This window comes from Alosa alosa, chromosome 8 (assembly GCF_017589495.1).
Source record: "Alosa alosa isolate M-15738 ecotype Scorff River chromosome 8, AALO_Geno_1.1, whole genome shotgun sequence".
In the NCBI taxonomy this organism is placed as follows: Eukaryota; Metazoa; Chordata; class Actinopteri; order Clupeiformes; family Clupeidae; genus Alosa; species Alosa alosa.
This window is the reverse complement of record NC_063196.1, coordinates 27,349,364-27,421,452: the sequence shown is the minus strand read 5'-3', so window position 1 is coordinate 27,421,452 and position 72,089 is coordinate 27,349,364. Positions and strand designations below refer to the sequence as shown.

At 44.0% G+C, this 72,089-nt stretch overlaps 1 protein-coding gene across 1 annotated transcript; it reads right to left on the bottom strand.

The window, feature by feature from the left end:
• Window positions 1-35,926: 35,926 nt before the first annotated feature.
• kcnk3a (potassium channel, subfamily K, member 3a) lies at window positions 35,927-70,668 on the bottom strand. Its single transcript, XM_048250621.1, has 2 exons — window positions 70,177-70,668; window positions 35,927-37,457 (listed from the first exon to the last, which is right to left on the bottom strand). Exons 1-2 carry the CDS (start codon window positions 70,457-70,459, stop codon window positions 36,436-36,438), a joined length of 1,305 nt encoding a protein of 434 aa, XP_048106578.1. The 5' UTR covers window positions 70,460-70,668; the 3' UTR covers window positions 35,927-36,435.
• Window positions 70,669-72,089: the final 1,421 nt, after the last annotated feature.

Here is a 72,089-nt window from a genome sequence, read left to right as displayed (position 1 = left end):
AGCCAGTAGCAATGTAGACTCCACTGGTGTAGCCCCTGTCTGTGCTACCGTCAGGTATGCTGTCTCCCCGTAGACATTTGTGGTTTTATGTTATGTATATTGTGGTGTGTTCTTTGTTCAATCTTCTGTGTTCTGTTCTTTTAGGCAGCACAGTCATGCTGATGGGGAACATGGGTTGTGTTGCCTGTCTTGTCTTGGTTTTGCTTTGGTTATTTTATGTTTGGTTTTTGTGTTGCCTGTCTTGTCCTTCTGTTTGTAACTTTCATCTTTATTTAGTAGGGAGGTGGCTCTGAGGGGGGTCTAGTTTAAGCACGTGTGATGTTTTTGGTGTATTCCTTGTAGCTTTACTGTGTACCTTTGCTGTGTAATAGGTGAACCTTTCTTTATGCTTGCATGGTATTGGTCTGAATTTCCATAGTTGCCACCCTCAGATCTCCACTTCCCTACCTTTGTCTTAATAAATATTGTTTTCCTGTAATTCATGTCCACTGTGTAGTTACGAACCTCAAAGCAGTACAATCTCTTAAAGATTCCCTGATGCACTAGGCCTCAGGGTGGCGTAGTCAGGCTACTGTGATTGGCCCCTTTGGCCCTTCCTAGGTACCACCCTGTTACATTCGATTGTGACCACGGGAGTCAGATGACAAGAGTCTTGACTATAGAGTGCTCGACTACGCCACTTGGGGCCTTTCACACCAAGATGTATTTTAGCTAGACCTCCAACACCTTGATTTAGACAAGAGGGCTCTCGCACACAGATAAGCCAGTAATGACAGAGACGTGGTATTTCAATGAAAAAATAAACAATTTATTCACAAGCAATTCAGTTTAAAAGTCAGTCTTGGGTTTGATTCTCAGGATGGAGTGCAGTACATATTAGGCCCAATAGGCCAGCAAGAGGAAGGTAGTGGCTGCCACCAGGAATATTACATGTAATCAAGTAGGGTTAATTTGATCAGCTGTTCGGGAGCGGTTACCTGTCCTGGAAGAGGAGTGAGACCGACACACCACCCGTGCTGCGGATTCTGTTGCCTATTCACAGACACACACACACACACACGCTCGCATAGGCACAGGTACTACAAAGAGTGATCACTGCAAATAGTGAGGTGCACGCACCACTACAAATACTGTGTGAAGTACACAAAGAGGAGGACTCAGATCCGGGCGACCTGCCCCATGAACAGCTGCAACACTCTGTTTCTCTGGAGGGGAGAAGGGAAGATATGGTTGCTATTGGCAATAACTGGCTGGGTCAAGAAAGCTAGATGTTAGCATTACTACCAACACACATTACCGCAGCAAAATACTGGGGCAGCCAATACCACACCTGTTGCCGACACACCACGGCCGGAGGGCAAATAAATGAAACCAGCCACGCCTATGTTTAGGCCAAATCAATCGGACAAACAAAACAAAATAAAGAAAACAAAATGAGGCAAGAGCTACAATTACTTAAATCTACAGGAGGCAAAGCAGCAGTGGCAATCTTTCTAAAGGAGTAAACAAACACAGTTAAAATCCATTGTTTATGGTAAATACAGCCTAAACCAATACAGATACAATACAACACGGTTTCCTTTTACCTCTAGGAATACAGCACTCAACATGAATGGAAATGGGACTCCCTGGTATCTCTCCAGTACGCAAACCTACATAAAATCACACACAAGCATAGCTCACATACAACATAATAAAAGGTTATTGGCTAGTTAAATCACAAGGACTTACAGCGAAACATGACACATTATAGTAGATCCAGTTACTGTAAACTGGCATATAAACATACATATGTACACATGCACACACACATATTACATGGCAAACCTTACTGAGATATACAGCCAATGTTACCTTAACGCATCTCCCAATAGAAAGTGCAACCTGCTTGTGACACCCGTCTTTTCAGTCAAGACCTGTTAAAGACAATGCTGTGAATGTGCGTGAAGGCATTTACAAAAGGACCATACAGTTCAATCATCTACGGTTGTAGTGCTTGTAAATACCTTCGGTAGATCAACAAAACACTACCGGAAGCGTCTGGTACACAGCCAAATACCTGTTGTCAAACAGTTGCACTTTAAAACAGCTGGCTAAAATAACATGTTTGCAGTGAAAAGGAGCATTGGCACATACCTTTCATAGGTGACAGCACAGCGAACACAGTGTAGGGAGGGCGTCACGAGAGCCTAGGGATCACTTACTAGCCCACCTCGGTGCGGTCTTATAGAAAGTGCCATTGACGCTAATGAGTACATAGCCACCTGCAAGCTAACTGGAGGGCGTGACCGATAGGAGAGGAGCTACGGTGAGAACAGGAGGACAAACTTGGTACAGCAGTTAGTCTGCCGGTTACATTCTACCCCCCCATTCTTTATCGGCGTCCCGCAGATAAATAAAAATAAAATAAAGCACTGGATCTAGGACAACAAATAAAAACAGGGTCCTATTAACACCAGGGTCTGAAAACTGCTGTCATATTACTGCTAGAGCCAGGTACCTGGGGGTTCGTAGCCCCGTCTGTCCTACTCACCACTGATACCGGGAGCCGATGGAGATTTCCATGTCTTCCAGCAGTGGTCCGGGAGGTCCGCCGTGGAGCTAGGGCGCCGTGATCAGGGCTAGCTGCTGTAGGAGTTAATGGGGCCGGAGCAGACGGGTCGACTTGCACCAGGGGGCTAGATGGATCCGACAGTTCAGGGGGAGGGGCCACTGGGTCAAGATGGGCAGGCTGTGTCTGGACTCCGGGTGCCCTCACCACGACCCACTGACCGGTGTGATCTTCAGTCTCATGATCAGCTGCTATCATAGGCTCCAAGGGTACATCGGGAGGCTCTGGGCGGTGGTTTTGGCGGGCAAGCTTTAGCATCACCCGGTGTACTTGCCGACTCCCATTGAGGTCATGCACGGGGGCTACGGAGTATACCACACCACCAGGGGGTGGGGCTCGAACCACTTGATGTAGGATTGGGCTCCAGGCGTCCTGGATCTTGGTGCGCCCTCTCACTCCGTGGTCTCGAAGATAGACGAACTGTCCTACCTCCAATGGAACATTCTGGGCTCCTTGGTCATGCCGTTCCTTCCTCCGTGCGGCAGCCGCCTGCAACCTTTCCTTAGCACCATGGAAGACCACGGTTAGACGTCTCTGGTGTTCCTGCACCCACTCACTCACTCTGCCACCTTCTGGTTCTGGTACCCTGCCCAAAAGGAAATCAATAGGTAGTTGAGGCTCCTGACCAAACATTATGAAATGCGGAGACTCACCCGTTGACTGATGGATTGTGGTGTTGTAGCTGAACACCAACTGAGGGAGATACTCAGGCCAATGGCTCTTCTGCTCAGTCGAGAGCGTGCGCAACAGATCATGCATAGTGCGGTTAAACCGCTCGCACTGACCGTTGCCCTGCGGGTGGTAAGGTGTCGTCCGAGTCTTTTGGATCCCGTACAGGCTGCATAGCTGATAAATAACAGCACTCTCAAAACAGCGGCCTTGGTCAGAGTGCAGCCGAGCGGGGACCCCGTATCGGAAAAACCACTCCCGGACCAGCACATTGGCCACTGTCGCCGCCTTCTGGTCCCGGGTGGGCACCGCCTGTGTGAACTTAGAAAACACATCAGTTATAATTAAAACCTGTTCCTTACCATCTCTGGAGGGCTCCAGAAAGGTGAAGTCCACTGCTAGGATTTGGTTTGGGCGGGACGCTAGCAAGTGTCCCATGGGCGCATGGGGCTTGGGGTGAGCGGATTTGGCGAGGGTACATCGCACACAGTCTAGACACCACTGTCTGATGTCTTCCCCCATTCCCGGCCAATAGCACCTCTGCCGCACTAACTCGGTAGTGCGTTCGATGCCCTGATGGCCGTGATCATTGTGCAGCTGCTTCAGCACGTCACCCTTTAGGCATGCTGGCAGCAGCAGTTGATAAAGTTCCTCACCCCCGTCAGGCCGGTGAATCCGGCGGTAAAGCAGACCAGCAGTTTCCACCATGCGATCCCAGTGGCGGAACAATACCTTGGTTGGTCCAGGTAGACGTTCACGGGCTGTAGAGTTAGGTGGTTTCTGCTCTCGCCAGAATGGGAGGAAGGCCCTGATAGTCGGGTCTGCCCCTTGTAGTGCCTGCAGATCCTCAGTGGTATGAGAAGGAAAGACAGACATGGCCGCCTGGGTCACCTGAAGACATTCCTCTCGTCGAGCAGCTTGTTGTACGGCCACAGGTAGAGCAGTTCCGACCGCTAATAGCCCTGAAACAGGGTTGGGGCCTTCTGCAGGGGGCTGTCTGGACAGAGAGTCTGCATTCTTATTTGATCGACCAGAACGGTATCGAATGGTGTAGTTGTAGGCAGACAACTCAGCTACCCATCGCTGCTCGGTCGCTCCCAATTTGGCTGTATCCAGATGGCTTAGAGGGTTGTTATCAGTCCAGACTGTACACTGTTGGCCCCACAAGTACTCCCGGAACTTCTCAGTCATTGCCCATTTCATGCCCAGGAATTCCAGCTTCATGGAACTGTAGTTCTTCTCGGCAGGGCTAAGACTCCGGCTGGCGTGGGCAATTGGGCTTAACTTTGCCTTCCTGCTCTTGTGAGAGCACTGCTCCAAGCCCGATATGGCTGGCATCCACCTCAAGGATGAAGGGAAGAGTGAAGTTAGCAAAAGCCAGGGTAGGTGCATTCACTAACCTCCTCTTTAACTCCTGGAAACTCTGCTCAGAGGCGTCTGTCCAGGCTCCATCTAGCCGTGGTCCGTGGCCCTTCCTCGTCTTAGTCCCTGCTAGCTCAGCTACCAGACGATGTAATGGGGCCGCTAGTTTTGAGAACCCCTCAACAAACCGCCTGTAGTAACTCGCAAATCCAAGGAAAGACCTCAGCTCTGAGACAGTGGCAGGATGAGGCCAGTTGGCAACGGCAGACACCTTGGCTGGATCCGTAGACACGCCGTCACGGGAGATTAAGTGGCCCAAATACTGGACCTCCTTCCTGAAGAAGCAGCATTTCTCCAGTTTTACCTTCAAGCCTTCTTTCTGGAGTCGGCTCAACACCAGATCTAGGCGGGACAGGTGGTCATTTATGCTAGACGAAAAAACAATGATGTCGTCCAGGTACAGCAGGAGTGACTGACAGTTTTGAGCCCCAAACATCCTCTCCATTAAGCGCTGGAAGGTGCCTGGAGCATTGCACAGCCCAAAGGGCATTCGATTGAACTCAAATAGCCCAAAGGGCGTGCAAAAGGCAGTCTTTGGGCGGTCTTTCTCCGTTACTGGTACCTGGTTATAGCCACTAGTCAGATCTAGCGTGGAAAACCACTGTGCCCCAGACAACGCATCTAAGGACTCCTCAATGCGGGGAAGTGGAAAGGCATCCCTCCGTGTCTTGTGATTGAGTTGTCGGTAATCCACACACATCACGAGGCTGCCATCCTTCTTCCTCACCAGAACAATAGGAGAGGCATAGGGGCTACTACTTTCCCGGATGACCTGACTATCTAAAAGCTGCTGTAAGTGGGCCTTCACAGCATCATAGTCAGAAGGGGGGAGACGCCTATACCTCTGCCTAATAGGCCTGTCATCTAACAGGGGAATGTCGTGTGACAGCAGGTTGGTACAGCCAAGATCACCCTCAAAAGCTGAGAAAACTGACTCATGCTTCAGCAGGAAGGCCCTCACGTGTTCTTGTTCAGACTCTGAGAGCACGGATAAGTCAATGGCCTGGATCTGCTCAGTCACACAGTTAACCTGTCCAGTGTGGGCCTTAAGGGTAGCCGTAACAGTATTAGTGCCCTGAACAACCTCAGTAATCCCTGTAGGGAGGCTTTCCACTGTGACATGGACCACCACACCTATTGAACTACGGGGGTAAAGTGTAGCACGAGAAAACCCAACATTAACAATAGGAATAAAAGCTGTACCTCGCTCTACATGAACTAGGGCAGGTGACACAAGAAGGCCCTCAGGTAACAAATTTGTAGCTGGTTCAATAAGAACGGCAGAGGCGTTACCGAACTGGGGAGAGCAGGTGGCGGGCACCAACTTGACAGTACCGCCAGGTATATGGATGGGCCTCCGACCCCTAACTTTAACAATCCCCGTTTTAGTTCCAGGGAAGTTGAACTGGGCTTGGTGGCAATGCTGCAGGGCTCTCTGCCATGGAGGTGAAGCATGAACCACTGGTGGGAGATCGAACAGGGCGGGGCCATGCTGGCCAAATAGTTCATCATAACATTCTCGAATGATATTCATTCCCAGCACACCGGGCACTGCAGATGAAAGAGACTGACCTGGTGGATCTTTGACTACCAACCAGCCACGATGAGGGATTACCCTCCCCAGCAACTCAACCGTGAACTCTGCATAGCCTGTGTAGGGTATTTCTAAACCATTTGCAGCGCGAAGCTGCAACCAATGACAATGCTGGAGCTGGTCTTGAAAATTATCCACAAAGAAACTTTCCACCATAGTGGACACCATGGACCCTGTATCCAATAAACAGTTAACAATTACTCCCCCTACCCTAACAGCTACCTTGGGACACTGTCCAACAAGAGACAACACCGTATGGCGTGCCGGGTTGTGACCCTGAGAGCCCATACTGCCCCCACCCAACGTGTGGCTCTGCACATTGGAGGGAGCTAGTTTTCCGTCAGCTGAGAGGTGGAAACGGAGTCTCCAGACTGACGATGGGTTTGAGGAGCTAAGGGCTGTGCTGAAACCACTCGCTCATTGTCACACTCCCTTGCATAGTGACCAGGTTTTTGACACCGCCTACAGATGACTGGGGAAGGGCGGCTGGACCTGACATGGCGTGCAGGTCCCTGCAAAGCAGTCAAACTGCTAGTTAACAGATTAATCTGTTCCTGTTGTTTCAGCAACATCGCTCTCAATTCTGTCATTTCTGAACTAGCCGGGTTCACCGGGGGAGGGGGAATATACTGACCTCTAGAGGTCTGCATAGCACAGAGGGAAGGGACTGAATAACTTCTACCTCGGGGGAAGTCGCTGGGCCTACCTTCACGCTCCCACCGAATGGCTGCAGCCCGCACCTCTAACATGGACAGCCCTGGAGTCTGACGTACCAACCGCTTTAATTCTCTACGAAGATCAGAGTCGATGACATGCTCTACAAACTGATCACGCAGCAGCAAGTCAGATTGGGGCACTGATCCAGGGGAAGTTTGTTTAACCTTATCCATTAAAGAGAGAAGAGCATGAGAATACTCCTGTAGGGACTCGCCATCAAGTTGTTTCCGGGAGAAAAACTGCTCTTGTAAGGCAACATAAGATGTTGAACATCCATAAAGGTCTTTAAGGATAGATACAATTTGGTCTGGGTCTTCCCTCTCTGCCCTAGGCCTATAGCGTATCTCATCCTTTGCTTCACCATCCAAATGATCAAACATAAAATAGGCCTGGTCACGTGAACCCAAATGTCTTGCACGCACACACGCATTCACTTCTTCCACCCATTCATCAATACCAACACCTGATCTGCCCCTGAACACAGGACATTTCCTTTCCCTAGGGAGATACAGCAATCGCTCCTTGTCCGCTTGAAGCTGCCGCACTTGCTCCCTCAGTTCCTGTAACTCTTCAGCCATAGCTGAAACAGAAGGGCTAGATTACTTCTGGGGTGGCCACAAGAGGGTGCGGTGAGGTGGTGCCTCAAGGTAGAATCGTCAGGTCCCCCGATGTGCCAGCTGCTGCTTTGCCTCTATTACCTGCTTTACGGTATATTGCCTCTCAAACAATAGCAAAAAGAACACAACACATAAACATATAAGGGGAGACAAAAAAAAAAAAAAACAAATGAAATACACGTCTCTGTATACTAATCCTGCCGACTACGCCAGATTGTGACCACGGGAGTCAGATGACAAGAGTCTTGACTATAGAGTGCTCGACTACGCCACTTGGGGCCTTTCACACCAAGATGTATTTTAGCTAGACCTCCAACACCTTGATTTAGACAAGAGGGCTCTCGCACACAGATAAGCCAGTAATGACAGAGACGTGGTATTTCAATGAAAAAATAAACAATTTATTCACAAGCAATTCAGTTTAAAAGTCAGTCTTGGGTTTGATTCTCAGGATGGAGTGCAGTACATATTAGGCCCAATAGGCCAGCAAGAGGAAGGTAGTGGCTGCCACCAGGAATATTACATGTAATCAAGTAGGGTTAATTTGATCAGCTGTTCGGGAGCGGTTACCTGTCCTGGAAGAGGAGTGAGACCGACACACCACCCGTGCTGCGGATTCTGTTGCCTATTCACAGACACACACACACACACGCTCGCATAGGCACAGGTACTACAAAGAGTGATCACTGCAAATAGTGAGGTGCACGTTACCACTACAAATACTGTGTGAAGTACACAAGAGGGAGGACTCAGATCCGGGCGACCTGCCCCGCGGAACAGCTGCAACACTCTGTTTCTCTGGAGGGGAGAAGGGAAGATATGGTTGCTATTGGCAATAACTGGCTGGGTCAAGAAAGCTAGATGTTAGCATTACTACCAACACACATTACCGCAGCAAAATACTGGGGCAGCCAATACCACACCTGTTGCCGACACACCACGACGGAGGGCAAATAAATGAAACCAGCCACGCCTATGTTTAGGCCAAATCAATCGGACAAACAAAACAAAATAAAGAAAACAAAATGAGGCAAGAGCTACAATTACTTAAATCTACAGGAGGCAAAGCAGCAGTGGCAATCTTTCTAAAGGAGTAAACAAACACAGTTAAAATCCATTGTTTATGGTAAATACAGCCTAAACCAATACAGATACAATACAACACGGTTTCCTTTTACCTCTAGGAATACAGCACTCAACATGAATGGAAATGGGACTCCTGGTATCTCTCCAGTACGCAAAACCTACATAAAATCACACACAAGCATAGCTCACATACAACATAATAAAAGGTTATTGGCTAGTTAAATCACAAGGACTTACAGCGAAACATGACACATTATAGTAGATCCAGTTACTGTAAACTGGCATATAAACATACATATGTACACATGCACACACACATATTACATGGCAAACCTTACTGAGATATACAGCCAATGTTACCTTAACACATCTCCCAATAGAAAGTGCAACCTGCGCCAGCGTTACCGGCGTCTTTTCAGTCAAGACCTACGTTAAAGACAATGCTGTGAATGTCGTGAAGGCATTTACAAAAAGGACCATACAGTTCAATCATCTACGTTGTAGTGCTTGTAAATACCTTCGGTAGATCAACAAAACACTACCGGGCGTCTGGTACACAGCCAAATACCTGTTGTCAAACAGTTGCACTTTAAAACAGCTGGCTAAAATAACATGTTTGCAGTGAAAAAGGAGCATTGGCACATACCTTTCATAGGTGACAGCACAGCGAACACAGTGTAGGGAGGACGTCACGGAGCCTAGGGATCACTTACTAGCCCACCTCGGTGCGGTCTTATAGAAAGTGCCATTGGCGCTAATGAGTACATAGCCACCTGCAAGCTAACTGGAGGGCGTGACCGATAGGAGAGGAGCTACGGTGAGAACAGGAGGACAAACTTGGTACAGCAGTTAGTCTGCGGTTACATCGCGGTCAGGCACGCCCACTCAGTTGCCACTCAGCGAGTTAAACACGCCCTTGTCAAGTGAAACCAGCCCCTTCTTCTCCGTTCCACAACGCGTCGACTTCGGCGCCGAAGGCTAGCTGGCTGGATGAATTTTGCGGCTGTGAGTTAAACAGTACAAACAACAATCGGTTTGTTCTTGTCTGGTAAGTGTTAGCGTTATCAACTGAAAAGTTTTTTTTGTCTACTGTTGTTCTTAAATACGTCTAAGAGAGCTTATTATGTTGATTATAGACTGTGACAATTTAGTATGGTGAATACTAATGAGCTAACAACAGAAATACGGACAGCGAATTACATGCTAACGTTAGCAGCTACATTAACTTTACCGTGAACGGGAGGCTAAGTTAGTCGTTGAAGTGAAGATTAGCACACAGCTCCCGTAACAGTCGATGCATGATATACTTGGTTTTATTAGTTGTTGCTGTTTTCAAATATCTCAATCTTAATGTATGCCATCTCAACATGGAGTAACCATTGACTGTACATGGGGATTAATAACACTAGACAGTCAGTACAGTATATGATGTGATAAAGCAACGGTATGATGTGATAAAGCAACGCAAGTTAACGCTAACGTAATGTGAAGCATGGACCTCATCAACCCGTCATGTTAATGTAACTACTAGCCAGTTTGCCAGCGTTGCATTTTTTCTAACGTTAACGACAGACACCTCTGTTAGAGCAACGTCTGTGATGGTAGGTCGGTAGCATAGACTGTAAAAATAGGTCGGTAGTTGTAGACCGCGCCAAGTGAATGATCGATAAATGAAACGCCTGCATTAAACACTACGCCAAGAACCAGTCACTTCCCAGGGATATCGGTGAACATTTGAGAAAGACATAGTAAGCATTTGTAACTTTGAATCCCTCCTCACGTTAAGCTATGGTCCAATAATGTGTTCACTAAAACACAAGTAACGTTATTTGTCGGGCCGATTCATAAATGGGCATACCGAGGTTGTCGACCTAGCAGGCTAGGTGGCGTTTATTGCCATTCGCAAAACTAAGAGATTGACGAGATTGCAAGAGTTGACGTTAATGAAACTTAACATCGCCTTCTCCAGTGACTTAAGTGTATTCAAATGAAGTTGCAACGATGATGGCGGCAATCACTGGTTACGTTAAACCATTTGAAACAAGTAGGACTGTAAATGATGGAGACTATGGCTAACGTCACTTCAATATAGCAGAGCCCTTTTACTTTACCTATTGTTAAGACCACCAGGCTCGTTTGTGGTGATTTTAACATATGAGACCACACGTAGATAACCGTTAACAAATGTTTATTAAAGTAATAATGTAGGGCAAACGTAAACTACAGTCAGTGTCCATAAGATGGTGGAAAAATAAAGGTGTAATGTAAGTCAGGGTACAATGTAAAATGCATTCTCAAAATAAAAGCAACGCAGATTCTCCTGGACAGAAGGGATTCCCGAACCCAGCCAGGTAGCCTCTTTATAGCTGGATCCCTGATCAGCTGACTAGCAGCTGACTAGCAACACCTGTGCACTGACTCCGCCCTGCAACACATAGAAAGAGAGACAGGCAAACAAACAGAGACCAACAGTATCATAACACCTCCCCCCATAAAGACAGAGGACCCTCAAAGAGATCCTCTGTATAACCACATAACCCCTCACCAGTACTCTGCCACTAGGAAATGCACTACCATGTGTAGGAAAGAACATAACAGAGGACAGACAAGTTACAGCTGTATCACTCACACGGGGCACGAGACAATGTGTCCGCCAACACATTGTCAACCCCCCGAATATGCCTAATCTCCAGGTTGTAGGGCTGTAGGAACAATACCCACCGCATCAAGCGTTGACTAGGACTCTGCAAGGAATGTAAAAAAGTCAGGGGATTATGATCAGAATAGACCACAACTGGAACAACACCCCCTCCCACATAAACATCAAAAAATTTGAAGAGCCCAAATCAAAGCTAAAGCCTCTTTTTCTATGGTTGAATAATTGACCTGGTGTTTGTTAAATTTGCGAGAGAAATATGACACAGGTCGCTCCACCCCTTGGTCATCTGTCTGTAATAGAACTGGCCCAGCACCGACCTGGCTGGCATCCACTTGAATCTGAAAAGGAGTATTCAGTGTGAGCCGCCAGGACCCGGTGCCGTGCTCAACAAAAGTTTGACATTATCAAATGCCTTCTGGCAGACCGAAGACCACTCGAACGTAGTCTTACCCTTCAACAAGTTAGTTATCGGAGCCACAACTGTAGAAAAGTTCGGACAGAAGTTTCTATAGTACCCCACCATTCCTAGAAACCTCATCAGCTCCTTCTTGGAAGTAGGGGGTGGAAAATAGTCAATGGCTTGCACTTTAGCCCGGACTAGTTGTACTTGTCCCTGTCCCACCACCTTCCCCAGATAACTAACAGTGGCCCTTGCAACCTCACACTTGGCCAAGTTTATGGTTAAATGGGCGTCAGCCAACCTTTGGAATAAGGCACGGATGTGTACTACGTGGTCTTCCCACATATCGCTATAACAAACCACATCGTCCAAATAAACCGCACACCCTTCCAAACCGGCAACAACTTTATTCATCAACCGCTGGAAGGTTGCGGGCGCATTTCGAAGACCAAAACTCATAACATTATATGAGTATAGCCCAAATGGAGTAATAAATGAAGAGACTTCCTGAGCACGCGCAGACATGGGAACCTGATAATACCCCTTCAGTAGATCGAATTTACTCACAAACCTCGCCGCCCCAACCCGGTCGATGCAGTCTTCCATCCGGGGCAGTGGAAAAGAGTCAGGCTTGGTAATGCTGTTTAATTTCCTATAGTCTGTACAAAATCTATAAGTATTATCTGGTTTGGAAACCAAGAGACATGGTGAGGCCCAGCTTGAACTAGATGGCCTCGCTAACCCATTATCCAGTAAATACTTAACCTCAGACTCCATAAAACTAGCTTTGTCCAGAAAGACCCGATAATAACGCTGTCGTATAGGGCAAGCATCACCTACCTCAATATCGTGCTCAATCCAGTGTGTGCGTGTGGGCGTATCTGAGAATAACAAAGGGAAATCAGTAATCAACTGCTTCACCTGTGCAAATCTCTCCTCTGACAAGTGGCCAAGAGAAGACTCCAACTCTGCCAACTTCTCAGAGTTCCTAAGCCGGGGTTGAAACACACCGTCATCAGGCGCATTCACGTCCTCCTGTGTATATGCTGCCACCATACCAGAAGTGATTGAATGAACTTTCCCACTGACTGCCGATACTCCTACTGGCCTCACCCCAGTATCTACTCCCTCCCCCACCACAGAAGACCGACAAAAATAAGGCTTCAACAAATTGATGTGACAGAGATGAGTAGATCGTTTCCGATCTGGGGTGGAAACCAGATAATTCAACTCAGACACCTGCTTCACCACAGAGTAAGGGCCAGAGAACTTTGCGAGGAACGGAGAACCTGGGATAGGCAACAAAGCGAGCACCTTATCCCCTGGACTAAAGTGTCTTTGCACCGTTTTCTGATCAAACCAGGTCTTCATTTTCCTCTGGGCTTTAGCAAGGTTCTCACCGGCCATTCTTCCCGCTAAAAACAACTTCCGGCGGAACCCACTAATGTAGTCGATAAGATTTGACGGTGGCTCCGTATTTTCCAAGTTGCTTTGCAGCACTGCTAAGGGTCCACGCACCTGGTGGCCAAATACCAGGTCATTGGGACTAAACCCTGTGCTGGCTTGCGTGACCTCACGAGCTGCTAAAAGGAGCCATGGAAGACCCTCCTCCCAATCCCTGTTTAACTCTGTACAATAGGCCCGCAACAGTGCTTTCAAGGTCTGGTGCCAGCGCTCTAAGGCCCCCTGACTTTGAGCGTGATAAGCACTGCTCCGTTGATGTGCAACACCTAACTGCTTTAAAACCTCTCCAAAAAGGCGTGAGGTAAAATTAGAACCCCTGTCTGTCTGTATAGTTTTTGGTATGCCAAAGATGGAAATAAATTGGGACAACGCCTTAACCACCGACTTAGTTGTAATAGACCTCAATGGATATGCCGCCGGATACCGGGTACACTGACACATTACTGTCAAAAGATAGACAGAACCAGACTTTGAAGGACTCAATGGACCAACGCAGTCCACAATTAAATGCTCAAAAGGTCTCTCAACTGGTGGTATTGGATACAAGGGGGCAGGTTTTATAACCTGATTTGGTTTCCCTGTTAGCTGACATGTATGGCAGGTTTTCACAAAATGAGCAACATCTTTTTTTAAACGGGGTCAGTAGAAATAACGCATGACCCGGTCATATGTCTTCCTGACTCCCAGATGGCCAGACAGTCCACCATGGGCAGTCTTCAAAACAAGGTCACGAAATTTGCTAGGCATCACAATCTGATAAACAGGGCTAGCTATGTCTTGGTCACTGAAGGGTAACCATTTACGCACCAACAGGTCATCTTGCAGAAAATACCCCGATAGACCGTGACTAACCTGTTCCCTAGACTGAACAGATGTAAACAAGTCAACTAGGCCTGAATCCTCTCGCTGTACCACCACCAGTTCACTGCGCGACAAAGGAGCGGGCAAAGGTGGCAAACAAATCAACTTTTCTGACTTACTGCCCATCCTACTAGAAACCACCTCCGAAGAACGGCTCATAGCACGAGTCACTGCACAAGATGGGAAAAAGTCCAGGAAACTCAATGGCACAACTATCAGAACCAGATACAGATGGAACATTTCTGACAATAGGAGGTGGCGTCACATCACGCCAAACACGTCCACCCGCCAAATTATTCCCCAAGATTACATCTACGCCTTCCACAGGCAGCGATGGTCGAACAGCTATGGTCACTGGACCCTGCACCAACTCTGACTGCAAAACCACCCTATGCAAAGGAGCAGAAAAAACCTGAAGTCCAATGCCTTTAATCAAGACACTGTAACCCGGTGCTAGACTGCGGAGAAAAGGCAAAACAGACTCTAAAATAAATGATTCTGAAGCGCCTGTATCGCGAAGTATCCGAATGCCCACCTTTTTGTAGCTGTCAACCATAGAAACAAAGCCTTCAGTAATGAATGGAGCATAGTCACGCTCAACATCCAGGACTTTTTCAGGGACCCAGGACTCAATGTGTCCCCTAAGGTTACTCATTTGAGACGCCAACACAACTGGCCTAGCCTCCTCTGATTGAAGTGGGACAGACCCCTCTGCCTCACCTGACTGACACACACTGGCCAAAACTACTGGCCTCCCAGAGTCATACTTCTCGTCTGACCTTTTCCGGGAACGCAACACCGGACACTCATTTTTCCAATGCCCACGCTCTAGACAATAATGACAATTGGAATCAAATTCAGTTTTAGACTTTAAATTGAACTCAGACTTGGACATGGCAGAGCCAGACCCAGCACCAGCAAATAACTTTCCCTGACGTGGTTCCCTATAGCCAAACTCACCGCGGTAACTAGAGTCTCTGCTGAATGTCTTGTGGGTTAACACAAACTCATCCGCTAAAACAGCGGCCTCAGCCGGAGTCTTTATCTTATGTTCATTAATGTAAATAGCGATCCGATCTGGAACAATGCTTTTAAATTGTTCCACCATCAAGTTGCATAAAGCATCAAAATCACTCACACCCTCTGCTGCCAGCCAACGATAAAAATGAGTGCCTAATTCTCTGGCTACCTCCACGTGAGCCTGCTTCTCCCCTTTCCGCCAACTCCTAAAACGCTGGCGGTAGGCCTCGGCCACCAACTCATACACTTTTAAGACGGCTTCCTTAACAGACTTATAAACTTTCCTCTGAGACCCCTATAGAGAAATATAAGCCTCCTGAGCTTTACCCACTAGTACACTTTGCAAGAGCAAGATTTTATCAGTGTCATCCCAACCTCTATCTTCTGCTATGCTCTCAAACAAAGAAAAAAAAACGTCTGGATCCTTCTCATTAAATCTAGGCAACAATTTAATCATATGAGCTAAATTCAAGCCTGCCGAACGTCCGTCATTACCAGACAGGGTACCATCAGTAATCTTACCTTCAGCCACCAGCCGCAAACGCTCGACTTCATGAGCTAGTTTCTTCTCTTCTAACTGATGCATAAACCGAATTTTCTCCAGTTCTAACTGACATGCCTGTTCCCTGTCCTTCAACCCATATTCCTCTTTTTGTAATTCCAATTCGCGCTGTACCTTAAATTTATCCAGTTCCAATTGACGATCTAAATCACGGTCTTTAGACTGTTGTTCCAACTCTAATAGCCGCAGGCCTTCATTGGAACGTGAAGTGTCAAAAGACAACTTCACCGGAGCTACCAAATGAGGGCTCGAATGTGCAGCTGGCTCCTCCGTATCCGAAGAGAGAGTCAATACCTGTCGCTCGACCAGCCTATCTTTCAGAAATGTCCTAAGTGCATGCACTTTACTGGTTTTACTTAAGGTTATCTCGATTTGAAAATGCTCTGCCACCTTAAAAACATTATCTTTTGAGAGGGAATTTAAAAGTTCCGCTGTAGGAGCGGCCAAAAAACTCTCAACCGCGTCCATTTAATCCCGCAACTAAACAACGAAGCCTACAATAAATCTGACAAAGTTTACCAAGGTGCTATTATGTCTTACACACTCCACAGAATTCCCACATTTAGTGACTAATAACTTCAACAACCATAGCCTACCGTTCACTTGGCGTTGTGCATAACCAGCATTGTCTGCAGAAACAAAAACAAACCAGCGATCAGGAGCTCCCCGCACCTAACTCATCCAATCCCTAAATAAACTATACCTCGTCTTCTTCGCTCCCCGAGGACTGAGATTTTTTAATCCTACCAGCTGGAAGCGACTATCCGGGCTCTAGGCCCCTCAAGACGACAGACCACGGCTGTGTCCTCAGCCCAGGGTTTAGCACGCCAACCCCCCCAACATGGTCAGAAATCGCAGAACGGTCTAAAATCTATCGCAGGGTAGGCTACCTGCTCCATCAACACAAACAAAAAACCAACGTCTCCGCAAACAATGCGGAGATAGCACTTACCAATTTTCAGTTGTTTACAAGATAGCCTGGCGAATCCAAACTAGTTTCCCTCTCTCCATGTATTTAATCGCAACAAAACTAATTACAAAAACACTCTTATCAAACAAGTAATATCCACGCTGAGTCTCCGGCCAATTTGATCTTCTAGGGTGCACTCAAGCCCAAACGGAGTAGCCAATCCAATATGCAAATACACAATTCAACCTGGTTACGTCTTTTGACACCACTTTAGTGGGACGTTCACCTGCCCAATACCTGCGCATTTACCTACTCCGCAAAAAGAAAAAGGGTCCCAAAGCTAAACCGGATACGAGCCCCCAATATGTTAAGACCACCAGGCTCGTTTGTGGTGATTTTAACATATGAGACCACACGTAGATAACCGTTAACAAATGTTTATTAAAGTAATAATGTAGGGCAAACGTAAACTACAGTCAGTGTCCATAAGATGGTGGAAAAATAAAGGTGTAATGTAAGTCAGGGTACAATGTAAAATGCATTCTCAAAATAAAAGCAACGCAGATTCTCCTGGAGAGAAGGGATTCCCGAACCCAGCCAGGTAGCCTCTTTATAGCTGGATCCCTGATCAGCTGACTAGCAGCTGACTAGCAACACCTGTGCACTGACTCCGCCCTGCAACACATAGAAAGAGAGACAGGCAAACAAACAGAGACCAACAGTATCATAATACTATCAACTGGCTAATGCTAGCATGATGTAGCATGCTATGAGCTAATATACTTAGCATCTACGAAAGAACAGCACATATCTTTTTTCACAAAGAATCTGTCACAACTAACAACGATGTCTCTTACAAACAACTACACAATGTATGACTATCAATTTTGTATTTAGTCAGACTGTGATAAGATATAGCCTAATGATAATAACAGCAACACTTATTTAGGTTAGATTATGCGTCGAAATCAGGTGTCGTTAAAAAAGTGAGCGATGACGTGGTAGTGTCTGCAGCCTAGACGTTAAAACATAATGGACAAAGCGTCGTGTCTGCAGCCAGCCAGCTGTCAATCATAGGTGTAAACACGCCCTTTTAGATTTGTTAATATAACATTAAAAAAAAATAATTTCAGCGAAAAAGAAAAATTGTGTGTATTGAAGCATCTTGAAAACTATTTTTTGAATAAAAAAGTTGTAGATACAAAAATAGTTTTAGGTGAGAAAAGTGACACGGAAAGTTGGCTACTTGGCCATTGAAATACATGGGGATGGGCGGAGTTACACATTGTACTGCAACCAGCCACCAGGGGGCTCTGGACTAGCGCTCGCATCACTCTTAACAGACGGCACACTGTCCAGTTCTATATATACAGTCTATGGTTGAAAGGGTCTATAGGGCATACATTTTTTTTGTCAACATGTTTGTGCCATCATCTCTACTCCTCTCTACATCTCTACACTGCAAAAGATAAAATCTAACCAAGTGTTATTAATCTTATATTAAGATCAAAAAATATTTTTGGTATTGTTTTTAGTATGAAGAGACTTACTTAGCGCTCTCGAAAGGTCATTTTGACTTAATTGTTTTGACAAATTTGCTTAACGCACTGGCAGACAAATTTTCTTGTTCTCAGGATGAGACGTCTTAAAAGAAATTAAACTCTTCTTAAATTAAGTCAAATGATTTTACCAGAAAGTGCTAGGTAAGCCTCTTTATACTGAAAACAATACCAACTAGAATGTTTTATCTTGATACGAGATTACGTAATAAGACTTGGTTAGATGTTATTAGATAAGCAGTTTTTGCAGTGTACATTCTAAGCCAGCACGCCATCCTTCCTCTCTGTCAGAGCTCCTCACAGCCAGGTGGTGTTGCTGGGCTGACATCAGCTCAGAGGGCAACATGCACTGGCTCTTCAAGGGATGTCTGATACACACATTTTCCTATACGAATAGTGATCAAAATGCATAAAGTTCAGAAGTGTGCATTTCTGTTTATTATTGACTGACTGTGTGTGTGTGTGTGTGTGTGAGAGAGAGAGAGAGGGGGGGGTGATATGGATGGAGGGGGGGGTGTGGGGAAGAAAATCATTAAATATGTAGTTGGCCTGAAAACACCCTGAGAAACCCTGAGTAACTTCAGTTTGTAAGCATGTAAATCCCTCCTAGTCACATTCATTTTTCAGAAAGCACTGTCATCAAACAGACTGTTAAAAGGAGACCACAGCAATCCTGAATGATAAAGTCAACTTCAGAGTACTCTACGATTTCCACAAGTGCCAGCCTGCAAAATTTTCACTGTTTACTTTATCTATTTGTCTGTCTCTCTGTATGTAATTATGCTGTTTAACGGTGGGTGCATTGTCTCAAAAAAGTCTGTGTGAGTGCATTGAACTGCTCTTGCAATCAGATTGCTGCAGCCACAGACAAAGCATGCCCAATATAAAAAAGGCCATGAACCCACACATCCTGACTGGCCCAGCCATAACGTCTGACCAGCTCTGGGCCAGCTCTCCCATTTCTGTCCTCCTCTCCTGCCTCCTCTGCATCGCTCTATTCCTTATTTATTCCCAGGTGGAACCCCTGGCAGACAGGTGCCATGGAACAGCTGATGACAGAGAGGACACAAGTGAGAAGACATTTGCCCGGGGCTTTTGGGTAAGCGGGCACAAGCAGGAAGGGGTTGGGGCAGGGTTGCAGAGGGGAGGTCAGCTCCAATGAAGGGCAAACACAAGGTGCACAGGTGCCGACGTGTTTCAGATGCCACCTGTCACTTCGGCTGACTGAGTCCCCTCAGCCTGGGAAGCAGGTGGGGCTGTTAACATCCGATACCACTGTGGCCCACCAGCCACACGGAACCCAAAAACCTGTGCCGCTGACACAACAGGGAGCTAACGCTGGAGTCTGACATCGAAAAGTCTAAACGTACATCATGTACAGGTGCCCATTTTGAACTATGATTACAGACCTGTAATGCCAACTGTCAATGCATTATTATATCATGTATGTAAACAGTAAACTTTCTTGTCAACCAGGACAAAAATCAGGTCATATTTAAAATGATCACTGATTTGGTGCCAACCGCAACATTGTTTGTATAAACCGGACAAAAATGGGCTTGTGAGCAACTTCTGTGGGTCCTCATCTGTGGGTCTTTGAATGCATGGGACCCATCATCAGAGATGTTGCTTGTTGACCTTGGCTAGATGTACAGCATGCATTAATAACAGATGGCTCTACAGGTCTAAACCTCATGCCTGAGGCTGCAGATGACACACAACTGTCCATGTTAATGGGTTTACCCTCCAACTAGCAGATACATGAAATATGACTAAAGAGTAGGATTGCTATGATTTATGTAATTCCTACAGTACATGATATCAGGACATACTGAGGTGTTGCATCAATGGCGCACACAAACAATTTAGTTAGAATCATGGGCCATAATGCTGTACCACTGTCTTTCCTAATCCATTATCAAACGAACCCCAGGTACTGAAAATTATGAAAACATATTATGAACACATTTGAAAGAATTAAAGGGATTTTTGATTGAAAACGCATGTCCGACACACTTTAGCTGTGCCCATGAGCATTTGGAGTGGTCTACGCACTCTCAAACCAGGGCACATAACTCAATCGAGCCTGTTGCCTAGCTACGTCTTCCCAAACTCATTCATGTTTGTCCTTGCCCCCTGTAATCAATTTAATTGCTTTCGCCTATTTACACATTTTTTGGCCTACAGGGTACTGGGAACCAACAGCTTTCCTTCCAATAAAGGACCCCATTCAACAGTGTCGAGAGGAAGAGTGTGTAGAAGGAGGGAAGGAAAAAAGGAACAAAAGTAAGAAATATGATATATTGTATAGACCCTTTCAACAATAAAAACAAAAACAATGCTTGAACGTTCTATTTGGGCCCCAATCTACTTTCTCTGCATTAAGATAACATATGGAATGTTAAAAAGGAAGTCTTGTGGGGCCAACTATGATGCTGATAATGGAACTCTCCTGAAAGGGTCCACTATGATGCTGATAATGGAACTCTCCTGAAAGGGTCCACTATGATGCTGATAATGGAACTCTCTTGAAAGGGTCCATGGACAGAAAGAAATACACAGAATAAGATAAAGCCTCATGGCTGTTGCAAAGCTGTTCACCTTTTCTCCTGAGCTGTCCACCCTTTCTCAAATCTGAATCAGTTAAAGATTCATGCCTGTCTAGATTTTGGTTTTCTTTTCATACTTTGCCCATGGGTGTGTTAGGGACCATATGAGGGCAGCATGTGCATTGTGTGTGTGTGTGTGTGTGTGTGTGTGTGTGAGAAGGAATCAGTCTGTCCCTAAAGCACGTAGTCAGCACCAGCTGCACAGCCATGGGGAGAGGGAGCTGCAGTAGATTCTTAGGCACAACTGCCTGTCCACAACAAGCCAACACACACACACACACACACACACACGCACACACACACAGGCACATACACACGTGCACACACACACACACACACACACACAGAGGCACACACACTCCCTTTCAGTCAAAACTATTTGCTCTCAGATACACACAGGCACACACAGATACTCACTCAAATTCAGTCTCTCTCTCTCTCTCTCTCTCTCTCTCTCCCCTCTCTTTCCCTCTCTTTCTCTATCTCTGTCACACACACACACTCCCACAATGTCACAGTATCCCCAGCGGAGCTCAGGGCTGGTAATGTGTACCATGTAATGACACTGGCAGCTCTCCATCTCCTGAAGAGAAAGTGTCAACAATCGGTTTGGTTTGGCATGTAATAGCTATTATTTCCTGACCAGGGAGAGAGAACAAGAGAGAGAGAGAGAGAGAGAGAGAGAGAGAGAGAGAGAGAGAGAATGAGAGAGGTGCCCAAGAGAGAGAGCCTGGTGAGGATGCGAGGAAGGCCGCCTGGGCATGGGATAACATCACTGGCTGGCTGGATGGAACATGATAGCACAGCTGAAGTCCAACTGAGTGAGAATCCTTTATAGTGTATGACGTCATTAATGATCTCTCTCTCCTTCTCTCTCTCATTCTGTGAAGAAGGGACGCCATGATTATCTCTATTCACCCAGAACACAGTGTACATGGGCCACAGGTGGTTCAGAGAACAAGCAGAGCACAGGGTACGCACGTCCAACAAGTTTTACTGGTGCTCGATCAAAACTAAAGACTAAAATCAAAACAAGGATCTGCACACTGTTACATGCTGCCAGTAGCTTTAATTCGACACCGTTTGATCTTATATATCGATAAGATCTTATAGATCGATAAGATCGAAATGTTGCCGAATTAAAGTTCCTGGGAGAACAGGTGGTTAATGCCAAATAAGTTAAAGAAACTTGGATAAAACTTGCGGTGCAAAGAAAGTTGTAATTGGATAGGAGCTTCCCGAGAGGTAGAACAGGCAGAAATAGTTCTGAAAACTGGTTGAAAAGTGAAAAGTGAATGTTGAAAAGTATAAAAAAAAATACTAAGTGTCAGAAATGCTGCAGTAAAACATGAAATTCCTCATGAATCAGTGCTTACTCTCCTTTCAACACCACCATATTCTAAATACAGTACAGGCCAAAAGTTTGGACACACCTTCTCATTTCAATGCATTTTCTTTATCTTAACCCTTAAAGGAGTACAGTCACACCGGTGTGACGGGAATGTTGGGAAATTAACATTCTAAAGAATATCTGGGTTCATTGAATTCAACATAGAATTTTAGAACCTTCAATTGTTGCGGAACTTAGAATGTTCAAAAACCTACACCTTTAAGGGTTAATGACTATTTACATTGTAGATTCTCACTGAAGGCATTGAAACTATGAATGAATGTAACGTTATTTGGCCCACAGATAAATCTTTGTCAAGTTATGGCTTGCTGAATATGGTATTAAATTAAAAAAAAATAGCAACTTGCTATTTTTTGCTTGTTTTCAGTTATTTCACATTTTTTTGTTAAGTACATAATTACACTGTACACATGTGTTCATTAATAGTTTTTATGAATCTACAATGTAAATAGTCATGAAAATAAAGGAAACGTATTGAATGAGAAGGTGTGTTCAAACTTTTGGCCTGTACTGTATACATATTTAAAATATTTATATGTAGAATGCACCGATAGGCTTTTTATGCCTTTAATCCAGTGAAGAGAGTGGCAGCAAGGGCTGGGCAAATGACCTGGTATGGGATGGGCACTGCAGCCAGTTGCTCTACAGCAGTGTTTCTCAAACTTTTTCAGACGAAGGACCACTTAACCAATAAAAAAGAAATGCACGGACCACCTAGCTTAAAAAAAAAAAAAAAAAAGATTAGACCTACTTCAACAGTATATTAGCCTACACAATAGGCCTACTCACTGAACCACCTTGCTTATTGTCTCTGCACTTTGCTTATTGTGTCAGAGGATTCATATGATTTAAACTGGCATATCTTGCATAGACAGTGTTGCAGTTTGGATTTACATACAAGTTGGTTCAATATGGCAAACAACTCATCTATATTATATTTGATCACGTCTGCTCACGGACCACTTGGGATAGCTTGCGGACCACCAGTGGTCCCCGGACCACACTTTGAGAAACACTGCTCTACAGCATCTCATTCTGACTTCTGTCCTGCAAACTTTCCTTTTCCCTTTTCTGGGTCCAACTTCCATTTTGCCAGATCCATTTACTCCTCTGCCTAGGTTAGCTTCGTCTTTCCCTCGTGCTCCTTCTCTCTCTCATGCAAGTATTGCTCTTGTCCCTTGTGAACAAAATCAACCCAATCCAATCTATTTACAGCATTCCAAAACTTTTTTCACAAGTGATCGTTGGATCTTTCACTTTTGGATTATACTAACCTGCCTCACCTGCGCCAGTATCACTAAAGGCATGTGCACAAGAATGCCTATGGACTTGGCATATATTTACAGCATTGTTGATGTCCTTGTAATTACAGTACATATACAATATACACAATATAATTTATGAAAGGTTTTCAATGTTACGTTTTCTATAAGTTCAAATAAGTTGAGGGAGAATCATTTTGGTATTGGGTAACCTTGTCTGCAAAAAATATAAGCATTATAGAAACGTGTTAATTGACAATATTGTGTGAAAGCAACATTATTTGTGTTACAGTAAAGGTACGGTCCACAACAGCCAGATGTTGTACTAATTGTGTTTAGAGTTTTGAAAACATGACAGATTGGACAAAAGTATGTTAGTGATCGCAAAATAAAAACTGTAAAGTGTTTAAACATTTTGTCATGGAAGAATTCCCCTTCCAGCTGCTGAATATGAACCACCACTGGTTCAGATAAGGGCCAGAATAAAGGCCAGAGGGAGCATGTCACAGAGTGCTCCTTTGGTTACCCAGAACTGGACCTCAGATGCATCAGCCAGGAGTCGTAAAGCCAGATCCAGACGACTTGTGCACTGCTGTCTGCTGCTCTTCACCGTCATCTGAGGTCGACCAGACGGCCATATAAGGCTGTAAAACACCGGCTAGATGTCTGGCTCCTACCGAAAGTGAGATCATCCGATTTTCTTTTGGTTTTGTTTTGTTTTGGCTCGTAAATCTGTCAGAAGGGGCCTCTTTCCCCCAAACCCCTGGGACATTAACAATGCTTTATTGGCCATGAAATAAGAAGGTGTTTAATTTGTAGGGCCATGTAAAAGAGGGGGGAGTGGGGATCAGTGCTAAAATTTAGACAAACAAATTAATAACAATCTTGTTTTTTTTTTTCTCCGAGGCAGCTGTGATGGTTGCCAGATGAATTTTTTCGCTGAAAAACTGTTGCGGTCTGCTGCAGGGTCAACTAAGGGCAAATAAGTGAAATATGTGAGTCTTTGTTTAATGAGCCCAGAATTGGTTTGAATGACCCCAATCAGCTTATCTCTATTAGCTCTTGCTACATCGCTTCAAAGCAGCATTGTATTGTAATAGTGACCCCTCTGTTTGTTAACTGGTTTTATGGCATGAAGTGTGATTTCTACTGTAAGACCGTTCTGTTATTCTAATGATTGTTCTGTAACTCCAGGCTTACACGTACACCCAAGTAAGCACTCAGATAGACAGAGACAGACAAACTGACAAACAGACAGACAGATAGACAACCCCCCCCACACCCAATAATACGCACAGATTTTGGATCTTCTCCTGTAAAATGTACAGACACTAAAGTCACAAGCTGTTATGACGTTTGTCCGTGGACTTATTGCATAACAAGTTGCCGTGGCGATCTCCCTCCGCCATCCCAGAATGCTCTGGGCTAGACCTGCCAGAGGAGAGTGATGAGTTCATTCGTCCACGAGAAGTCTGCTGTCGCCTTAAGATGTAACCGCAAGTAAATAAATTAATTTAAAAATAAACTGATAAATAAATAAATGACAGTGGCTTGAACATATTGTTTTATTTAATCCAACAAATAGGTTGAAAAACACTAGAGGGCTTTCTTCTTGAAAATCTGGACAAAAAGAGAGAGAATTTAAAGTCCCAAGGCAATACTATATGAGCAATGAAGACCTCTGTTGTTTTTTTTCTAATGCAAATTGACATTCCAAATTGTTCATATGAATGAAAAACAGATGATACGTTACCACATAACTCCAATTTTGCAATACATTTGCACTAAACATAAACCTATTGTAGGAGGTATTTAGACCTTTAGAGACATTTGTGTTTGATGGTTTTACATTTAATAACATTATATTATATTAGCATATTTAATAGTTAATATTTAATAACATTATGATAGCATTGTAGCATTGTATTGATTGTTATGCTAAATGTTGTGTGATATACAGAAACCGTATGTGTGCCTATATATGTAGAAATATCTGTAATGACTGTAAGTATATTTGTAGACAAGGGAATTCTCCATTAGTACTGTTTACAAGAACTGCTGCATGTAAATTCTGATGTGACATAGCAATTCAGAGTAATTGATTTCTATAATGAAAAGAAAAGATGACACAACATTTGACAACAAAGTATTTCAAAGGCTGAAATCTAACAAATAAAAATACAACAATGTTGCTTTAGCTTTAAACCAACCTCCTACCATTTTGATTTCACAATAAACTTTGAATTATTCAGCATTTGCAAATGAAACACCTGAAATCTCAGGATCTCAGGATTTTAAACCTACAAATAAAATCACACATTTTCACTGCACATTCATACTAAATTGCCTGGTGACTTCGTCATCTCCACCTTATTTTCTTCCTGCATCAGAACATTTGATGAAGTGAGTGGCTCCTCTCCTCTCCTCTCCTCTCCTCGCCTCTCCTCTCTTCTCTTCTCTTCTCCTCTCCTCGCCTCTCCTCTCTTCTCCTCTCCTCTCCTCTCCTCTCCTCTCTTCTCTTCTCTTCTCTTCTCTTCTCTTCTCTTCTCTTCTCTTCTCTTCCTCTCCTCTCCTCTCCTCTCCTCTCCTCTCCTCTCCTCTTGCAGGCTGTCCTGTCAGAGGACACATAATCTCTTGTGACGTGGGAACAGCACAGCGGCGGCTTTGATGCTGATGGGGTCTGAAGTCAGAAACATTTCAGAGCCACTCAGTGTGTCTCAGCAGAGATGGGGAGAGGCAGAGCGAGAGAGAGAGAGAGAGAGAGAGAGAGACAGAGAGACAGAGAGAGAGAGTGAGGGAGAAGGGGGGAAAAGAATGAGTGAGAGAGACAGTGACTGAGTGGGGGGAAAGTGAGACAGAATGAAAGAAAGAGAAAGAAAGAGTGAGTAAGAGAGAGAAAGAGAATCATCTCCAGTGCGGTAGCACCAAAAAGCATTTTTATGACCTCACCATTCATCTGCCAAACCCTAACCGCTGGAGAGCACGTCTCTGTGCCTCTGGGCAGAGAGGGAGGAAATTCCTTCAGCCACACTATCCTCAGAGCAGAATCTAATTTCCCCCACTCACCTCCCTTGCATGCAAATAGTGACATGATCCACCGGCAACAGCTCTCCAAACTGTTGCATTGCTTTATGACTGTAGTGAAACACAAGCTAATAGTGTCCTAAATCTCAACCCTGAAATACAGGGGCATGTTCTGTTTTCAGCATTATGTATTGAGATGAGAGACGATGAAGGAGAAGTAATTGTGCTGGACTGAGATGGAGGAGGAGATCTCTTCATTCAGTACTGATGCGATGATGTCAGACGTCAGAGTTTAGGAATGAAATGCACAAAGACAATTCAAAACTCTTCAAAATAAAACAGTGATGTAATAGACTTCAGAAGCAAAAACGAATCATTTTAAATTAGTGTTAGTGATTTGTGAAAACGAAAGAAAACATATAAATATCAAAGGTTTAGGTGTAAGTTATGAGGGTCAACAGTAAGGAAAGAGTGAAATAGTGAAATGCTGTGCAGAGTAAATTGTAACATAAAAAATTGCAAGGTTGTGTGCTTTTCAGGATGTGCTTAAAATGGAACCACATCCAAGACCCTTTAAGGAGATGGCACCAGCTACAGCTGGCATATTCACTTATAAATGCTGCGTTTCTATCTTTGGCTCTAACTCCAGGCAAAAAACGGGTGGGGTAGGTACCCACGTCAAAACCCAAACGTGCGTGCATGTGTGCTCCCACCCACAACCACCCGTTCACTCCCCTGGTACAATCTGACCTGCTGTGTCACCCAAAGCCTCGGCGCGAGGGTGCAGGCGTACGGAAAAAGGCCGCCGGCTCCGTGAGTGACACGTTGGCCTGGGTCTTCCTCTGGCAGCGGGCTCCAGAATTAGAAACGCTCCCAGTGTGCTGGTGGTGAGCCTGGGACCGCACTGTGACAGGCCACAAACAGATCATGGGCATTTTCCTCAACACCCAGCACCCATGCCGTCATAACACCACCAGCACGAGTAGACCAGCAGCAGTGTGCCATGCATACACCAGAGCATTATGTATTACATCAGGCCATAATTACACACATTATTATGCAATATCAAGTTTAATATAATACAACCAGATAATATGGATAATATGTTTAGATAATTGTTGGCAAACATATTAAAGTCTACATAAGCATATTCAAACATAATAAGAAGGCAATACACCACATATGTTTGCAATCGCAATTTGCAATTATACCACATGTTTGCAGATAGATAGATAGATAGATAGATAGATAGATAGATACTTTATTAATCCCCAAGGGGAAATTCAAGGTCAGTAGGTAACCATTTCAATTATTTTACGAAACACGGGACACTGTTGCATAGTGTGGATTTACAAAAGGTTTCTATAATTATGGATAATACTGTATGTTCTGTTATGTACTGTTCAGATCTTTCGGTTGAGAGGTCATTACATGTGCTAGGATAGGAGGTTTTATTATCTGGACCTTTTCTGGACCTTTTCTTTCATCTCTCTTCTGTACATGTTCTTTGCATGTTATTCTCTTATTCTCTCTCTCTCTCTCTCACTCTCTCTATCTCTCACACACACACACACACAGACACAAACACACACACACACACACTCATTCTTTGACTCTACCTGTCTTATCGGTCTGAATTCCCAGTCCATTTTTACATCATCAGTGCATATACCTCTTCCTCCATGCCTCTCTCTTGTTCTTTCTTCCTCTCTATCAATCAGTCCATCTATCTCTCCATCGCCTCTGCCTGTTTTCCCTCCCTCTTTCCTTCATGTTCCTTTACGCAGGGCCACAGTGAAAACCATCTCTTTTCATGTTGATAATTAAGAGGAGAGCTCTGCCCCCTTGCTGTGGGTGTTCCTTTCATTCGCCAGAGGCCTCTGACCCATACACAAACACACACACACACGCACAACATACACACACACACACACACACACACACACACACACTCACACACACACACACACACACCATACATACACACACACATACACACATACACACACACACACACACACACACACACACACACACACACACACACACACAAACACACACCACTCTCAATTAAATCAGACCCTCCATTAATGCATCTGCCTAGGAGGGGCCCTGGGACCCTTTATGCCAAGCCACAGATCAAACGCGCAAGCTGAGGGCATGGTGGGAGGTGAAGGGGAGGGAGGTCAGGACGTCAGAGCAGGACCAGCGTGTGTGTGTGTGTGTGTGTGTGTGTGTGTGTGTGTGTGTGTGTGTGTGTGTGTGTGTGTTCTGTGTGTGTGTGTGTGTGTGTGTGTGTGTGTGTGTGTGTGTGTAAAGGGTGTGATTTGCCATGATTTGCGAGATTTGCTTTTTAAACTAGGGGGTCTGGAGCTTTCTCTCTGCCCTCTCTCTTAAACAGACCGCAACACTCCTCCCCCACACACACACATGCACACACACACACACACACACACACACACACACACACACACACACACACACACACACACACACACACACACACACACCTCACACCCCACCCCAACCACTCACACAGCGAGTCTCATCCACCTGCGGCTCTGTCGGGAGACTGTTCCAAACACTCGACTCCAAACATAAACTAAGGTTTGTAAACACCTTGTACATACTATGGCCCTGGCCAGCAGCAGCCTGAAGATGCAGAGTCAAAGATAGAGACAGAGGAGAGATAGACATGGAGAGATGGATAGAGAGAGAGAGAGAGAGAGAGAGAGAGAGAGCAGAGAAAGAGAAAGAGCTAGAATTGATACCTTCTATTCTATACTTTAGTTATTCTCTAATAATTATCGTTAATAATATTACTATTATTGAAAATCATATATGTTATTACTATTAACATTATTACTGCTGTTTATTTTACTGTTAATGCTTTATTTTAAATGTTAATGCTTTGGCAATATTGTATAATGCACAGTCATGCCAATAAAGCTCATTGAATTGAATTGAGAGAGAGAGAGAGAGAGAGAGAGAGAGAGAGATGGCCATGTGTGTGTTTGCAGCTGGGGATGAGCAGAGCAGAGATGGTGTGTTGGATCATGACTAATTATTTGAAAGCCTGCTATGAGATGCGGAGCTGGAGGGGAGCAATATGTCAGGGGATCGGCCGTGTTGCTTCTAATGATCCTCAAATTAGCTCAGGGTTACAGTTTTTTCCCCAACTGCTCACAAACTAAATCTTTGATTGGCACACTATTTTCTAAATAGGTCTTCCAAACACCATAACTCCACACCAAATCTGAAAAAAAAACACAGTGTTTGATATATACACCAATATACACCAATTCACAGTGTTTGACTCAGTTTTCAAACACAACCTATCAAAATGCAATACTTATTCACACTCAGTCCTCAATGTGCAAACACTCATTAGTTTACTGAACACCATCCAATCATTGCCTTAGTATGACCCTATGAATAGACATACTCTATAGGTATAGACCCTTTCAATATGTTCCTAGAGGATTAATGTTTGGTTGAAATGTTCATAACAATGCAGATACTTTGAAATTAAATTGAATTGGACTAGCGTAATGTTCTACAAAAAGTCGACTTTACGTAAAACATCTTTCGTCCCCAAGTTACCATTACAGTTTTTTCCAACTGTTTGCAAACTAAATCTTTGCTTGTCACACAATTTTCTAAACAAGTTTGATGTCTACACCATACCAAATCTGCAAAGCCATAGGCTACTCTAATTCTCAGTGTTTGACTCAGTTTTCAATTTCCTAAAACACATCTGTGTGTGATGATCACTACATATACTGTGTGTTACATTTACTATGCATGCCTACATTTGTGTACTGTATGTGTTTGTCACTGTGGGATGCAAGCAGATCTTGAGGTCAGGGGCCTAATGCCGGCCCGGCGGACAAGGCCTACCCCAAGAACTGCTGGCCCCTCGTCTTCCTCTTTTAGCCACTCTCACTTTCTATCTCTCCTCGCGTACATCTCCCTTTCTCTCCTCGTCTCCCCCTCCACCTCAACCTCTGTCCTCCTCTCTTTCACTCTCTCTCAGCCAAATACCATCAACGCCCAGTTAAAGAGCCCTTTCATAAACAGCTGGTCATTGCACGCACGCAGAGACACACGCACACGCGTACACACACACACACACACACACACACACACTGTCTCACTCATGCTCTCCTGTGTCATGTTCTCCCTCTCTCATAGACACTCATACTTTTAAAATGTAATATTCTTCTGTCGACTTGTGGTACATTTGAAAGCAATGAGCCTTTTTCTATTGGGAACTCTTTCCCTTAATTAGATTTACAAAAACATGATCATTCTGAAATACCCAACCCTTGTTACACACTGATACCCTTGTGTACAATATTATGTCAGTGTTTGTGGTACATTGTGAGTTCACATCTTCTGTGCAATAAGACGAGTTCTTAACAAACATACACACACACAGCACAGAGAGGAAGAGAAAGATGAAGTATATAATAACATTTGAATCATATTTGGTTCAAACAACAGGTGCAATGGTGAGTGGCACTCCAAAGCCAATTGTGTCTGTGGGATTTCACTTCAAACCAGGACTCATGCTCTGACAGGGTGCACAAGTGATGTCTGACCCCAAAAACACACACACACACACACACACACACACACACACACACACACACACACACACACACGACAACTACACACAACTCAACTACACGACAGTCCCCACCGCAACCCACATAAACACACACACATACACATACAAACATTCACCCGCTAAGACACACACACACACACACACACACACACACACACACACACACACACACACACACACACACACACACTCATACAGTATGCTTACACAGCCACACAGTTTATTTGACCATGTGGATTCAAAACGAAGTGCCCCCCTCCCAATATTCCCCTCTCTCAAAGCAAAAGAGGCCCTTTAGTGAAATTCAGTGCCATTATGATAATGGACCAGGGCTTATGTGCTTTATTTTGCAAGGGAGAATGAGTTTGGCAATTAATGCATGGTGGTCCGGCAAGATGAGTGCCTGGGACTTGTTCAGTGGCAGTCACCCTGGGCTAATGGGCAGGCACTCTCCAAATTTCAGCCTCACTCTCAACACTCCTTTTCATGGAGTCCAGTGAGAGCACCCCACGGTTGATCAACGTTGCTTTCCATCAAAAGGAAATGTTCTGAGCACAGCAAATAGCAGCAACAACAACAACAACAACAACAACAACAACAACAACAACAACAACAACAACAACAGTACAAAGCAGCCACAACAAACAGCAACATGCAGACAAAACATTATGAGCAGGCGTACTGATAACAAACACCTTTCACACTCTGTACGGGATGCTCTCTGGCCGAACCCACAATGTTATATATTTTTTTAATTATTTCTAGTCCTCAACCCAATTGTATCCTCAGAACTCAAACTTGGCAGACATCATTGTTATCGCTACGTGTCATTTCTGTGCTTTAAAGAGCAGCTCCTTCAAAAAAAAAAAAAAAGACACGGTAATATGATGCTGGCCAGATGTTTTTCCTGTTGCTATTGAGACACAGCTCCGCATTAGCAACTCCCATGCAGTCCGTTGTCACAGTGCTTGGTTCTTTTTCCCCCTCCCAATGCTATGTGACCTGAGAGCAAGCCTCCAAAAGTTCAGAGGAGACCACAGTCCCTCCACAGAGGGGTTTCAGTATGTGTGATTAAGGAGAATGAAATAATACTTTCCGAGCAAGCGAAGGTCAGATGCACTCTGAAGAAGCCGTTTGCGTACTTGGGGCCAAGTGCACATATTTCATGGTCACTGACTGACTGCTCACAGGCTTCTGATTGGCCAGTAATTAGATTGCGGGGTCATTTTGGGTTGTTGCTTGTTCAGTACTTGTTCCAGAATTATATGGATCCACAAGAAATGTCAGCAATCCAAGCCATCATCCATCATAGTTGAACGTGCAATGAGGGTCACTGCTGTGAAACCATGATTTATGATTACATTTGAATCAATGCACAACAACTTCCTGTATTATGTCGTTGTCCCACAAAAGAGGCTAATCAATCTTACTGGAACGCACTGTACTTGTAATCATACGTGCTCAAGCACATGTACAGATGCGCACACACACACATTTTTGCACACACACACACACAGAGAGAGAGAGAGAGAGAGAGAGAGTCTGGTGTTGAGAAGCAAGTAAATTAAAAGTCTTCATGTGTTCAAAGAAAAGCAACATCCCTGACTCTCCTGGCCAAGGAGAACTAACAAAGAAAGATATAAAGGAAACAAGACTGAAGAGATGAAAGCGTGCTGATCAAAATCAGACAGCAGGTCAGAGAGAAAAATGGAGTGAGAGAGAGAGAGAGAGAGAGAGAGAGAGAGAGAGAGAGAGAGAGAGAGAGAGAGATGGGTAAATCATTCAAAGTTGACAACAGTGTCTTTTGGCCTGCAGTCAAGCAGTAAGTGAGTGAGAGGGACGAGAAGAAAGAGCACAGCAAAAACAAGTGAGCCAAAGTAATAGCTAAAGACATGAGAGAGAGAGTGAGAGAGAGAGAGAGAGAGAGGGAGAGAGGGAGAGGGAGAGAGAGAGGGGAGAGAGAGAGAGAGAGAGAGAGGGCAGGCTCTTGGTGCAGGAATTATCTGAAAGGGGGAAAGTGGAGCGGAAGAAGAAAGGAGGAGAGGAATGAAGGAAGCAAACAGGAGGAGAGGAATGAAGATGGGGGGGGGAAAGAAGTGATGACAGCGGAGGGATGGAGAGGATTTAGGGGCAGAGAGACACAGAAGTAAAGCATAGACACATGGTAGTAGAAAAGTTGAGGAGAAAATAAGCAGTGGAAGAGAAGGGAAGATGAAGATGAATGGCATTTAGGTTAAGATAGAGTGAAGAGGGATCAGGAAGAAGAGGTGAAGGAAGAGAACAAGGAAAATATAGAGATATCAGGGTTTGGAAGTACTGCATACGAGAAGGAGTGTGGAGAGGTGGACTCTGAAACAGATGTGTTAAACAGGGAATACTGGGCAGGTGTAGACAGAAGATTACTGAACATATGCTGAGATCTCATTTGATGGGGGAATTTACTTGCATGATATTGGTTGAGGGGTAATTACACTGCATGGAGGTGCAATTGCCTCTATTCAAATGATTTTAATTGACCTGATTTGAATTGTTGTTAATAGACTTCAGTCTGACTGCTATCAAGATGGTTTTAAAAAGCAGCAGCATCTATAGGAGCACAAAGATTTGACTCCTCAAACCTTTGGCAGCATGTTTGTGCAAAGTCTCACATTATATCTTGTAACCACACCACAATTTTACAAGTAGCTTAGTTAGAAAAACATGAGAAGAGCATTTACTGTAGTCCCTCTTGCTGTGCAAGACAACCCACCAAAACTGCATGTTGCGTGAACTTGAGTTGGAGGATAAGTTGGTGAGGGGGGGGCGGGGAGGATTTGGGGTGTGTGGTGTATCTGACTCGGCATATCATCCCACTGCATTGCACCAATGGCATCATCCGTTAGCCGCGGGCCCTGCACCAAACTCAGACCTGATCCGGTGGAGCCGTGCCAGGAGGAGGCTGGAGCTCGTCCAGAGGTGGCTGCTCTGCCTTAGTGTGTGTTTGGAGTGGCGAGCAACAGATGCCATGGCGGCGGGACGCCTCTTATCCTCCGTGTTTGGGTGCCGCGGTGCCGTCTGTCGTTGGGCCAGGCGTGCTGTGCTGAAGGTGTGAAAATACTAAATAGCGACTCTCCAGACAAGTTCATGGATGCTCATCAGCACCAATCTACCTCAAATATGGTAGATTTCTAAACAACTCTCACTAAATGTGATACGCATGCTTATTAACCTTATTAGACTTGCACAATGTATGTAAACAAGTCCGCTTTTACACTTTGGTGTAAGACTAATATGATGTTTCAAAGTGTGTGCAATAACTCTATATCACTTTATTTAATATTAAAGTGGATTTATAGCCAGAATTAGTTTCTCTCTTGTGACAATTGTAATGTCTGGGTATTATAAGAACCATAGTATGCTTATTGTGAGTTAAAGGTGCTCTAAGCGATGCTAATGTCACTTCTGTTTACTTTCAAACAAAACAGAGAGCTACTGTAGCTCGGTACTTCCTCCCCCTCCCTCCCATGCTGATCCCGTGCAATTGAAACTCTCCTAAATGCGCAACTCTTCTGTGATTTGCTAGAACAGTTTGTTACGTTTTTATGGGCTAGGTTTGTCCAGGATGTTTTTGTTGCCGTTTTTGGAGCCTGGGCTATCCACAGAGATCGCGTTTTTTTACAGTGTATTTAGGACACAGACAACTAGCGGTTGGTTAGGTGATGTTTGCAGTAAGTGACATAAAATGTTTTAGCCTAAAAAACGCGTGGCATCACTTAGAGCACCTTTAATTTCCAAATTTAGCCATGTGAAGAAAATGAAGGCTTACTCACAAACCTTAATGACTACCTAACAGCTCCCCTGAGAGCTTTGGACCCCAATGTCAAACAACACCATTCAAGTATCATGAGACTGTTCTCTCCTCATTAATATTGGATTCTGAATCCTTTGTTTTTAACAGATTATCTATGATGTGCATCCAATGCAATAGCATCAAACTGATAACTGTACAAAGCAAACTTCAACACTTATTTCAGCCGATTCTTCCCCAGGACAAAAGTATACTGACAAAATGACAAACAGACATTACAAACGGTGACTTGGTAGGGGTTTTTTTTATTCATAAAATTAGAATTATCAATGGCAGGTAAATTCCAACTCTCAAAGAGACAGTTCAGTATTGCCATCCAGATAAGCCTGGATCTGACTGAGATAGAGTATTTAGATTTTGTCCCCCTTATTAAATGCTCCCAAAAAAGACATCCATGACATTCCATACACAATGTGTCCACGTGAATTTTTTCCGACAGACACATCAGTCATTCCCAATTTGGAAATGCAGAGGTAAGACACGGAGCTGGCGGATATCACCTCCTCACTGGCCTCCATGAAATCTCTTAAAATCCTGGTGCTTTACTCCAGGGTAGGACATGAAAACAACAGACATATTAGTGGTCTCATTATAAACATAACAACCATGCAATGAACAGAAGATACAGTGATCATTCTGGAAAAATGAAACAAAAAGGTGCATCATCATAAATTAAACTCAGTTCAATGAGTGTGCACTGTTGGACAGTGTATTAAACAAAAACAAAAACAAAAAAAACAAACAAACAAACAAAAAAACAAAACAAAAAAACACAGCGATCTAAAGTGCAGCAGTGTATTGAACTAAATTTAGTTTACTATAGACAGTGGCGCACCATGTGCTCTGAATCAAATGGTCAAATGCGTATGATTATTTATTGTAAGTACATAACAAGCAAAACTAAAAAAACAAAAAAAAAGGATGACTGAGAAACCGCAAAATGACATACCACAAAGACATGGGGACAGACGTGTCGTTTAACAGGAAGTGTTTGGCTTAAAACTGCAGCTTGGATATAGAGATATGTAAGAATGTGTATTGGAATCTACCAACAGAAAGTGAAAGTATCCCTCTCTATACCACTGCATGTAGCTATGTAGCTTAAATAGTTGTCTTATAACAAATATATATCTATATGTACACTTTTTACTTGTGTGAACTAATGTTCGAAAGTGTTCTTTGTTAGGATTCTGTTAGAAAAAAATACATACTTCACATAAAGTCAGGTCATTGTAACGACTACAAGCATTCTTATAATCTACAGTATATGATTCCCTCACTAAAACTCTTGTTATCCACAGTGTAGTATACAGTACGTAGCATAGAGTATGTTTTGTTGGGGAGGAAGGAACCATTTCTGCGCTTTCCGTTCAGGAAGTTTATCTGTAGAAATACTCTGGAAAAGGAAAATAAAACAAAGCCCCTCTAGCTTCCTCTAGACTCTACATCCGGGCAAACAAGGCCTCCGCCGAAGGCCGATGCAATGACGCAATTTGACCTAGATGGAGCAGCGTCGTTTGGAAGGTCCGCGGTAGGAGGGCACCAGGGTGTGCAGGCCGGTGGAAACAGAGCTGATGGCCGAGGGCCTCTGCAGGCCGCCGCAGGCGCAACCGTTGGGGTGAAGCGGCAGCGGGCTGCTGGAGAAGGCCTCGCCCTGCTCCATGTAGGTGTCGGAGGTGGAGAGGTCACGCGGGATGATCATGGGGATGGAGTACTGTAGCTTCTCGCGGCTCTTGTACCACAGGCACGAGCACATGGACTGGAAGTGCAGCACCTCGGCGTAGACGTTCCGCAGACCGCGACTGGCGCCACCCCCCCCGCCACCACCCCCTCCTCCTCCTCCACCCCCGCTGCCCGAGCCTCCTCCGTCACGTCCGGAGCAGGCCGCCCCCAGCTCGGAGGCGGCCGACGAGTACGAGGGCGGATCCGGGGCGAAGTGGTACCTCCCTCCTCCGCCTCCGACGGCGCCGCCTCCGCTGCCCATCCCGCCGGCGCCGCCACCGGCCCTGGACAGCAGCGCCCGCTGCTCGGCGTCCCGCCGCTCATCCTCGGCGTTCATGGTCATGAAGCGGAGCACCACCAGGTTGAGGAACGCCCCGATGACCGTCAGGCCGGTCAGGATGTAGATGAAGCTGAACGCCACGTACTTGGGGTTGGTCTGCAGGGCGTGGTCCTTCTGCAGCGCCACGTAGTCGCCGAAGCCGATGGTGGTCAGCGTGATGAAGCAGTAGTAGTAGGCGTGGAAGAAGCTCCAGTCCTCGTAGCGCGAGAAGGCCGCCGCGCCCACGCACAGCGTGCTCATGCACGAGACGAAGCCGATGAACACCATGTTGGCCATGCTGACCTCGGTCCGGCGCAGGCCCAGGCACTTCTTGAGGCGGTGCAGCAGGTAGCGGACCAGCGTGTTGATGCGCTCGCCCAGACTCTGGAACATGACCAGGGTCAGCGGAATTCCCAGCAGTGCGTAGAACATGCAGAACACCTTGCCGCCATCCGTGCTGGGAGCAGCATGACCGTATCCTACAGAAGAGAGAGAGAGAGAGAGAGAGAGAGAGAGAGAGAGAGAGAGAGAGAGAGAGAGAGAGAGAGAGAGAGTTCACATGTTTATACCCACATTGCTGTATCTCTATTTTCTTTCTGTTTTCTTTATTTTGTGACACTACTGTGTTGTTTGTAACACTAGCTTTGGCAACACTGTACTCCAATAGTCGTAATGATAAAACACCTTAGAATTTGAATTTGAGAGAGAGAGAGTAGGAATAAAGACAGGGAGGACAAATTGGATGGAGAGATGAATAGAACATTTATAAACATTTATTCAGGATTATTGAACAAGAGCTACGTTTTGGTTATAGAATGGTCAGTACGGTTGTCAGGACCAGAGAACACTTCTGATCCACCTCCTTATCTTTCTCCTTGGGACACATCTCGAGCCTTTGTGTGATTCTTTTTTAGAGTGATACGGTGCGGAACGCACACCACACCTGAACTCACACTTGAAATGATTAATCAGAAGCCATCCCCATGGAAAACTAATTGCATTTGTATGTATGTGTGTGGAGAATGCTGCTCCGAGAGGGCCACAACAAAACTCGGACATTAAAGAGTCTCTTCACCTTGCAAAAGCCTCATTCTCTTTCATTCAATTCATTTGTGCTGCATTTGAATGAATGTTGGTGATTGTTAGTCCAGCAAGAGTGGTATGAAGGATGATGACAGCAGGTGACAATAGCTAGGTCATATTCCCCCACCCCCCTGCAACATAATATTGAGTCCTTGCTCAAACCTTACACATTAGTTGTGGTCTGTTTGGTCTGCCTGGCAAAGGGGTTCTGAGCACCATGGTGACTTGCGTGAGAAGGTGTGCACGTGTTTCTGGCCCCTAGCTGATAAGGGTGCATGCCTCTCATGCTGTCGCGTATGCACTGCACACTCAAACAGAAAAGCCACGCTTCTCTTTGGCAGCACTGTGCAGTGAGCACACGTGGAGACGTCGCTTGCTACAATGTGATTATGCACGTCAGCTCCGTCTCATTTTCAACTGACTTAGTTCTTTAGTGGTTAGTTCTTATTTTCTCTTTTTTTTTAAAGCTCCTAAGCTCAAAGTTGAGACTCTCTGCACCGTGTGTGTTTATGCGATCAGAAAGAGGTCCTTGGCCACCGCAACACGTGCTGCTTCACATTCTCTCAAAAAGCTCTTTAAGTTCATACCGCAAAGAGTGAGTGAGGCAGACCAGCGTCATTCAGTGACGTAGGCCAGTTATGATTGAATTTTCCGGCACGTTTTCTTATTAGTTATCTCTGCTCCACATCTTAATGCCCCCGTGAGGTGCTTCAGCCTGAGAGTCCTGCGTCACTTTTTAAAAAAAACATTCTCTCAAGATGTAATTATGCGCGGTGCGCACCTGTTGGTCGACCTGGTTCCTCCGGTGATCAAAGCGGTTCCCGTCATCTACCTTAATGCGGTTGTTTATAACTCCCATAAGTGATGGTGAAAGGGTATGAAAGGGAACTTGTTTCCTCCCAGACAAGCAGGACGGCGGATAATCAATCACCAAAAGAACATAATAGCCCATTAAGTTGCACGTGCGCGCGCACACATACACACACACACACACACACACACACACACACACACACACACACACACACACACACACACACACACACACACACAGGTATACATGCACCACTTTGATAACTACCTGTCTCATATTCATATATAAAACATTTCACTCAAATATCAGAAGAAACTTTGCCTCAAATCAAGGGTTGAACAACAGCCACTACAAATATGCAAATCCTGAGGCAGAGATAGGTTCAATCAACCTCGAGTCAGTGGCAACGTGGAGTGCTCCTTTCAGAGGCCTCCCGACGCTGATTTCAGCTGTGCGCTAATAGGGCCGAGTGGGCTGTTTACTGCAGAGGCACAGGCAGCTACAGACGTCAGCTTTGCAGAGGCTCAGTTTGTGGCGGCGCCGCTGCGGCCGCCAGTGTATTAGCATGACTGAGAGAGTCATCAGTGACAGCCTGAGTTAGCGGCACGACAAAGTGAGACAGCTCAACTACACGACAGTCCCCACCCCAACCCACACAAACACACACACACACACACACACACACACACACACACACACACACATTCACCCGCTAAGACACACACACACACACACACACACACACACACATACAGACATTCATCCGCTAAAACACACACACACACACACACGCACACACACACACACACACACACACACACACACACACACACACACACACACAACACACACACAAACACATATATCTCATAAATGCTACACAAACTCACTAAGGGTCCCTTGATGCTGAGATGGGACAATGAGCAAACATCTATGGCAAGCCGATTGAGCATTTATTCTGATATCTTGATATCAGGCATAATTGTCATGTACATGTAAGCCATTTTTGTCAACTAGTTAACTAGTGAGCCATGTTTGTGTGAACTAGTTAACTAGTGAGGGCCAAAATATGCACACTAGTTAACTAGTGGGAGCCAAAAGGCTCACTAGTTAACTAGTCAACACATTTTAGCTTCACTAGTTAACTAGTGAGAGCCAGAAATGTCTACTAGTTAACTAGTAAAGGCCAAAATGCATACCAGTCAGCTAGTTGAAGGCTTTTGGGTCTCACTAGTTAACTAGTGACAGCCAAAAATGTGCACATGTTTACTAGTGAAGGCAAAACACCTCACTAGTTAACTAGTTGCAGTAGGTCAATGTCACTAGTTAACTAGTGAACCATAAATGGCTTACTAGCTAGCTAGGTGATGGCAGTAGGCTCACTAGTTAACTAGTTGATGCATCATTTGTCCAAACTAGTTAACTAGTGAGGTCATAAATGTATACTAGTAAACTAGTTCAAGACAAAATTCTAAGTAGTGGCTAGAAATTCAAATTAGAGGCTAAGAATTCTGAAATTGAGGCTTTCTATTGGCTCCCTATGTCCAAATAGAACATGATAACCAATCACAGTGCAGAATTTCACAAAATCCCACCCACAACATTTGCATGTGGCACACAAGTTAACATGCTGGCGAAAGGTACTCTCTAGTAAACTAGTGGCTTCAGTGTGACACTTACATGTAAACTAGTGAAGGCAGAACTGCTCACTAGTTAACTAGTGAAGAGACAAATGCCCACTAGTTAACTAGTGAGGTCTAAAAAGTGTCACTAGTTTACTAGTGTGCACCAAAACACCCACTAGTGAACTAGTGATGGCAATTTCCATTCGACTAGTTAACTAGTGAGGTGCAAAAAGTGTCACTAGTTTACTAGTGTGCCCCAAAATGCCCACTAGTTAACTAGTGAAGGCCATTTCAGCCCCACTAGTTAACTAGTCAGATGCCAAAATGGTTTTGTTAACATGTAAAGGCCAAAATACCCACTAGTTTACTAGTGAGGGTGTTGTGGGCCTTACTAGTTAACTAGTGGCATGCATATTTTGTTCACTAGGTAACTAGTTACACCTAAAAACACAAACAATCTGACCGTTTTTGTCCACTAGTTAACTGTCTACAATCTTTAGTTTTTCAGTTATTAGTCTGAAAATCGCAATAAAACTGGAGGCATTTGTATATGGTTGCCTAGCAACAAAACGTTTCAGTAACATGAACATTGATGATAGCATTACTAATGTGGCAAGACTAGCTCAAGTGGTTAAGCAGCAGGACATCATGTGGGAGACCAGGATTCAATTCCTAAGAAGTGCATGAGGTTTTTTTCTTGAGCTTTTAATTACTTTTGAAACCATGTGCAGTTAATGTGTACAATCTTTTGTTTTTCAGTTATTAATCAGAAAAGCGTGACTGAATGGATACATTGTGGTTGCCTAGCAACAATAAACAAAGAATAATATTAAAATCGATTCAAGACACTTTTTAGACCTCACTAGTTAACTAGTGGGCATTTGTGTCTTCACTAGTTAACTAGTGAGCAGTTAAATATTTACATTTTAAATTTTCAATCAAATTATTTTTTAATCCATGATTTTTTGGTAACAGGGTTGACTAAACTAGCTTGTCCCCTTCTGTCAGACAGAGCAAAACCGTAATAAAAGTCATTAAAAGAGAACAACACTTTTCTGGTCTTTTCACCATTAACTTCCTGGAAGGCAGGGGATATCACTTCCTGAAAATGATGTAACTTTTGGCACAGTTAATTTTGTCCAAAGGGGGTTTTTATCCAAAAGTAACAGGGTTGACGACAACATGGGGACAAATGTAAAATGTTGATTTTTTCATAATTTTAAAAACATTCCAAATAAAATTGTTTAATGATCCGTGAACAAACACTTGAGGCTTTTTGTACATGTATTTATTTTTTATGATAATTTGACTTTTTTATCCTAAATAGCCAGTGATACTAGACAAGTCATACCGAGGGACAAGCCATTTTTACAGCTTTTGCAATATTCCTAATACGAAAAGTGCTTAAAATCATTTTAAAAAAATGATGAATTCTTAAAAAGTAAATAATTTATTTTTACCATTATTATATTTCCTAAAATATAAAATAATTATGAAAAAAATATTGTTAATTCAGCTTTGCAAGACACTTTTGTTTGAGGGACATAAAATGGCACGTTTTCGTAGAATGACACTTATGCTGTAACTAGTTAACTAGTGTGCACAAACATGGCTCACTAGTTAACTAGTTGACAAAAATGGCTTGCATGTTGGCCTGATATCAAGATATCAGAATAAATGCCCAAGCGGCTGGCCAAATTACATAGAAGTTAACAAGTGGGAATTTGACATTCAGCAGTCAGCTAGTAAACATTTCTGTACCTTACTAGTTGACTAGTAAAATATAGAAGTCTTTAAACTAGTTAACTAGTGCACATTTCAGTGTCCACTAGTTAACTAGTGAACATGCTGAGCATTACTAGTTAACTAGTAAGATATGAAACATATGAACTAGTTAACTAGAGAGAATTTGGGCCTTACTAGTTAACTAGTGAGAATTTTGGCTGTCACTAGTTAACTAGTTCACAGAGAAATGGCTCACTAGTTAACTAGTGGACAGAAATGGCTTGCATGTACATGACAATTATGCCTGATATCAAGATATTTGAATAAATGCTCAATCGGCTTGCCATAAACATCCTTCTCATCGGCTCCATCTTACAAGTTGAAACAGTCAGGTACATGCACACACACACATACATTTAACATTGTAACCTCATGAACTGAAAGAGAGCTATTACCTAAGCGGTCAGATCATCATACACACACACACACACGCACATACAGGCATGAAGACATAAGACTCAGGTCAGCTGTAAGTCTGTACCAGGAGGGGAGTTGCCAGGGTCAAATCGGAGATGACGGCAAAGTCAGTCGTGACGCCTCCCTGCCACTCAAGTGACAGAACACACAGTCAAAGGTCAATGTCGGTGAGGTGGCTTTATCCTGGGCTCCCACCCTAAGCACCCATGTGATGCGTGTTCTCAGGTGCCATTGTGCATGCATGGCAGAGTGCACTCACGTGGGCAGCTAGGGCTCGGTGACACTTGCCCAGGGGTAAATTAGCAGGAAGGGTAGACTGATGGCCAGGGGTAAATGAGCAGGAAGGGTAGACTGATGGCCAGGGGTAAATTAGCAGGAAGGGTAGACTGATGCTCTGCACTGCTGTTGTGCTACAGGCCATACTTACAGTTTGTGGGCACCTAGATGCTGACATTTCCTATGCCATTTCCAAAAAAATCTGTATGAAAACATTTAGAAAGCCACCGTTTAAAAAAATAAAACACACCCCAAAACCATTGGTAGCAGAACCATAATGGATTACACGTTACAGTGTCGACATAAGAGTGACATGACACGGTCATGAACGTGTCATAAACAAGTCATAAACGTTTATGACATAACGCTTCTGTTATTACATGTAAATGACATTCGGTTTTTGTCATAACAAGTTAGGGTTAGGATTAGGGTTAGGTTTAGAGTTAGGGTTAGGGTTGGGGTTATAGGATTAGGGTTAGAGGTTAGGTTAGAGAGGCCAGGGTCACCCCATAGGGTTATTCAAAGAAATTGTGTTCTGAATGCTGAAAAATTTTGGTTCAGGGGTTAGGTGTCCAACTAATTTGCTGGAAGAAAATTGAAGTAATGTGTATGCTGAGACACTTAAACACATGGCCTTTGATGTATTATCATATTTGACATATTGACATAGAGTTGTTCGGAGGTTTAATAGTGATACTCTCTTAAAAACTCGAAACAACTTCATTTCAGCATGTCACATGAGATGAAACATCACAGCCGACCATTTTAAGGGACGTTGCAAAACAAGCCACAAGAAGTTGATTGTCTATTAAAAAAAAATCAATTTCTCGGAAATTACAATATGAAAAGCAAAACGTGAAAAGCCCAAATGCGGTGAATGGTAATCTGGAGCCTTTTCAGCAGGCCTAAAAAGGCAGTCATTAACAAAAATGAACAAGGGATGAGAAAAATATCCACAAAGGTCAGCAGCTCACAGGTGCACCCTCATCCTGTCCTCCACCCCCACCTCTCTCTTCATCCCTCCATCTCTCTCATTTACAGAGACCACTTCTCATTTACAGACATTATCATTCCCAGAAAATAATTTGCGGCTCAGCTTTACAGAAACAAACAAACCACGCAGGTGGTTTCATTTGGCCCGTTTCGCTTTTCCGCCAGGTACTCCAGCAGCATCTGTGAAGCCCGGGGGCTCTTGGCGAACGTTAGGCCCCAGCGCAATCCTGGTTATTAGGGAGGGGAATAAATTGAAGAAATTAACCTGGATTTTGTCAATTTATGCGGCTGCCAGCCATGTGTGAATGATTCTAATGTGCGACAGAATGACAAATGGCGGTAGGGAACCATACCGAATGCGTTGCTAATTTATAATGAACAGAAAAACTGTAATGTTGAATTTTAATCGCTACTAAGAAGCTGCATATAGTAAGATAACAGGCAAGACAGAGGAAAGTCATTGAAATGGGGGAGTCGGCGTGCGCAGGAATTAAAAAATATGAGGCATCGAGCATCTTCAACTAAACTGTATTTTACGGAATCCACGACATGGTCTGGTGGCACACACATCATCACACACACACACACACTCAAGTACACATCAATCAATTTGGTTTGGATCCTCTTACATCCTTTATATCACAATAGATTTCAGCACTGTTTCCTGTTCAGCTTGGCATCACTGGACGTCTGTGTCACTGACACTAAAGTAAGCAAATCTGCAATGTAATTATTATTTAAAAAGAACATATCAGTGGGATGGGCTCCTAGGGAATAACTTGAAACGCTCTGGCCTGTTTGTTCCTGTTCTGTTTCAGTGCTCCACGTGTTGCCTCTTTCGTGTACCATCTCTTCCCTACTGAAGCAGCCCCATGAGGTGAGACTATGATGTTTTTCTCCTGTCTTGTTCCTCTCCCTCATCTCTCTCTCTCTCTCTCTCTCTCTCTCTCTCTCTCAGTCTCTCTCTCTCTCTGTCTCCATCTCTCTGTCTCTCTCTCTCTCTCTCTCTCTCTCTTTATTGTTATGAAATCTTTCCTCCTCAATGATTTCACTCCATGGCCCATTTTTTATTTTATTATTTTTCTCTTTAATCCCTCCATTCATTTCCACTGGACTGCACACAGCTTTACCCACAACGCAGCCACATTAACCTTCACAAGGATTTTAGAAATTAAATTCCTCATCGCTCCAGTCATTCACATTTCACAAGCTCGTGTGAGTGCGAGTGAGTGAGAGTTTTAAAAGCTTCTCACTTTATCTTAGAGTGGCACTCCTTTTAGTTCTGCGTGCTCACTTCTCTCCTGTCAGATCATGGGTGTGTGTGTGTGTGTGTGTGTGTGTGTGTGTGTATGTGAGAGTGGGTGGGGGAGTGTGTGTGTGGTGTCCTTTCAAAACATCACTTGATCCAGGAATAATGATTTCAGCTATTACTGTACAAATCTGACTGACCACACGCACACACACACACACACACACACACACAAAACCCTCATATACACATGGCACCTAATTGGACTGGCATAACAAAGGTGTTAGAGGAGAGGGGGCTCTTTTGAAGATTAAATAAATAACTACGCAGGACCACATCAAAGGTCTGCAGTCTCGAGCCTGGCGAGCATCCTTGTCCTTGTCGTGACTATTCAATTTGTATTGATGTGCCAGCACATCTTGTTCAGCACGAGAAGGCGACTGGAATACCGCTCACGTCTAAACACGTTGCCTGCGAGGGTAATCCCCCCCTGCTCATGTTACTCTGAAAAAGGTTGCTCATGTATTATTTCCATCGCTTAAGCTTATCCTAAGATTTGTTTTGTACAAGAGCACTTCTGTCAGACTGATCACTTGTTTGATGAAGCAGCATCATTGTCAGAAAATATAGTATAAGTCGGCACACTGGAGATAAACCAAAATATACCTACATAGGAGCTCTTTGAAATAGATCGAGTTTACTTCAAAGTGAGATGGCACCAAATTTGTACCAAAGTTAGGAGTGTGAAGGTACTGAACCATTTATGTACAGGACGTTGGTTTAAATACAGATTTGTACCGTATGTACCAAATGCAGTCTTAAATAGTAAACAGCAGTATGCATTTTTCGTGCAGACCATTTTTCAAATTCAAGTTCCCACACAAACATATCAAATAGTGGACCATTTGTCAGTTTATTAATTAAAATAAAAAAAACATTTGGCTCTTTTTCAAAATACTATTCCTGCTTATATATGTTGACACAATATTTTCGGTGAATGTTAGGCTAGCAGTACTTACAGGCTGTAGCCTACTGAAAATTAACCAAACCGTGATTTCAATACTGAGGTACGTACCGAATTGTGATTTTTGTGTATCGTTACACCCCTTACCAAACCAAAGTTTCTGAGTTATTGAAGTGTCACATTCATGGTATAGGTTTTATTTCCCTTTACACAGTCCTAATGCCCAACCCAGCTAATCAATACATTGCTGGCATTTTTTGTAAGTTCTTGCTAGAGTAATGATTAATCAGCACTTGAAAATGTAAGAATTAGACTAGTTTGAAATTAACTTCATAAATCAAAATATATAAATCATTAAAACGTGACTATGTCCATCCATTACTGGACATCCCCCCTCTTATTATGTAGGCTACATTTACATGTACAAGCATCATTACTAGCTCATTGCTAACAACACAGGCAAGCAAGGAAGGACTCAGTGTTGTCAAATGTTTCCTTTAGGTTAGCATGAGGGTGATCTAGTAGTGGGATGAAACTGTTCCACAGACAGTACAGAGTAGAAAGTTCAAAGCATATTTACAAATATATTTATGAAGCAGCTGCTGCTGTGTCTGTTTCATCCTCTAACTGAACTTTTGACTCTGCTAAAAAATATTTTCTTGTGTTTCTGTGGTCACTGTCAGTTCATATGACAGAGTGAATCGCTTTGTCCCTCACAGACTGGTGTTTGACAGAATGAATGGATTTTGAACGGATCAGTGAAAATAAATCTTTAGTCAATAATTTGACATAAATTGAAAAATATGAGGGGTGCTGTGGCATAACTGGCTACAGCGCCTGTACCATATTCGAGTCCACGTGTCCACGAGACCTGAGCTCGAGAACGACCCGGGTCATTTCCCAATCTCTCTCTCTCTCTCTCACCCCATTGTCTTGTCAAACTTAAAGGCATAAAAAGCCCCCAAAAATGAAAAAATATATAATATCAAATAAAAAATATAATATCAGACAATATTTGAAAGGAAGGGGTGAGAAAATATCAATTATCAACTTTCTTAGATGTCAGACTGTCAGCTAACTACTGTCCCCTTACACATGTTCTGTTAATGCAAAGAATCTTTAAAAGAAGAAACAGAATCTTTATAAGAAGAAATATCACTTGGCTTTTTAAAATGGCATTATCAGGTAGCTGGCTGCAGTCTAGTTGTGGTGAGATAGCGATTATCTTTTTGCAGTAATTAAAGCTGCAGTTGGCAAGTCTGACAGATTGAGGGACTTTGCCAAAATGTTGAATGTTTACAACTCTAAAATGCCCCTTCCCCACTACCACTGAGCACCCTCTCATTGAGTTGGTGCTCGTCAGTGCGCACCAGACTGCACCAGACTGTGATTGACAGTCAGATCTCACACAGCCCTGCTCTGATTGGACCAGAAAAACTGGGAGCTGTGAATTTTTGCAAAACAAATAACAGGCTCTAAGTGGAGGTAGAAGTGCAAGTTTTTTTTCTAAAACCGGCTGATTTATGTTGTTCTGTCGGAGCATAGTGTCAGTTTCAGTGAATATGATCAAAAATATCTTGCCAACTGCAGCTTTAATCCTCATAATATTAATTAATTTATCTGAAGCTTTTGTCCAAAGCGATTTAAGGTATGATCACACGCTTCTGCTGAATGTGTTGATGATGAGGCTTCTTATTCACACATATTGCTCACAGCAAAAAGTTGAAAATTGTTCACAACGCTCACAAAGTTAGCGAGAAATATACACTGTCTAAAAAGCTCTTATTGTAACCCCATCTCGCTTCAATGCATACACACCCACAAACGTTAAAAACGTTAAATATATCTTAATGGAATCATTGAGAGCCAGATGAATGTGGTGCAATCATTGCATTTTTAGAATTGCATTGGTACTTTGTGCATTTCCATTTGACGAGAAGGCGTAGACAAGACCACTTATTGCAGCTGGGTTCCAGAAGCCTTTTCCTTAGAATCACTCCAATCACTCTTGGCATTTTAACTCTTCTCGAGTGCTATCATACAGTAATTGTTTTCTCTCCAATTTTATTGCATCATGCTCATTTCCACTTGGCCAAACTGTCAGGTTATGAGGAGGGGTGATGTAAATTGTCCACAATAAAGGAAAAGGGGAAAAAAGAGAAAGATTAAAGATGGAGGTGGCAAGGGGGGCCACTGCAGCATGGAAAGGCAGACTAGCCTCGGGCATCCCATTACAACCAGCTTCATGCCTTGGCAAAGTGTCTGGATGCTTTCAGAGCACGCAGAGACATTTTGTGGATGGTGAAGCCGTCCTCATTGGGAGCGACTGTGAAAAGCACCACAGGGAATAAGAACTGGGGAGGGAGAGGGTTGGGTGGGGATGAGGGAGGGTGTTGGGGAGGGTAGTGCCAACTGAAATGTGCCCGGGGGAGTTAGAAATCTTGGCCACGGCTCAAGCCGAAATGTTCTTAGACGTCTGCACCCCTGGGGAAGGAGAGGACTGGATGCTGAACGCCTACGGAAGCACAAATGGAGCAGAGAGAAAGATGAGAAGAACATGGGGCATGATGCAGGTCAAGGGAAAGACAAAGAGAGAGAAAATTATATATATATACCAGGAAAGTGTGGATGAGAGAGAATGCAGATGCAACATTTATAGAGGTCCAACATTAACGGTATTGACCTTCACAAAATGGAATGCTAAGCTACTGTATTGTCAACATTTAAGATGTCTTTGTTTCTCAGATAGGGGTGTAACAGTACACAAAAATCACAATTCGGTACGTACCTCGGTATTGAAGTCATGGTTCGGTTAATTTTCGGTACAGCAAGCCTGTAAGTACTGCTAGCCTAACATTCACTGACAATATTGCTGATACTCAACACATATAAGCAGGAATAGTATTTTGAAAAAGCGACAAATGTTTTTTTGCTTTTTTAATTAAACTGACAAGTGGTCCACCAAATATGTTTGTGTAGGAACTTGAATTTGAAAAATAGTCTGCACGAAAAATGCCGTACTGCTGATTACTGTTTAAGACTGCATTTGGTACATTCGGTACACATCTGTATTGAAACTAACGTCCTGTACCTAAAGGGTTCGGTACAAATACAGTACATCTACCTTTACAGCCTTATTCTCAGATTATATGGCATTTTAGAGCCAGGGATAAAAACATAACCCCACTTAAAACTAAAAGTGAAAGATCAAAATCACTGCACACTGATCACTATTAATGTAGTGTTTTTAATGGAGAGAACAACGTGTTTTGCTAAGCGCTTCATCAGGTTTGCTTTGCCCACTTAAAAGTATTTACATCCTTTCAGCCTCTCTGTAAAATTTATGGCCCTCACACTCAAGCGCAGAAGGATCTGCTCATCTTACCTCAGTGCTACACTGCTACTGGGGCAGTTTTTTGCCTTCTAAGGCTTTGAGCCTGGCCCTCATAATGGGTGATTCTATCGAGGCTCAAAGGACATGTGTCCTCCCAGAAAATGTTATGTGTGCAATTGAGTGTGTTAGTGTGTGTGCAAACGTCACTGGCATCCCTCTCCATGCCTGGCAACCTTATATTTCGCTTATCTCTCTCTCTCTCTCTCTCTCTCTCTCTCTAAAACAACTCTTCCCCCTTGTCTCCATGATGTGTGGAGTCCATGCTCCCTTGCTCCTGGATCTCTCATCCTGATTGACGTCAGACCTCTCCCTCTCCCTCTTTCTGTCCCTCTCATCTCTCTCTCTTCAATGTCTCTCCTTCTCCTTCTTTGACTTCATACTTTCAGTCTTGCTTGCTCTGACCCTCGTTGGCTATTACATGCTCCATCTTCCCTGCCCTGCCCCCATCCTAGAAAGTGTTGTTCTTAAAATTTTGAACACCCCCCCCCCCCCGGGTTCTTGTCTAACCCCCCAAACACATTACTAGCGGCCCAGTGCGTTCCCAGGCTGACTTGTTCCCCTTGAGTGGACACACGTCCTCCTATTTTCCCAGCAGCCCCCTGTGATTTGTGGTGGTCACACATCATGGGGATGCCATCAATCTCTTATCGACACCTCATCCTTGCACTCACCCTCGGACTCGCCTAACAGTTTATGTATTAGCTGTTCCGTAAAGCCTGTCCTGCACTCAGTCAAGCATGTGTGCATGTGTGCACTGTACACACACATACTATATGTAAGGACACTTGCTTATGTTGTTCAAATTGTAGAAAAATGCAGACACACACACACAGAGGGAGAGAGATATATAGAGAGAGAGACAGACACATACATACACACACACACACACACACACACACACACACACACACACATCGTTCTGTTAGCTTGTGTACCTCCTGACCCATGGTCCACTGCTGCGTACAGCTGTTTCTCACTAGCGACTGAGGCCAAGTTACTGTAGGTTTCTGGGAAATCTGGCTATTTGGGGTCTCTGTGACGCTTGTTTATTTCACCAGAAGCCTCTGATGTAGAGCAGGAGCTTTCACGGCCAGGGAGAGGCCCACTGTGTGAGGAGCTTAGGTCTTAGGGTGACTGGTCATATAGACACTTCAATCCCCAAACATCACCATACTTGTCCAGAGACACATCTGAGGGTGTGAGGTCAGGGAAGGAAAGAGATTTAGTTGAAATCCCTGGTAGAGACTAGTTGGCTGGTTTCATCGGAAAGTGACATCGGAAAGTTTTTAAAAATTAAATTCGGCTGTTGTTGTACGGATTATGATTCTCTAAAAGCATTTTTGATTTCGGTTTATGCTAGAGTGTCACTGTTCAAGTTCAGACAGTGACCAGACACACCCGCCATATCTAAACACCTCTTTCAACCACTACCTAAAGTATGTCCAACTAAAATAGCATCACGAGAATAACAAAAACATTCACCAGCATCTGTTACTTTGTTATGCGTGACAGGTGGAAATGGGTTAATTTGTCCATCCAACACTTGTGTTCGAAAACACAATATTTACAATATTTCCTTTTTTTGTACATCAACAGAAAGACGACGTCATTTTGTACTGAGCTCACTTTTCCTTCGCCCTTGTCTGTGCCAGTCACTGGAGTGAAATGACCTGAAATGCGTCCGCAATGAGCTTTTGGCGATGCCATTTTAAGACCATGGGGCAGGTGCTTTTGTCTTCGCATTACTACCACAAGACAGGGTAACCTGATAGTGTAAACCTTGTGTAGAACTGCAGGTGACAACTGTACTTAAAAAGTGGGTCATCCTTGTGCTAGAAATGATAAAAAAAGGTTTGTATTAGTTGATTATTCTGTTCTGCTTCCTTCTCTATTGTGCAATTGCCTTAGAAAATACTAACTAAGACAAACAGTATAAATCTCACATACAGCATAACATATCTTGACATAACAATGTATATAAAGTGGCCAAGTTTTGTCAACAGTACCTGGAAAGATTTCTCATGGACCATTTGTGTGTTCACTGAGTAACTTTGCCAGATTTTCAATTAAACATGCATGTGTGCTTCATTTACAGTGCCAAACACCATATTGATGGCTGCATTTGAATAATATCATACACAGAAACATCCAAAGCACAATGCAGATTGATAGATAGCTAGTTTCAAATCTAGACTTAAGACCAAACTTTTGGTCAGATGCTAACTGATCACTTCTTTTTTACATTTCTAAATCTGGGAAAGTCTTTCTACTAAAATGTTAACGTTTCTATGTTGTTTTTTATGTTTTAATTATTACTTTTTAAACACTTGTAAATGATTGCCCTTTTATGCTTTTATGTACTATCACCTTATGTGTTTTATGTTTTCTTCTTATTATTATTATTTTATTATTATTCTTTACTTTTTAAACTATTCTTTGACTATTGCCCTTCTATCCTTTTATCCGCTATCCCTGTTTGCTTTTGTTTATCTAAAGCACATTGAATGACCTCTGTGTATGAAATGCGCTGTATAAATAAAGTTGACTTGACTTGACTTGTATATTTGTTAGGTGTTTGTCCACAGAGAGAATGAACTGGCCACTCATTGCATAATAAAGAATTCTGAAGTAGCTTTGGAAGACTTTGGTATTTTCATTTGGGTTATGTAATGGCCCCTAGTATCATACTTATTAGATGACTAAAGCTTCTCAATCAGACCTTTAAGCGGTGCCATTAGCCACTTACGAGTATTTCAGCCTGTACGCAGGGAAACAGAGACAGAGAGAGCCTTTGGGCACAGCATCTGCTTACAAGAGGCTTTTATGCACATTTAACACACACATAGACTCTCTCTCACACAGACTCTCTCTTTTACACACACACACACACACACACACACACACACACACACACACACAGATGCAAAGATATTAGAGTTCCAATAAAAAGCATAGATGAAGATACACAAACTCATACTGTATGAATACTCAATGTATAAAACATAACACAAAAAAATGCAAATATAAATGTATGTATCAGTGTATACACAAATCTTCACATTGTGTAGGCATTAAAACACACATACGCAAACACCCACATGCATCATGCCAGCACGCATAGATACACATATACATGTGTACAAGTGCACGCATAGATAACACACATGAAGACACACACAGAACACACATGTACCCACCCACCCACGCTGCCCACATTACACAGCATGCACACACACACACACACACACACACACACACACACACACACACACACACACACACACACACACACATCCTCCCACACACCTCCAAAAGGGCAGTCTTGTACTATTGGCTCCTGGGCATACACACATTTCTCCTTTATATTTATATGGGCAGCGCTTTATTTAGACACACACACACACACACACACACACACACACACACACACACACACACACACACACACAGGCTATGTTTTTATGCAGAGCAGCCAGCGAGGTCAGGGTATGTGAGAGGAGCGCAACACAACAGGGCTGTATCTCACACACGGCCGCCTGCCTGCGATCGACGGCTCAGAGTTGGCAGCAATTTCACACAGACTGGCCCCTAACGCCAAAATCTATCCTAATGCACTTTACAAATGAGATGCCATATTTTTGGGGCTCCGCAGGGACATGGGGTTTTTATGAATATTCAGGATGTCAACAGTGGCTATCGACTGGGGTATTTATGTGCTTGGGCACCAGCCTGTATGATATTTTTGCTTAACTGCTGAGGTCACACTATGTGCGAGGGCATCGTCGATATATTGGCAAAGGGGAGAGTTACGGTTTATGGCCGTATTTGTGCAGCTTAGGAGAGACAGAGGTCAGGCGTCCTGATGTTCAAAAACCGCTGAGCACTCAAATACTACGTCCAAAATTGCACTCTCTAAACTGTCACTGGGGAAGTAAATGAAATGAGGTTGGAAAATGTAATTGCCTACCGATATACGCTGATGTGGCAATATGTGACATAGGAATGGGCAAAGTAGCGCAAAAACATGGTATCATGGTGGGCAATTTTACTCTTTACTGATGGATGGATGGATACTGTAGCCCTACTCGTACGGGATTAGTTTTACGCGGAGACGTGGGGTAAAGTAATTTTACCACAGGACGTCTGTAATATAATTGGGTAATTTGCACGGGATTAAATATTACAGACATTTTGAGGTAAAATTACTTTACCCCACGTCTCCACGTAAAACTAATCCCAATCGAATAGGGTTTTCAAGTGTCTCCATGCTCAAAAAACTGTAGAAAACTATGTTTAAACAGGATATGACGGTATATCTACATACATTTTTACAGAGGGTTGTATTCGCACAGCATTAATGTTACCCAAGGTATTTTTTCTGGACCATTTCATTGAAGGTAAAAGTCACCATAATTTCTACTGACATTGTCCATAATAATTACTGGCATGGCACATTCAGACGGAACTAAAACCGCTGGTAATTACTTTACCTCACGTCTCCGCGTAAAACTAATCCTGTCCGAATAAGGCTTATGTATGCTTTTCTCAGAAGGCCACCACATGTCTTTTTACAGATTGCTGCTTAACCTGCACAAGATAATTTACAGCATAGTAACCTTTTACCTTTTTATTATTAGTTTTGAATGATGCTTCATTCTTTCATACGAAATATAATGTAATACCTTGTGTGTAGAAATAGCAAGGGACACTCTGGCACTTTGCATTTTTGCTGTTTCTTGAGGTACCTTATCAGTCAAAGAGGAAGGTTTAATTTTGTTGTCATTGCTTATTTACAAATAGATTCTTTACAAGCCTTTAAGCCTGGGCACTCAAATGACACTGACATTTCCGTTACGGGAACTGTGCTGATGCCATCCCTTGTGTGTGTGTGTGTGTGTGTGTGTGTGTGTGTGTGTGTGTGTGTGTGTGCATGCGTTTTTGTAAATGTATGTCCACAAGAACACACATATTTATGTGTTTTCATCACATAAATGGTCTTGTTAATGCTCCCAGGAACCACAATGTGATCTCTCTGGTAGATTTAGCAGATAATGTGCAACGAGGACATTGAAGACCAGTGAAAGGTTCCACACACACACACACACCACACACACACACACACACACACACACACACACACACACACACACACACACACACACACACACACACACATACACACGGCTTCCATAAACATAACACAAGGGCTTTGAAACTATTCCACAGCTGATAGAGATGTTTTGGAGACTGATTTTGATTCGACTCTGCTGATTGCTGGCAATTCTCAAGTTTAGCCAGTGACTATTTACTCAGATGAATGCTTTCATTTAAAAAATAGCCGGTTCCTCTCATTCCAAGCCAACCCCCTCACACTCCAATTGTCCATATCTATTTCATTCTGCTTCAATCTCTCTCCTTATATTTTGCACTCCAGCTTTCAATTTTACTCTCCACCCACACCCTCACCCAATGCCATATCTTACTTGAATGATCAGACTCCTTCTCTCCTCTTTGTTCTGGATCTATTACTCTCTAAGAGCACCATCTCTCTATCTCTTTCTATCTATTCATCCTCAAGAAATCTCAAAATCTCTCTCTCTCTCTCTCTCTCTCTCTCTCTCTGTCTGTCTGACTGACTCTCCCTTGGTCATCCAGTTCCAGTGAGACATGCAGACAGCAGATTCCATCCACTGGCCCCTTCGTTCTTAGATAATGAATACCATGCAAACGGGCACAGAGGGATGGCACACATGGGCACACGGTGGCACAGGCCACACAGGGTGCCACGCTCCACAGCAGGCAGATGCAACAGACATCTGCCAGGTCACTGTTGAGAGAGAGAGAGAGAGAGAGAGAGAGAAGGAGGCACCAGGGCCAATGCATGGATCACTTTACTTCTCCTGTCTGCCAGCCAAGGGAAAAAACAACTGAAGTGAGCCCATTGTGCTTGAAAGAAAAAGTAGAGCAAGAGAAAGGAGAGGAAAGGAAGACCAAGATACATTTCCATTCAGTTTCTACTGCCTCAGCCTCCTCTTTATCAACATCATTAGCAACATCAGCACCACCACATCCATCATCATCATCATCATAACTATCATCATCATCATCATCATCATCATCATAGCTATCATCATCATAATCATAGTTATCATCATCATCATCATCATAGCAACATCATCATCATCCTCATCATCATCCTTCTCCATTCCTCCATCGTGTATAATTCATCCATGACAGCGATCAAAAAGCCCCAAAGGGCTAACTGGAGGTGGCAGTCCCATCTGACGCAGAGACAGCGTTGGGTGTTTTGGCACAGTGAGTACCGAGCGCCTGCCTCCGCAGAGAGGTTACCCGACGCTTCATGACACCGTGGCGCATGGATGGGCACGAGGGCCTCGCGGTAAGCCTATATTACCCCCCCCCATCACGGCTATATCACAGAGCTAGCACACTGCACAATGCTGTGTGACCTCACAGACAATTAAAATAGGTAACGGAGCTGACTTACAGACAAAAATGTAAGACAAAACCTCTTTGTCTTTCACTCTGGGTAGAGACTATTACCGTCAAAGCTGGTGTGACTTTGCAGGTTTGTGATCCACATTGACCAGTAAGCTATATACCAAAGAGTTTAGAGAAACAACACAGCACTGATCTACTACGACTTTCACTCGTGTTTTCATTTGGCATGAGTCCTGTTTTCATCTTATTTCAGATTATTTAATTGAATTTCTGATCACTGGACACGGCTTTTCGTTATGCAAGAACTAATACAAACACTAACGTGATGAGTTTCTCTGATTGAGCATAAAGGCCACCAGATGACCAGCACTTGAGTGTCTGGCTCCCGTAGCTGTCTTTTCGTAATAGACCCAAATAGCCGTAATCACCGCTAGAGCTGACCCACGGTCAGTGAATTGGTGCATATCGCCAGACGTCCGTCCAGCTCTTTTGGTTTGGACAAGCTGACCATATAAACACAAATCAGCTGACAAATGGACATCTTTCACTGTTTCTTGGTGTTTTATGGCCCCAACGTTGTCTTCAAGGGAACGCTGGCTGGAAGGCACTAGGGTTAGCCATGGGCTAGGGTTGGGGTTAGGGTTGTGGTTAGGTTTAGGATTAGGTGCCTTTAAGTCAGCGGTGGCAGCGCTGCCTGTAAGATAACATTGGGGGCATAAAACACCATCGAGCTCTTTTACCTGTTGCCTTTTAAAATTGGTACAAAATGTGGCAATAAGCGTTAGCAGCAGCATTAGCTTGTCGTCAGGTACTTGGTCCGGGTTTTTCCGATGTCTGGGATACAGTGAGGGAAGGCCAGTGCTTTCGGCGAAAACAGAAACACAAAACCTCCGTCTCACCTGAGCAGAGAGAATGGCCACGGGCCTGCCATATGCTGCCCTGAGACAAGCGAGAGAGAGAGAGAGAGAGAGAGAGGAGAGGGGAGAGGGGGAGAGGGAGAGGGAGGGAGAGAAAGAGGAAGAGAGGGAGGAGGGAGAGAGAGAGAAAGAGAGGGAGGGAAAGAGGAGAAGAGAGGAGGCGGGGGCTGGTCTGAAGTACCTGCGTTTGAACTGCATCCTTGTCCTAGATTAGGAGGACAAGCTCACTCTCCACCAGCCCCTGAGACAAACACTCTGACTCTCCTCTAAAAAAACGAGTTATAAATAAATAAAAGCAGTGTTGGACGGGGACAGAGAGGAACGACGGGCTTTTTAGGCGCTGATGTGTCATCACCTCATCACGCTCTTTCTCTCCCTGTCCTTCACTCTCTCCACTCTCTCTCTCTCTCTCTCCCCATGTCAACAGTAGTTATGGTGAAACAGCAATTCGGCTTGTCTGAGGACTATGTGAGCATCATAGGGCGAAGTGCACCAAAAAAGCTAAAGAAAGAAAAAGAGAGAGAGAGAGAGAGAGAGAGAGAGAGACAGAGAGAGAGAGAGGAAGAACACTACAAAAGCGTGTCTACCCATAATCCCATCTCATCAGCTAGCTGGCAGTCCTCCTTGGCCTGGAGGGTAAACGCTTGCTCACCTATTACCGCTATGGCTCTGCTGTAAGTGGCATCACGCCTTCGCACCAGTGAGATGCTCCTGAGACAGACACGAGACACATTACACAACCAAGGCGACACGAGGTGAAACGCTGTGCAGTACAGTGGAAAAGACGGACCAGTGTACACTAATCATGCCAGGGTTCTCATAAGACACATTTAACAGTGTAGCATCCGTCAATTTTGTTCTACATCTGAAGCTATAAACCAGAAAGGAGATCCATAAGGGAATATTCCCACAGCAAACAGCCTGCAGCATATTCATCAGAGATGCACTCTTCTTTCCTGTGAGTCTTACATGTTTTGGAAAAATATAGAAAACCTTAAGAGACAGCCTCAGATTAAATATGTATACAGCCGTGTGGATTACCTCCCTGAGGTGTCTGTTAAACTGACAAGCCCACCGGTTATTGGCAGAGAAATCTCCACCAGCCAAACCCAGACCATTCAGCTTCACACAGGCAGTGTCTGACAGCATTTAGCTTCTTTGGCTTTGCTGATATTAGCTGGTTTCTTCTGGTGGGTTTTATACCACACAGACACAGTTAATGATGCAGACCAAGGGTTGAATCAATGGTGTTTCCTCATTTCCACTTTGTCGTAACAACTCAATACAGCCACATAATCACACCAAGCTGCCAGGCTTCTGAGAGGCTACAGTTGTCACAGCTGTTGCATATTGTTGTGCATGTGTTGTCAGCAAGGGGGCAGGCGAACGTTCGGAGAGCGTAGACACTATGGCGGATCTGAGGCTAAATAGTAGACCAGTTCACCTAGCCATCCCATTGAAGCCCATTCAATTTTGGCGCCACTTTGACATCAAACAACGTTACAGCTGAAGCGTTTTAAGCCTTTATATGAACTTTTTCTATTTTCGGAGTAATACAGCATTGTGTAATTGGCGTCATAACCTCGTAACTGACTTAACGGCTGAGTAATAAACTTTTTTCCGAAATCAATGCTAAAGTCACGTAATGAGCATACAACCAGAGCGGGTGAAAGTGTCGCACAGGAGCAAAATAACCGTATTCTCTGGATAAGAACGAAAGCATCGAAGCACATTTCTGCGAAGTTTTGATGGATTGACAGTAGCCTAGGCTATGAATGTGGCGAGTGCTGTTTATATGAAATCACATTTATCTACAAACAACTAGGAAATTTAGAACAGTAATGTAGACATGGTGGTAACGAAGTAAGTGGCTACATACCCAATCTCTCGGTGCAGTTATCACAAGAGTTACACGTGTCAGACTACATGCCTACGTTACATTTACGTCCCCTGAGCCTGCGCAGAAAGCCTCGTCGACCAACAGGAAACGGGTGAAATTTGCTTCACCCGCCTCGATTGACGTCTACGTGATGACTGTCCATATCTTTTACTGTCTATGGTTGTCAGGGCACATTTATCAATCAGATCAATGGACCTTTTCCCCAGGACCTCTTGCTCACCTGACCCACCTGATGAGTCCAGGCACAGCGATCACACATGGGTGGGGTGTGTGTGTGTGTGTGTGTGTGGTGTGTGTGTGTGTGGGGGGTTGACTTAATCAGGGCTTTTTGGTGTCAGCCTGTCGATCAAACAAGGGTCTGGCGACCTGACGTGACGTGACATGACAAGGCTGAGGACCGACACAGGACCTCTCTGAAGTCCGGTCTCCAGACAGTGAGCGAATCAGCTCAGATCTGCATTATTAATCTGGTTCAACCGGCAGCATGCTGCCGGAATTCCCAAGGTGGTTGGACTTAAAATTAGCAACGATGCCCATGCTGGAAAATGACTCGGCACAACAACTACACCGATTAGTGTTTGCTTAGGATACAGTGTCAGTGTAGGACATACAGTAAATCACACAGCGAATAGAGAGCAAACATACTGCACTCAACTTCTATGAGGAAAACGTACTGCTAAGCATTTCTATTTTGTTTCAATTCACAATTTTATCTAAATTGTTTGATGTTTTGACACTTTCATGAGCCCATGGCAATACCAAGTCAAGTCAAGTAGGTTTTATTGTCATTTCAACCATATACACTGTATAGTGAGACGAAACAATGTTTCACCATGGATCAAGTGGTGTTACATTTAAAATATATAAAAACATTTGAGACATTTACTGTAGTGCACACACACACATTATAGATCATAGAGCATTTAAGACAGACAAGGGACAGGACAGACAACAGACAACAAAAGACAGGGTATAAGTAGACTTTGTAACAGAGCACTGATTGTTATAAGTTAAGTTCACAGTGAGGTGGAGGTAGAATATATCTATATATAATACTGTACGCTGTACACCACAAAGGGAGCAATGTTAATTTGTAGAGATCTTTGTAAAAACTATAACTACAGTATGGCAAGAGCTGTGTCACAAATAATTGATTTACTAATGAGTTAATATTGAAATAGTAGATTTAGTGAGTAAAGCAGTTGATTTCTACATGAGATGACACAAATAGCCAAAACCACAGTCTAGAGTAAATAACATAGTCTTGGTAGTACATTTGCAAAGATGCTATATATGATGGTTATATCAGTAAAACTTAACGGTGCGGTTTTTGATTGTAAACCAAAATGCTTTTTGTCATATTCAGAGAATTTCTGGCTTCAGAAAAGATGAGTGTATTTTTTTGGCTGTTGAGTTGAAGTGCAACAATAGGGTATCATGGACTGTTCCTTCAATATAACTTTTAGAGCACAGTTATAATGCGCAAGGATGCTTCAAGGCCTGTGATGTGCGGTCACCTTGTGTCCAACTTTGTTATGATCACACTTATGCTGACACCTCCCCCCAGCCCAAGTAGTCCCCCAAACCTCTGTGTGTGAAGGGAAGGGGCCCCACACACGTCTATGTTTAGAGAGTCCCCTAAGAAAAGAAAGTTGCATAACGTCCTCTCCAAAGACCTTTGAAAAGGTTTCTTCTTGACTTTCCGAGTTGTATATCAATACTGTTAGATATTTGCATCTTTGAGACAGCTTGTCCGCTGGACATTGGGATATCTGTCGTGGGGGCCGAGCGAATCTCTTCGGAAAGGTAATTCTAGACTGTAGCCCTAAACTTTACCCTAGAGCTGGTCGCTGGGTTACCTCAACAATTAACACCCAATCAGGCTGCCTGCAGACACATGACGGTGTCGCTTTACAGGCATTTGTTATGTTTCTAGGCTCTTCTCTTTCCATCCTCATATCCATCTCTCTGTCACTCCATCTTAATCTACTTAATCATTAAACCTAATTGGTTTAGGTCTGCCTATATGCAGATACTAATGTCTGTTTGTATATGTATCTTTCTGACTGTCTGTATCTGCCTGTCTGTGCATTTGTAAACAAATGTAAACAAATGCATGTCAATTCCAGAATAAAATATCTTCAGAAAGCACAGGAATTCTTGGAGTTGTCTTTTTGGCATCCTTTGAAATTACATCATCGCTGTGAGTCTTGCCAAATAACTACATTCAGACAACCCAGTCTACATATTGTGCCTTTAAACCAAGATATTTACAGAGGTTAATCAAAAACCTGGCTTGCTCCTGTCGAAACTGTCACGTGCGTGGTTTTGCACTCCGGGCTTCATATGCCTTGTGGCACTGATTCTTTAATCTCCATTGGCTAATCGAGTCCATTAAACCACCAATGAAATCACAGAGGCGGCCCAAGTCTCAGGGCAATCCATATGATTTGATGAGCCGCAGTTACAAGGCTACGCCCATCATTTCATTGAAAGGGAGGGGAAAATACATCAGAGAGAGAGAGAGAGCATGAAGTCCTGACATCAGCTTGAAAGGCCAGCTGAGAGTGAGGGCAATCCGCGTGCAAACCTTCATTTCATTTCTGACTCCCTCAAAAAGTCATAATTTATTTATCTGCACGGCAACTACTTACGGGATGGAAGGGTGTGGGGAGTGTATGGGGAGGAAAGGGGGGTGGGGTTGTCTGAGCGGCTTGAGAGATTTCATACTTCTGTCATCTCTTCTTTTTTCTTTTTTTCCCTCTCTCCAGTAGGTTTACTTGGATTAAAGGGTCCAGTGGTTTTATGTGAGTATAAAAGGCAGATTCTGAAAAGAGAGAGAGAGAGAGAGAGAGAAAGAGACAGAGGGAGAGAGAAAGGGAGATAGAAAGGATGATGAATAGAGATGAAGGAGGGAGGGAAAGAAGGAAGGGGTGAGGTGAGGGCAAGCCCACTTACTGATTTCCCATTAACAACACACGAGACGCGTCTCACGACATGACCATACCCACTCACCCTCCTCACGAGACACGTCACACGACATGACCATACCCTCCACACGAGACGCGTCACACGACATGACCATACACACTCACCCTCCACACGAGACGTGTCACACGACATGACCATACACACTCACCCTCCACACGAGACGCGTCACACGACATGACCATACACACTCACCCTCCACACAACATGACGTCACGCCACACATGACCTCCACACTAGACCATACATGACCACCTCCACACGTCCACACCCCATACCCACTCACCCTCCACACGGTGACATGCCACACGACATGACCATACACACTCACCCTCCACACGCGCCACATGTCACTACGACCATACACATCACCCTCCACACGAGATCGTCACCGCGACGCATGACCATACACACTCCACCCTCCACACGGGGCCATCACCCTCACACCTTCCACACGACGACATGACCATACACTCACCCTCCACACGACGTCACACGACATCCTCCATACACTCCACACCTCCACACGGGCGTGTCCACGACATGACCATACACACTCACCCTCCACACGAGACGTGTCACACGACATGACCATACACACTCACCCTCCACACGAGACGCATCACACAACATGACCATACACACTCACCCTCCACACGAGACGCGTCACACGACATGACCATACCCTCCACACGAGACGCGTCACACAACATGACCATACCCACTCACCTCCACCATTATCGGAGACACGTCCACACCATACCATACACACTCACCCTCCACACGGGACGCGTCACACGACATGACCATACCCTCCACACGAGTCGCGTCACCCGACATGACCATACACACTCACCCTCCACACGAGACGTGTCACACGACATGACCATACACACTCACCCTCCACACGAGACGCATCACACAACATGACCATACACACTCACCCTCCACACGAGACGCGTCACACAACATGACCATACACACTCACCCTCCACACGAGACGCGTCACACAACATGACCATACACACTCACCCTCCACACAAGACCTCCCCATTGACATGCCTCAGTCTCTCACAACCTACTGCTCTCATCTTTTCATCTCTCTCTCTCTGTCTCTCTCTCTCACTCTCTCTATTACTCCCTCACACCTGCCTGTCTCGTGCTCCTCTCCTTCTCTCATCTTAACCCCTCTCGTTCCTCCGCATCCTAATCTGATGGAGCTTCCATGCCCTAAAAGTAGCTTTATGTCTCACCCAAATCCATTCAGTGTTTCTACAAGTCACACGACCTTTATGGGGATGGTAGAGATTACACTCCCAGTGTTGCATCACAAAAAGCATGCCTCTCTTTCTCTCTCTGTATGTGTGTGTGTGTGTGTGTGTGTCTGTGTGTGTGTGTTGAGTGTGACTGAATGCCTGAGTGCATCTATACATCTGTAAATGTAAATGTATATGTAAATGCACTTACAGACACTCTACTGTATGTCTGCATGAGTTTTATGCATCTGTGATTGAGTTTAAGTGTGAATGTATGCATTTGTGATAAAGTATGGGATGTGTGTGTGTGTGTGTGTGTGTGTGTGTGTGTGTGCGTGTGTGTTTACGAACGTGTGTGTGTGTGTTTACGTATGTGTGTGTGTGTGTGTGTGTGTGTGTGTGTGTGTGTGTGTGTGTGTGTGTGTGTTTACGAACGTGTGTGTGTGTGTGTGTTTACGTATGTGTGTGTGTGTGTGTGTGTGTGTGTGTGTGTGTGTGTGTGTGTGTAAGTGCATGTCAATATGGACATGTGTGTATGTGCAGGTGTGTGTCTGTATGTCCTCTACATGTGTAAGTGCATGAGCGTGCCTGTGCCAAATGTGCACCCACCGACCACATTAAGACGCCTGTGCCCTGGTGCTGTCTGTGCCCTGGTGCTCAGTGGTGTGGGTGACTGAGGGTCGGACTGGGCAGCGGGTGGCATGTCATCCGACCACGCTTTGACCCTGAGCAGAGCGAGCAGCTCAGTGGTGCATGGCATGGCATGGCACCGAGGTCATACGAGGTCACCTCTCATCTTTCCTCCCTGTTGAGTAAGGTCCCTGTTCTGCGTTCGGACGGCTCTTAGAACCGACAAGGTGCGTTCCTTAAGGTCAAACGCAGCGTGAAGAGGTTGTCGGCTTCATAATCCGGTTGAGTCAGAGTCTCATAAATACAAGAGACACGCTAAAGAGACCCTCTGTATATGTGTTTGCAGTAGTTGCAAAATGAAGATAGGATGTTGAAGCAATATAATATCAATATTGCCATTTTCCCCCTAAGCGTCAATTTTCAGTGTTGTGGAAACACATTTAGATGGTTTTTTTCAACATGCAGGGGTGGAAAATCATTATGGGGCTAAAGTGGTACCCAGTGCATCGGAAAGTGACATGACAAGATCATGTTCCTGCACCAGGCACCAAATGGAGTTAGTCTAATACTGTGCCAGCCCTTCCAGGCACACTGTGGCCATGAGAGATGCACTGTTCTCCCTCAGTGCACCAGCAGAATGAGTTTGAAGCTGTTATTTTAAGGTGAAATAAAACAACGCAGTAGTTATTTCATCTGATGCAAACCCATTGAACCCCTGGTCTGCTAGCTGCTATGTTCCAGAGGCTTTTTTATGAGGCGTTGCTTGTTTTTATGAGACTGAGTTACAGGTTAGAGTGAGGCTGTGCATTTCTGGGGAACAAGAGTTTGGAGGAAAAATGATCACTAATAAGAGTTAATTTAAGACACAGCCACAGCTGAATTCACCCAGTGCACGCCTAGATTAGGCCATTGGATCCATTCCCCCAGTTCAGATCTGGAATTGATTTTCTCTTCATTTTGGGCATGAGTCAGGGATTTGCATAAACTAATCCCTGACTTATAAATAACTTAAAATAAAAAATACACTTATTGGCTGTAAAGGATGGAAAGGGTTCCAAAATGGCCGTAAACATTCAGCCAAAACAGCTCTTCTTTCTTTTCCACAAACTTTCACACTAGATACCATTTGAGAGCACAGTTTCTTTTGGGTGTTCTATCCATCACTTTTCCTACAATTTTAGTTGTGATGTGATAGTTGTGATGGAAAAGGTTTGTGTCAGTAACTGTCCTCAGTAAGATTATGTTACTGTCTTGATAATCTTAACTGTTATAACTGTCCCTTTCTGTCTATTTTTGTAACCACAGATCCTCTCTCCTAGTTTTTGATTCATGTTGGAAGTACTCTGTTGGCTTCTGTTATAATCACTTCCATTTTTATGACGAGTTTATTGGGGCCGTTCACTGAAATGAGTCCATACAATGGAGTACATGCCAAGCAAACAGTGGCCCAACAGAGTCTTCTACTCCCGTGACGTATTGATAATCAGTTCAGTTTCCTCTTCCTCGTTGATTTTAGTGCACGTGTTCTCACATGGCAATAGATATGCAGCTTTACTACCCTAAAGACAATTGGTATAAATGCTTTTAAACGCGCTCTGTGAAATATATAACCAACGACACCGATAAGCCCTGAGTGGTGAAATAACATACAGAACATGTCTGTTTATTTTATTACTATTGTATTTACTTTATTTCTCCATCTGTTTATGCAGCCTATGCATAACAAAACAATTACAGAAGAGCTAAACGTTGCTAGGAAAAAGAAACAGAGGATATAGTTAGACAGATGAGGAACTATGAATCATCGAGAGAGAGAGAGAGAGAGAGAAAACAGATAGAGAGAGAGAGAGAGAGAAAACAGATAGAGAGAGAGAGAGAGAGAGAGAGAGAGAAAACAGATAGAGAGAGAGTATAGTACAGGAGTGAATGAGCTGGTAAGAGATTACTTGTCTTTCCGTGAGGCAATCCCCTTTCATCTGTTCAAGCCTTTTCTCTCTTTTCTGATGATGGACTCTGAAGGGCCCACCACAGCACTCCTCGGAGTCTGCTATGACCTGACACTCACACGGGATACTCACAAGTCATTTAGCTCTGCTCAGGCTCTCTCTGCCTCATACCACACACACACACACACACACACACACACACACACACACACACACACACACACACACACACTCTGTCACTGACCTGCTTATGCACAACTGTGTGTTTGCATTTATTATGTTCAACAGATTATGTTGAGTCTATGAGAAAAATCTTTGATCATAACATGAGGTCCAATGAATCAAAAGGTAAACAAGTGTGTCCTTGTGTGTGTCTGCATCTGTCTGTGTGTATGTATGTGTATGTGTGTGTGTGTGTGTGTGTGTGTGTGTGTGTGTGTGTCTGTGTCAGTGTGTGTGTGTGTGTGTGTGTGTGTGTGTGTGTGTGCGTGTGTGTTTGTGTGTCTGCACACGTACATTTAAGTGTGTATGCTAACGGCTGTATATACACACTAGACTTCGGCTGGATCACAGTTCTGTAAGTATGTGTGTTCAGTTCTGCCTGTTGGAGCCTCTGTTCAGAGCTATTCATCAACAGCTTTATGAGCACGGCCGATCCAACCAGTTTAAAAGCAGGTCAGATTACCTAAGTAGGCTGCGGTAGGTGAGAGTCTCCACAAAGCCCCAAGTGTCATTGTCAAAAGCTGTTTTCTGCCGGCCATGTTTAATATTTCTCCAGCATACTGAATATATTATTCTGACTGCCATTTGTTGACATAAATCTAAAACCTATTATAAACTCCTATAGATTGGCACTGGAACAGGAGACCCAGACTTATTATTTAGTGATCCATCAAAGGGGATCCAGACTTGTTTCCATAACATTTATTCAGGACAGGACATGGTCCCATTTGCTATGGGTAAAGTAATGCACTTTTAAGTGACAGGGTCATTTGTTGTTTGAGAGGCAATTCCATAGCACTAAAGCCTTTTTCTCAAAAAGCCTCCATTCTCTGCAGCTGCCACTTGCTGGAACTACAAAGCGTCAGTCAAAAGACGAGAACAAGCAAGCGACTCGAGCTAAGAGCCGTGGCATCAGAGAGGCAACGCCCGGGAAGCCGACGGCTTCACCCAGGCCAGAGGGAGACGCGGCTGCTATTCCTGCCTGCTGCCTGCTGCCTACTGTTGTGATCCCCAACAACCTACAAAAGCTCCTGAAAGTAAGCCACTGCTGAAAGTCTCTGCCCATACCCAGCTGTGCCATCAACCGGGGGTTGGTGCCCTGTGCCCCTGTGACGTGAGAATGGGCTGGGAGGGGGTGGGAGGGATCGGGGCTTAGGGGGCAATGCCAGGGGCATTTACCCAAAGTGGATGTCTGCTGACAGGTCCCAGCAGAGCAGAGCCCAAAAACCCCTCCTCCTGATGCCAAGACCCACATGGCTGCACCCCCCCCCCACCCCTCCTTCATCAGGCGTGCCAGGGATATCGGAATGTCAGCTCTGCAGGTCCACAGCTTTATTTACTCTTCGTGATCCCAAATTCCTTCCATGTCACAGCCTCTTTCCCAGGAGAAGGCAAGGGGAAGAACAATCTTTTTTTATTGGGGAGGGGTGGGATGGTGGGGGAGTGTGGTTCTGGTTCTGTTGATTTTCACTGTACTGTGCACTGGCCATTCTCAGAAAGCCCCCAAACACACGCCTCTCCACACACCACCCGCCCCCTAACTAAAACACCGGGATGTGTTTATGCACGTGCGCAAGCAGCGAGAGGTCAAATCATCCCAAACACCCTCTCTAGGCACATTGTTAGCAGACTCCACTTGGGTGTTATTCTCACGTGGGCTTTAAAGCTCATCACACTCTCACATCTCTCTCTCTCTCCCTCTCTCTCTCTGCTTCTAAATCCTCCCTATCTCCTCTGTTTTTGTAACCCCTCTCCCACCCGACCAACCATGAGCCCTCTTATTTTCCCCCCTCAAAACTTGCCCTTCAGCTCAAGAAAACATTGCATTTTATGAAACTAATGTTTTTCATATGCTCTTTCTCTCTCTCTCTCTCTCTCTCTCTCTCTCTCTCTCTCATGTACTCTTTCTTCCCCTCCTCTTATTTCATGTCAGTCATTTGCTAATCCCTTGAGAGTCTGTCACTGTCTCGATCGCTCAGAGCTCTTTTGTTAGGAGACGCAGGCCCGTTTTCCCACAAAATAGTCCTGCAACATTAACAACCCACAAGATGAACATTGTTTCGCTGAAGGTACAATAGTTCATAGAGGGACAGCCGTTTCAAAACAGTCTCAGACAACAGGTTCCAAGACAGTTTTTCAGGCAGTTGCAGGAAGCATGTCTGTCAAGCTGTGATATTCTTTTCACATTATTTTGTGTTGATTAAACCACTCAAGTTCCTAACCCACAACAAACGTGATGTGATGAGTTGCCTCTTAGAGCTTATAAAAAAGAAACTCATTCATTAATGATTAACGATGCCTGTAAAGTACCTCACCAAGGATATCAGCCTGCAAATTGCCCGCTGATGAATACAGGGTGTGTGCCTGCAAAATAAAGTGCAACTCTCCAAGCCACTTAATGGCTGAAAGGGTAGGGGATGTGGGTGTGCCTGAGGAGACCATGGGACTTAGGCTCCCAGGTAGTGGTGCGAGGGGTGATGGGAGAGTGTAGAGTGGCTGGTCTAGGAGGTTCAGTGGCTGGGCAAACCAGGTGGGTGTATGGGTGAGGGGAGGGGGTCAGTGGAGGCAGTGTTCTCATCAATACTTGACGGACAGAGTGAAAAGCTCTGTCACTCCAGCTAGCTCGCCTGGCCCGCTCTCACAATTACAGAATGCGGTTTCAGCTGGACGGATCAAGTTGGCACGCAATTAGCGCTAGCGACGTGCTAGGTTACACCCCAGGTCGCTGTGAACAAGTGCCCAGTGGCTGTCGGGTTTTGTAGTGGGCAAACACTTGGGGTGGAGATGGAATCAAAGGCAAAAGGACAAGGTATGTTTGGTCAAAGCAACGGGACCTGCCTACAGATGCTAGCTCTGTCAGCTATGGCTAATTAAAACTTGTTATAGAAGTGGAAGTAAGACAGAATGAGTATTTGCTGTATGACTCGATACTTCGCCTAACGCCTGTCTTCCTTGCTCTGTCATTGTTTCTTTTCCTCCAGTCCAAGTAAAGCCCTATTCAAGTCCAAGAGGGCTCATGTACATGAAAGTGCCATGGTGCAATATTAATATGCATATAAAATTGATTATGTTGTTTCTCTCACCACCCGATGAATGGATCAAAATAAAACATGCACATGTCTATATGCGTAGAATATGATGTATAATAATGCATATGAATAGGCCTACATGATGCTGTTGAACTTGATGGACAATTCGTGACATTTCCAGGATATATTTCCTATATATTTTTAAAATTCCTGATGCTTTAGTTTTGTTGCAAACAAGCTGTTGCATTTAACACTATTTCATGTATGTACTTAAAAATACCTCAGATTGACAGATTGTCCGGAAGTTGTTGTGTTTGTAAGATCTACACTTACAACAATGTAAGTGTAGATCGTGACAAGCAGGTGACAACAATATATTAACATGTCTCTCGACAGTAGGCCTTTGACTGTCGAATATGCACAATAGGCAACATGTGCGAACAGGTCCAATGGCTGCCACCTGTACCCAGACACCGTGACGGCCAAACGCTCAAGCAGTCTCTGACAACGACTCAAAGTGTTGACATAGCCTGTCTGAATTGGTAAGACATTGAATTCCGCTGAAAGCCAGACTATACCCCCTTTTCCATTTAAACGACCATGTTTCGTAGGTGAGGCTCGTGTTTTTTCTAACTGAAGCGCTTGGCCATAAGCACATTTAGGACCACGGCCATGAGAAAAATGTAAACGTTTTTCTTTAACTAACAGGATTAATATTTTAACTCCAAAATATGACTGTTTTTTAATCTCTCAGGGGCATAAAACGTTGTAAAAATCGCCTCCTCGTGGTCCATCTGTAAGGGGTCATTCAACAAGTCTAAAGCAAGTGGAATGGAGCGATCTCTGGGTACCCTTTACGCATGATGGAACCGAGTAGACATTTCATCCCCGTAAGTGATGTGATCAACTAGTCCCGAGGGTGCCCATAAACCACTCACAGTTGTTATGGCTCCATATTTGATTATAATGGGCAACATATACTATAACTAGTTGATGAAACAATATGTGGACTATCGTACAGACTAACGACTACAGATCGGGAAGGGCACTGTATTTCTTAGCAGCAGACTAAGGCTACTCTGATTTCTTTCAAAACAAGCGAAATTGGAGTTTACTGGCAGATGAACCTGAAGTTTTTCAGGTAAAAAAAACCCTTCTGCTGTGTGTGGTGTCAAGTGTAATGAACAGATGATTCGTGTCTTAGTGCGTGATAACCTTTAACTTTTGAAGTCTATTAACTCATCTTACCTATGGTCGTGATCACAGTTATGGCGAAGTAAAAAGAACCTGCGAATTTCCACTGGACTCCTGCCTTGTGCGGCTTCAGCTGCAATACCACCCCTTCCAGCTCATCGAAGTTGACTTTGGACAAGTTGTATTTCTCCATCAGCTCCCGTTTCCTCGCGTCCAGCTTTCTCTTCTGGGTAGTCTCCTTTTTAGACTCCAAGGCATCGAAAACAGCCGCTCCGACCAGCAGGTAGGTAAACGTGCAAATGATCAGCGCGAGGGTCCTCACGTTTTGCCTCTTCATGGTCAGGGTGAGTAGGTGGGCTCCAAAAGTTTGACGGTGGATCTTGAGGACGGCGAGCTGGGCTGGTTCATGGCTCCGCTTGGTCTGGTCAGAGAGGACCGGGGGTGCACCGGTGGACGGCCAGATCCGATGGTGACTTTATTGCCGAAGCGCGCGTTTTCTCGGAGCTGTTCGTTCAGCACCACCCCCTATTTTCGCATGCCGCTCTCTCTATCTCTCTCCCTCCCTCTAACTCACTTACACTCTCAAACACCCTATTCCTCTCTTCCTATCGTTTCCTTTCCCCACCCCTCCTCTTAACCCATGCGCGCGCAGGCTTGTGAAAGATAGACTAACGCAACACACATGCCTTTTTTAAATCAGCTTTTAATTTTCGAAGTCATGTAGCATTTTAATCAACATCATACAATGTTTTCAGACTTTGAATAAGCTTTTTCACATTGACTGAAACATGAGAGATGTCTATGTCCCTAAGGAACGTCACCGGTAAGTGCATAGAAAGCGCTAAAAGGTTCTTCTTGTCAGTTCCTTATAAACGTTTTTTTTTTTTTTATTTCAGGGAGCCTTTTAGTTTTGTCAATGGGAACTTCGCCCTGTACCTGATGATTCAATATCTGATGGAACAGCCTATTTAATAAACATAAATAAGTAATAGCATGGGTTCACTGAAAGCTTGGTTTGTTTCACTAGCTTGTTTTGTTTTCTGTTTTCCTGATATGTAATTACAACACGTTACAGGTGGAAGATTTAGGACCCCCTATGTTTTTTGTTTTGTTTTGATGGGGTTTTTTTTGTTTAAGATTTTTTTTTTTTTTAATGTTTTTTTTTGTTTGTTTAAGATGTTTAAATGATGACTTCTGGTGAGTTTTGTGGAAAGAGAAGAGAAGGGTGTAGAAGAAGCAACTTCATGCAGAGGCTTTAGCTTCATGGCCCCCTGAGTTCTTGTTTCATTCAGTAATCCATCCCAGACCTGTTGGCGTTTTGGTCATATCTGAATATTGTGATTTTAATTGATTTTCATACACTTTTATGATTTAATTTACTGTAATGCATGACAGCAGAGTACAACATTTGCGAAACATAAACAAATACATTGTGCTTTGAAGAAAGAACATCGTTAACACATGATAATATCAAACGTTATATCAGCAAAAAGCTAATTTTTGTTGCAAGGTTACCAAAGTAGACTTTCACTCATTCCAATGACAAAGCTCCCCAGAGGCTCAGGATGAGGACAGAGGATGATTTAATGACACACAGAATGGATGATTATTGTTATTTCCTGTTGTTCCGAATTGTGAGTAACTGCCTGTTCCTTGTTGACTCTTTGTTGACAAAAGCAGGTCCCTCATTCTCATACTTACACTTCTACCTATACACGTGATATTTTTCATCAGTAAGTCGGTATTGAAATCCTGTTCAAAATGTAGATTTTCTCCAATAACATTATGTACTGTAACACAATACAACACATTAAGCATGTAATTTAAATTTACTGGAAAAAAAGGGTTGATGGTGTCAGCTATTTTTAAGTGTAAAGACACAAAGAGGTCCCTTGGAGGAGTAATACTATGGTCTATTTTTAGAAATAAAGATCAACTGATTCCTTTAGGAGGTCAATGCCAGGCAT

Excerpts from the sequence above, each read along its gene's own strand:
- kcnk3a (XM_048250621.1), bottom strand. The coding sequence starts at position 70,459 with ATGAAGAGGCAAAACGTGAGGACCCTCGCGCTGATCATTTGCACGTTT. Across the intron at positions 37,458-70,176 it reads AACTGTGATCACGACCATAG|GATACGGTCATGCTGCTCCC; the intron begins GTAAGATGAGTT and ends TCTCTTCTGTAG.